This window comes from Andrographis paniculata, unplaced genomic scaffold (genome assembly GCF_009805555.1).
Source record: "Andrographis paniculata isolate CXL003 unplaced genomic scaffold, ASM980555v1 Contig74END, whole genome shotgun sequence".
In the NCBI taxonomy this organism is placed as follows: Eukaryota; Viridiplantae; Streptophyta; class Magnoliopsida; order Lamiales; family Acanthaceae; genus Andrographis; species Andrographis paniculata.
In genome coordinates this window covers 3181232-3253320 of record NW_026137611.1, presented here as the reverse complement: position 1 = coordinate 3253320, position 72089 = coordinate 3181232, and the positions used below count along the sequence as shown (strand labels likewise).

Sequence of the window (72089 nt, the reverse complement as noted above, 5' to 3'; positions counted from 1 at the left end):
AAATTCCAAAACTGTAAATGCCATATTTGCTTATGTCGATGAAGTTTAGTTTCGTGTCATCTCAAACTGCAAGAAAGCAAAGAATGCATGGAGAGCCTTGGAAAATGCATTCGAATGGACTGCTGAAGTTAAAGAAACAAAACTCCAAATGGTAGAAAGTATGTTTGAAGCCTTGAAAATGACTGATGATTCAACAATGTCTGAGTTCTACACTCGATTCAAAGATGTGGTGAACCAAGCATATGCTCTTGGCTTGGAATATGATGAATAAAGGATGGTTCGAAAGATACTGAGAAGTGTGAACAAAAATTTCAAAATCAAAGTCTCTACTCTTGAGGATACAAGGAAAACCAAGAACAGGAATCTTGAAACCTTGAATGGTATTTTCATGAATTGGGAGATGAATCATATTGAAGAAAAAAGCTCGAAAGGGATTGCTCTTACTGCCGAAGATCTGGAGCTTTTCGAATCTAATGAACAAATGTCTCTGTTGTTCAAGAAGCTGTCTTGAATGATAAGTGAAAAGCGTGTTCGAAAATTCTATAATTCTGGAAACAGAGGTCACTGTGGTGGTAAAACAACTGGTGAACAACAAAGGTATCCAGAACACAAAAGTGTTGGTTACAGTAAAGAAATGGGAGCTTATGATAAAAACTACAAAAAGAAGTTCAAAACTGCTTCTAAGCCAGAAAACTTAAGTGATTCGAAATGCTTTGCATGTGGCGGAGTTAGCCATGTGAAAGTGGAATGTGCAACATTCAAGAAGAAAGAAAAGCATGCATTTCAAGCTACCTGGAGTGATGAAGAATGTAGTCAAGAATCTGAAGATGAAAATGATAATGAAAGCGTTGTTGCTTTTGTTGCCAAAGAAGGAGAATCTAGCAAAGGAAAAGAAAGTGTTCTTCAAGAAGAATGTAACAGCAATGACACAATCGAGATGGACATCTATGAGCTAATGGAAGCTTATGAGGAAGTTGTAGCCGAACAGAAAATTTGTGTCAAGAGAAACAAGGATTTGATCAACATTGTTTACCGTTTGGAAGCTCGAGTTAAAAAGCTGAAGAAGTGAATCAAGAAATGTTTGAAATCAATGAAGGGCTTCAGAGGGAATTCAAGCATCTGAAAATGAAGTGTGATGATCTGAGAGAAGAAAATGATAGACTCAGAAAAGGAAAAGACAAACTCGATAAAGTTTTATCGATTGGAAAGCCATTTGGAGATCATCGTGGGATAGGTTATCAAGAATCCATGAAGGTGAACCTAACTACCTTTGTGAAATGAGATTTGCTTGTGAAGATTCCAGAGAAACCTGCAAAATAGAAGAATTATGAAGGTCCCAAAGAAAACAGAAATGAGAGACAAAATCAAAATCGTAGAAGGAACAGACGTGTCAACTCGTCGTTACAACAGAAAAGTAATTGTAAGTACTATTTTCGATTTGGTCATATTGAATCTCATTGTTTTAAGCTAGCTAGGGATTTGATGTCTGGAAAGAAGGTTAATTGGCCCTCAGAGGAGCTGAAACAAAGGGTGAATTTCAGAAAATGGAGACCTAAGAAGAATCAATCTCAAATGATGTGTAATGTCATCCTATCTAGTCAAGAAGCAACTAATTTATCCCGATGGTATTTTGACAGTGGATGTTCACGTCATATGACGAATCAGAAGCATCTATTGAAGAACTATATAGCTGACACTTGTGGAGAAGTGATATTTGGAGATGGAGCCAAAGGAAAAATTGTGGGCTATGGTTCTCTCGAAGCCAAAGGTATACCAAAGTTGACGAAGGTATATTTTGTTGAAGGCTTGAGTACTAATCTCATTAGTATCAGTCAGTTATGTAATGATTGAGCTACAAGTTAAGTTCACTAAGGATGCTTGTGAGGTTTACAACAACAAGAAGGAGTGTGTGATTGGAAAAAATGTCGAGGAACAACTGCTACTTATTTGACAAACTAGTGGATGTCTCATTGATCTCAAAGGATGATGAAGTCCTTCTATGACATACAAGACTTGGCCATGTCAACCAACAGAGCTTGATGAAGTTGAGCAAACAAGGAATTATCAGAGGACTTCCAAAGTTTTTTAAGTTACCTAACTTCTTTTGTGGTAATTGTGCTCGAGGAAAGCAGAAGCGTATCTCTAATCCGCAGTCGGAACATTAAAGCAACAACACTTATCTTGATTTGCTGCACATGGATTTGATAGGTCCAGTGGATACACCCAGTCTTGGAGGTAAAAAGTACATACTTGTTTGCATTTATGATTTCTCAAGATATACATGGGTTGATTTTATAAAGGAGAAAGGAGATATATTTGATATCTTTGAGAAATTGTGCAAAAGACTGATGAATGAAAAGAGATCAAAAGTTAATAAATTTGTACCGATCATGGTAAGGAATTTGAGAATCAGAAGTTTTATGATTTTTGTACTGATCTTGGACTACTGCATGAGTATTCAGCCCCGAAGACCCCACAACAAAATGGAGTCGTGAAAAAGAATAATCGAACACTTCAAGAAATGGCTAGATCAATAATGCAAGCCAACGGTGTTGCGAAGTACTTATGGGCTGAGGCGATCAACACTGCATGTTATGTGATCAACGAAGTATATTTGTGGCACCACACTGAGATCACACCGTACGAGCTATGGAAATGAAGAAAGCCGAATGTGTCATACTTTCACACATTTGGATGTCGATGCTATATTTTGTAGGATAGGAGTTATCTTCAGAAATTTGATGCAAGATCAGATGAAGGAATATTCATTGGCTATTCTCATAACAACAAAGCTTATCGTGTTTACAACAAGAGGATGAAGAAAGTTATGGAATCAATGAATGTAACTTTTGATGACTCTAGTGTGGAAAGGAGATCAATCAATCAATAGGATGATGAAAACTTGATGCCTCTTCCTACTGTTCAGAATCAGAATACTTTACCTAAGGTTCAGAACCCTCTACCTCAGATTCCAGAACCAACTCGTGATGAGAGTTCGATGCAGTTCGATTGGAGTGAAGCAGATGAATCTACTGAAGTTACAACTGCTGCAGAACAACCTGGAGAATGTCAGTCTGAAGCTGAAGTAAGGAGATATGGTTCCAGAATTCCTAAGAACTATCCTATTGATGCTGTCATTGGAGATCCACAAGAAGGTCGTCGAACCAGAGGAAAGCAAATTGATTTTAGAGAATTTTCTGATATGAATTGCTTTGTTCTACCATTGAGCCAAATAATATTGAAGAAGCACTGAAAGATGAATATTGGATCAGTGCCATGCAAGATGAGTTGAATCAATTCGAAAAGAAAAAAGTCTGGACGTTGGTAGAACGACCAGATGATATCAATGTCATTGGAACGAAGTGGATATTCAAGAAAAAATCTGATGAGAAAGGGAATATTACAATGAACAAAGCTCGGCTAGTTGTACAGGGATACACTCAAATTGAAGAAGTTGATTATGATGAAACATTTGCGCCCGTTGCAAGAGTTGAAGCCATGAGGTTATTACTATCAATTTCATGCTCGCTTGGATTTTCTCTATTTCAAATGGATGTCAAAACTGCATTTTTGAATGGCTGGATCAAAGAAGAAATATATGTGGAGCAGCCTAAAGGATTTGAAGATCCATTCTATTCAAATCATGTCGACCGATTGAGGAAAGCTTTGTATGGATTAGAAAAAGCACCCCGTGCTTGGTATGATCGATTGTCTACCTTTTTTTATTGGAAATGAATATAACAGATGATCCACAAATAAGACGTTATTCATCAAACATAAAGGTACTGATGTTATGATTGCTCAAGTTTATGTCAATGATATTGTCTTTGGATCTACGGCAAAGAAGTTGAAGGATGAATTTGTAGAGTTCATGCATTCAGAATTCGAGATGAGTATGATTGAAGAGCTGACATATTTCCTTGGATTGCAAATCAAGCAATGTCCTGAAGGGATATATCTGAACCAAACGAAGTATGCAAAGAACATGGTTGAGAAGTTTGGTATGAAGAGTTCTAAGACTGTCAGAACACCGTTGGAACAACAGGACAAGTTGTCTAAAGATGCTGAAGGAAAGGATGTCGATCAGAAATTGTATAGGAGCATTATCGAAAGTCTGTTGTATCTTACATCTAGCAGACCCGATATCATGTTTAGTGTTGGTATTTGTGCTCGATTCCAATCAGCCCCGAAAGAATCTCACTTGAAAGCCGCAGAGAGAATTTTGAGGTATATTCATGGAACGCCCGAACTTGGAATATGGTATTCTAAGAGATCATCATTTGATATAATTGGATTTACTGATTTCGAGTGGGCCGGATGTTGTGATGATCCGAAGAGTACAACATGAAGATGTTTATACATTGGTGAAAATTTGATCAGTTGGAGTTCCAAGAAGCAAAGTTCGATTGCTTTGTCTACTGCTGAGGCAGAGTATGTAGCCGCTGGAAGTTGTTGTGTGCAATTATTATGGATCAAGAAAATGTTGAAGGATTATGGAATTGAGAAGAAGTCATTTGTATTGTGGTGTGACAACACCAGTGCAATTAACATCTCAAAAAATCCAATTCAACATGGGCGAACGAAGCACATAGAAATTCAATATCCTTTCATCCGAGCACTTGTGGAAGCTGAAGTGTGCAAATTGCAGCACATTGGAACTGACTTTCAAAAGGCAGACATCTTCACCAAAGCATTGGATTCAGAAAGGTTTGAAAAATTGAGAAGAGAATTAGGTATGTGTTCATACCTTAACTAATTCGGATTATTAAAGAAAATTAAGTCCAATATTCATGGGATTTTATTTGGATATATTTTGGAATATTGGATAAATATAAGGAAAGGAGAAATACGTGGCGTAATATTGTTGGAAGGGAAATTTATAGGCTTTTTAGGGTTGCAGAGCCTGCTGCCTTGGGCAGTTTCCCGACGTTGAAACGTCGCTCTGATATCTTACGCGCCTGGATTGAGAGGAATTAATAAAAGTGGCGTGTGAAAGAAAGGTTTTTTGATTCCCTTGCATCTATATCTTCGGATCAGAGTGCACATACATCACTCATCATCTCTCTCTCCAAACCCTAATTTTGACTTGTGAAGGAGTTTTCTTTCAAAATCTCCAACCATGGTGAAAACTCATTCCGGTGGAGTTGCAAAGGATGTTAAGGCAAAATATGTTTCAAAGAGGAAAGTTGGAACTACAAAGAAAGGGAAGAAACTGTTCATGAACATGTGATGGAAGAACCTGGTCGCGATGTTGAGCTTCTAGCAACTGATGTAGCTCATGATGGGGGAACTGTAATCTCAACTGTTGAAGATCGTTCCATTTCTGAAGGATTTGAATGTCATGTAGCGAAACATATTGTTGTGCATGAAATCGATCTAAACGAAGTTGCACCCATGGAAACCAAAAATGAAGATGAAGTCGTTGTTGAAATGACTGGCGCACAAGAAGAAAATGCTCAGGAGAACCCTGTTGATGTTCAAGAAGTTGAAGTTGTTGCTGGTGGTGATGTAGAGGTTGCTACAACCACAGAAGAGGTTTCTACTATTGATGAACCTGAAAGTGAGGATGTGCATGAAGAGGTACCTGCCGAAAACACTGAAAAAGTTGGAACAGAAGTGCCCTAACCTGTGGATATAAATTTTGAAGCTACAGAGGCGGAACAAGTCATTCATGAAAATATGGTTGAGAAAGGAGAAATTGTTCATATGGAACCCCCCGAAATTGATGAAGAAGAATAAGATGAGTTGGACTCTCTTCGTTTGTCCTCTGCTTTGGACATACTCCGAAAAAGAAAGTTTGGCAGTTTGTCTCCCAATGCCCCTGCCCCTGCTAAAAAGACTAAGGCAAAGGCTCGAAAGTCTAAGGAGTTTCTGATCCTCCTATTGTTCATGAAGATAAAGAGTTGAATAAGGCATATTATTATGCTTCTGGGCGTCGCTATGCTCAAGATGTTATTACTGGAAGGACTGTGATTTCAGAAGCTCAGTTCATTCGGCGAGCGTATACCGATGTCGGATTCCGTATGTTCCTTGAGGAAAGACATTTGTTGTTTTGGGCAACCGGATTGGAGCATTATTGTCCTCGCCTTATCAAGGAGTTTTATGCCAATTTTAGTGGGAAGGTACTCGATCCGAACTCTCTCTGGTATCATAAGATATATATACGTGACACAATGTTGGAGCTTAGTCCTGCAGTGATCAATGAGTTGTTACAACTGCCGGCGATGATGAAAATAGGCTACCATCTGAGCTGATTGATGAATCAAAAAAGGAGGTTGCCAAAACCATATCTTCTGGAAATGTTTCGTCATTTGGACATTTTGGAGTGACTGGAACAATGCTGACGAGAAGTATCAATGTCTCTTTCGACTTTTTGGATGCAATATTTTACCAACCGTCAACAATACAAGTATCATCACTGATATGGGTACTCTCATCTTCTCTATTGATAAACATTTTAAGCTAATTAATTTTAGCTATTTGGTAATCAAGAAAATGATTGACTTTTGTTCGGATTCAAAAGTGGAATGGACACGATTGCCCTATCCCGATTTAATTTGTTTGTTCTTGAGTTCCAAGGGAATTCATCCAGAACCGAATGATGAGGTGTTTCCCATTCGATATTGCCCAATCCAACCTCAAAAAGCTCCACAATGACTTTCTTCTCGGTGCCTCATTGGATGCCGATATCCGCATAGAGAAGTGTAGGGCGCTACTGACTGAAGTCATGAGGGGTCAATCTGCTCTATCTGCTGCTCTATTGCTCAGAATAGAAAAGTGGCACAGGCCGTGAGGCTGATGCCTCGCAAACCTGGACGCGTAGATGATGAGGACGCTGATGAAGATGATGATGAAGATGGTGATGGTGCGGAGGAAGCTGACCCTTGACCACCTCTTTTTAGCCTTTGTTGCAATGCAAGGGGGAGAATGCAGCAAGCCAGGGGGAGTGTGTGTCATTAAGGAAGAATTGGTATTATCATCTGCTATTTTCTTATTATGTTTTTCTGCCTAGTTTTGATCAACTGCCGATGTTTTTCTGTTGTTACAACATTTGGATGTTAAAGCCGTCTGTGGCTTGTTCGAATTGATTGTCTGTAATAACTCTGAATCGGATTATGATTGTGGTGTGTGGATGTGTGAATGGTGTGTGTTTTCTGCTTATTATGTCTTGCTGCATATGCCAAAAAGGGGATATTGTTGGCATATTCAAAATTTCCAAACCCTTTTATTTATACTTTTGGCATATGAGCAAGTAGGCAGGATGTTGTTGCAGCTTTCGGTTGACACCATTTCGGGAACCTACCAACTGCGCAAAGTTGACTGAGGTACAGGTTTTGGATGCATCTTGCGTTACCTACACTCGATGGAATAGGACAAATAAATATGCATTGGACAGAGGAGATGCAGGAGAGGCTGCATGTATTGTCCCCTCATACTGCATGACATTTATTGCCCTGATACACTGCCCCAAAAGTTGACACACAGTCAACTTTGTCCTCTAGTGTGCAGGAATTGTATTTTCTATGGATGTATGTTTGTTTTCGTGAGAGAGAACAGAACTTAGAGAGTAAGTAATCTCTCCACCTGTTAGAGTGTTGAGAGAGCTCATCCATGGAGGATTGAAGACGAGAAGAAAGATTCTTGGAGTCGAAGCCGAAGAAGATATTCATCCGGTAAACAACCTTAGTCTTAGCTTGGTCGCTGGCCTGCTGGAATTGTTGCGGTGAAGTAACAGCCAGTTCATGAGAATTTGTAAAACTAAATGGAGTTTGGGTAGAAAATAGGTTGGGTAGTTTGGTTTGGTGTCTTATATGGTGTAAACCAAGTGTTTGGTTTAGTTAAGACTCTTGGATTGGAATCATCCCTAAAGTAGGTTGGAAAACTGAACTGGGTTAACAAACTTGGTGTGTTGTTTTTCTTTCTGCACTTATTCAACCATCGATTCGTGCATGAACACACACCTTTGTTATAACCGCAAGACAAATACGTTGTAAAGCTGTGATTACGTCGAACGTTTCACAGTTCCGCTGTGCAAGCTACTCGGAGGCGTTGGACCTCTTACTTGCCCCTCTCCGCAACTTCCAACAGTTGTAATGATTTCAAATTGAAATCACAATCAAACACAAAGCATGTGTTTGTTTGTTGGGTTTTTAAACATTTTTACTAATTAAATTTTATTTTTTTTTTACAAAAGCATCAAGCCAACACTCATTATTTATTTATTATATTAAATTAAAATTTATTATATATTTAAAATATCAAATCAATATATATTTACGGTATATCAATACATATTTATATTAAATCTAATAATTATCTAAATTCAAAATTTTACTCTTTCCGTCCTATATAATATGGGCCTATTATTGTAGATACGAGAATTTAGGTAAAGTATAATTAGTAAATAGTTAAAAAATGTATTAGTAAAAATAATTATAAATTAAGATTAAGAGATCAACAGTGAAGAATGTGGACGCCAAGAACACATCTGTTTCGCGACACAAAGGAATTCGAATCTTCAATTGGATTTGCTGGTGTTGGATCTGGAGCAGCAAAGTTTGGATCTGGTAGGGTTCAAGGTAAGGATCTTAGATTTGTTGGATCTTGTAGAGTTAAAGGTAAGGATCTTAGAAGTGAGAGAGTTGGCTTGAGCATTGGATTTCGAAAGTTTGAAAGTGGGTCTGGGGTAAGGCAAAGTGGTGTATCTAATGGTAGATTCGATTCTAGAGTCAGTGACAAAGGAACCGATGTCAACATCAGGATCTTTGGCAGAGCAAAAATCGGAGGTCCTCGAGTGGGCCGTGCTGAGTTTGGCTGCGGAGATGGAGCTTGGAGCCGATGTGGCACCATTGGCCATGGTGGAAGAATCTCTGGTGGGCTGGTGTATGGGGCTAAGGTCGCTGGTGATAAAGAGAAATGATGTGCCAAATCCTTCAGTGCTCGGAGAGATAAAAATGGGGCATAAGCCACCACGATGTCGGGATGGTCTGTCGAGGACATCTTCAGATGGAGAAGGTCCTTAGTCTCAATTTTTGTGATGAATGTTGCATTGGACTCGGATTTTTGCCACATGTCCATTGCGGTGCATAGAGTGGCCTCAATGATGGATTGGTTTGTACCTGTACAAAAAAGAACCATATAAAGAAGCAAGGTTTTGGTTTTTTTTGTTTAAAATTACAGTAGAGACCCTGAAGGTGATTGACCAATTTAACAATTGGCCTTGGCATGGGAGACATTTGAGACTCAAGTTAATAGGGGATTCTCATAATCAAGGGGTGATTAATAAGTCTTGTTCTCCATTTTCTCAATTTCAAAACTAGATTGATAGTCCCAGTTTTGCTGAGGTGGTTTCAATGGATTGCTTCCGTGAGAAGTTTCAGCAACCGGGGAAGAAGACTGAGTAAGTACCCATGGTGGATAGGGTTGAACTCCTCTCTGCCACTGATTCTCTTAAAAGTCTCCGGAGATCGGCTATAGTGGTTGTTAGGGACCTCCTTCGCCTAGATATGATTGTTCACGTTGTCTTTGATAACTTCTCATAATGTATCAATTTCTCGTACGTTGGGAGTATACTTATGTTGGCGGAATTTGAGTCGGTAGAAGCTATGGATGAGTTTGTAAATGGCTCATCGCCCCCCTTCAAGAGTTTGTGCTATGGAGAAAGAAGTGGGCAAAGGGCATGGTTAACAATCTTAAGCTGGTTTGGTTGCATCTAACTGGTATTCCACTGGAAGTATGGGGTACAGACTCATTCCGAAATATTGCCTCTCTTTGGGGTGAGTGGATTGGTATTGACGACAATACTAAAGACCAGTATAAGATGGATGTCGCGAAGGTGTTGATTCTAAAGGGTAAATCTACTTATATACTTCATAATCTCTACCTATGTATTGAAGGTAGAAAATTAGAGTGTCAATTGATACGTCAGCGGCAGATAATGCAATTGTAGTTGAAGAAAAGTGGGAAAGGGTGGCGGAGGTAGAACCTCGCAACCAATCAGATGGGTCACCAGAGTTGGAAAGGCTTCCGTTGCCTTCCAACCATTGTTGCTTCAATCGAGAGAGCCCTCTACCTATAGCAAATACACATATTTCTTTAGCCTCCACACATTCACCCAATTAAAGAATGTTGGCCTTTTCAAATGGCATACCTCCGAAAACACAGTCTGGCAGTGAGGCAATCACATTTGTTTCTCAACATTCTCATTCTATGCTGCAAGGAACCCCAAATACCCAAATAAGACAGACGGACCCTCTTCTCTCTCGGAGATAAAAGAAGAGCCAATGGGAGACTGGCAGAAAAATTGAAGCATATGACTCATCGTAAGAGAGCAAATAAAAAGAGTTATCATGCAAAAAAATTAAAAAGTGTTGGAGAAAAAAGTGTGTCACATCAGCCCTCATCGAATGGCAATTGAAGATCAGAGTTGATGTCGTCTCCCACGGTAAAGATGGGTAGAAGGTTGGATTTAACACAATAGTTAGGGCAGAGGTTGTCGACTCTGACACAATAGTTGAGGCAAATTTGCCTAATAGTGATATGAAGGGATCGGTAGATGTTTGACAAGGTCAAAATTGGAGGTAAAATATGGTCTAAACCAAGTGAGGAGGGGTTGGGTGATGCCTCAACCAGCTCCGGTGTTATTGGTCCCATACCTAGTCCCATGCCTAGTTCGATGGACTACAAAATGGAGGCTCATGCTACTCTGTCCTTGGCTAAGGAAATGGGTCTTGATAAAGTGAGGGTAGAGGAATTCCTTCGAAAAACTTATAAGACGATGTTGGATGATAAAGCCCCTCATTAAAGCTTGATGCTCTTTAGGTCTGATTATCATATATTATGAAGTGCATTTCCTTTAATGTTAGAGGGCTAGGTGGGGGTGTTAAAAGGTGGGTTGTTGCTAAGTTGATTAAGAAAGAAAGGCCAGGTGTGTTATTTCTTCAAGAGACAAAATTTAAGGAGTTTACAAATAGACTAGTACATTGGTTATGGGGAAATAATAGTGTGAGCTTCTGTGGTGTTCCATCAATAGGGGCCTCAGGTGGTATGTTGTGTTTTTGGGACCCGAAAATTTTTGAACTGACTGAAGTAGCTCAAGAGAATTTCTTTATATAGGTTAAAGGCAAAAACGTTGATCGCAATGACCTGTTGAATTTTGTGAATATCAATGCTCCTAATGCTCTAGGGGAGCGTAAATTCCTATGGGATAGACTAATTGGAATTAAGGATGAGGGATTTGGATGGTGGTGTCTTGGGGGGATTTTAATGTGACGCTCTCAAAGGAGGAAATAAGAGGTACTTCGGTGGAAGATAGATCGAGAAAAAACTACAAGAGATGGTGAAGCTAATAGGGTTGGTGAATATGCCTATGGTGAGGCGATCTTTCACTTGGTCTGGAAACAAAGGCCAATCTAAGTCTAGACTTGATAGGTTTCTCTTATGTCAAAATTGGATCCTAGCATAGAATACATGGAAACAAAGCAACTTACAAACCTGTCTCTCATATCATATTCATGTTTGCCTAGAGTCGGTTATTATCAATTTGGGCCCTAAACCCTTTAGGTTCTTCGATCATTTGCTATCAGTTGAAGGATTTCATAAAATGGTAGAAGAGACATGGGATGAATCGGAGGCGAATGCTGGAATTGATGGTTGCTTTAAATCCAGACTTAAAAATATTAAAGGGACAACAAAACGTTGGCTTGAAACGTTCAAAAGAGGCTGCGAAAAAGATTTAGTCATACTTGAAGCTGAAATCGAGACCTTGGAGTGTGATCTAAAATCCTTTTCTCCTGATGATACTAAAGAACAATAGTTGTGGGATTAAACCCTTCTATGGCGTCTCTTCTTCTTTGAAGAGAGTACTTGTAGACAAAAATCCAGGGTCGTGTGGATGCGAAAAGGCGATCACAACACAAGATATTTTCATTTACTTAAAAGGAGACGAAGAATTCTCAATCTGATAACGCGAATCCACTGGAATGAAGAATCATGGGAAGACCCCGATCAGATCAAAGTAGCAGCAGTAAGATTTTTTAGGGAGCACATTAAGGCTAAACCCGGAATATGGCCAAAAGTGAACATACTTGGCTTAGGATTACTCTCCCAAAAAGAACAAGATAGGTTTGATAGGCCCATTGACACTGAAGAGACTTGGGAAGCAATTAAGGTTTGCCCTGGTGATAAGGCTCCGCGTCCGGATGGTTTTAATTTCAACTTCATCAAGAGATTTTGGCATAAGGTGGGGAATGATGTAACACTTATGGTTTGAATTTTCACCATGACTCCACTAGGTTTTGGCGCAGATTTTATCACCCTAATCCCAAAAAAGAAAGCCCAGTAACATTTGAGGACTATCGACCAATCACACTTCTCGGGTGTGCATATAAGATTTTCACAAAAATTCTTAGCCTTTGATTAAGGAGCTTATCAATGATATCATTGGCAATCAACAATTGGCATTCATCAAAGGAAGATAACTTCTCGATGGCATTTTGATAGTATCGGAAACCATTCAAGCAGCAAGAAGATCGGGGCTAAATGGTTTTTTCATAAATTTTAATTTTCCAAAGCATACGACTGTGTCTCATGGAAAGCACTTCATAACGCCTCGAGGCTATGAAATTTGGTGAGAAATGGAGGAGGTGGACAATGATGTGCCTACTGTCAGCATCGGTATTGGTGTTAATCAATGGTTCGCCATCAGACTTCTTATTAATCTGTAGAGAGGTTTTGGGGAGTGACGATAAGCCATAGATGACATAATATTCTCCGTAGAAGGAGGAGAGAAAAATCTGCGGATCTTGAAGAGAATCCTTCAGATTTTTGGTATTTGCACTAGGCTTAAAATTAATTACAACAAAAGTAATATTATGGAGTGAATATGGATTATCGAATGGTGAAAATAGATATTGAGATTCTTGGTTATCAGGATGGCACTTGGCCTTGTAAATATCTTGGAATCCCAATTAGAGTAAGATGCAATGACAAAGAGGTATGGAAGCTGATCTTAGACAAACTGCAAGGTCTTCTCAGTCACTGGAAACAAAAAACACTTTCTCAGGCAGGGCGGGCCTGCTTAATTTAGGTTGTATGTCTAGCGATCCCATCATACTTCCTATCAATTTTATGTATTCCTGTAAGGATGTTGAACAAGATAAAGATAATGTTTTGTAGATTCTTCTGGGGGACAAAGATGGGAAAAATAAACTAAGATTGATTATGTGGAAGGAACTGCAAGCGCCACGGGAGATGGAAGGCCTCATATTGGGTAACATCATCCATGTCAATCTTGCATCACTCTACAAATAGAAGTGGCGGTTCCGAGAACCAGGGAATCTCTGAAACTTCTCATTGAGGGTCTTGACACCCGAAGGCGAGTGACTGTTTCATCTTTAATCCCTCCATCTAGTCCTGGGCAACCAAGTAATTCAATTTGGGGAAGAATAGAAAATTTTGGGCAAACTTTGAAAGCCTTATTAATCCAAAGGCGAGGGCCAAGATCTTGCTAGGGAATGGAGCTAAGACAAAATTTTGGGAAGTTTGATTTGAAATATTCAACTCCAAAAAAAATTATTTGATTGGGAGATTGAGAAGTGGGATGTATTTATTCAATATCTAAACAGTTGCACCCCTCATCAAAATGCGATTGATAAGGTTGTCTAGACTCGATCAATAAACGGCAGATAAACAGTTAAAGTAGGCAGATATGCACTTTTTTGGGCTCAAAATAGTGCAGGAAATCTGAAATAGATCTAGAACAGTGTGGCCTCCCCAAAAGCTTAGTGTCTTATATGGAGAGTAATTAAAAGAGGTATCCCGGTTCGAGCAAAATTACATAGGCACCAAATTCTGGATTCACAAGGGGTGTGTTGTCTGTTCTGTGGTATGGCTATGGAGACAATTGACCATGTATTTCTCTTATGTAATCTAGCATCTCATATATGGACTAAAATTATTGGATGGTTCGGCATACATTGGATGTCTCCTGGGAATGTGGTGGAACTAATCCATCAATAGAGAGTACTCATTCGATGTAAATCCAAAAAAATCATTTGGGAGGCAGCTCTATTTTCGGCCATCTGGTGTCTCTGGCAATCCCGGAATGAACTGGTCTTCCAAGGTAAAATGGTTACAAGGTATGGATTGATTCATAGGATCAGATGAAATATGTGAAAATGGACCCATGCGAAATACCCGTGGGAAACATCCAACATTTCGCTCATTTGTGATTATCTTGCTCAAATCCATATTCAACCAAAAAGAAATAGAGGTTTGATTCATCGAGATGTTGATTAGGTTCCGCAAGCAACTGGTATGTGGAAGATTCATGTTGACAGATCAGCTTTAGGCAAACCTGGAGATGAGGGTGTCGGCCATTATGGTATGTGACGATGAGGGCCACATAATCCATATACTCTCAAAATACATTGGGGTAGTGGACTTTAATACTGCGGAGCTTGAAGCCTTGAAACATATTTTACAAACCATTCGTTTATCAATTGGCTTTCTTATCCCACGAACTATCACAGAGAGCGATTCAACTACAGTGATTGCATAGATTAATAATAAGTATGGGTATCCTTGTAGACTTGATCGAGAAGTACAAGAAATTCTTAATTTTATCAATCATTCTAATGGAACCACGATCTGTCATAATGTACGCGAGCGTAATTTCTTGGCTGAAAGCTTGGCTAAGAGAGGTTCCCAACGTAATACAGACCTCTCAGCGTGGCTATAGACTTACATGTTCAGTTTTGTTGTGGAGGAACATCACATACAATGACTGTCCTATGAACTCTGTCAATATCATATGCGGAATCACACAATGATCTAAGATTCAGATATATCTCGAGGTGTTGATTGCTATCATTCACGCTTTGTGTTTTAGGATGATTTCCTTGGTGGAGGTCTACTTGTTAAGAAGGTAAGTTGTGGCCTTAATGTATGCTTTCTTTGCATATATTGATTGTCTGTTAAGCGTTATTTGATCGAGTGTGATTGTGGAAATTGGCGGTGGTATAATGCTAGAGATTTTGGTTAATAGGTACGGTGTTCTTTGTTTTAGTCATTATCTATAATTAGCTTTGGGTTCAGTCATTGCAGAAGTGCATGATGTAATGGTGTTTATGGGCAATATAATTCATATGGTTCCCAAAAAAAAGATTAAGATAATTAAATAGTTTAATTAAAATTAATAAAATTATAAGATATAAAATTTAAAATTTGATTAAAGTGTAATCATATTTCCAAATAATATGACAAATTATGTGAGACGAACGAAAATAGAAAATATGAACAAATCGTATGGACGAAGGGAGTAGTAATATTCAAAATTTAAACTCAAAACTAAAAACTCACAAACAAACACATAGGTTTATAGAAAATTATATTTTGTGTTGTTATTATTATATTATGTAACACATTAATTTTATTTTATTTTTTTAGTTTGTTTTGAAGTTTAACAAAAGAGTATAATACTATCATATTGCGTAAAAAGGTTTGTCATTTGTTTTTTTTTTATTATTATTGTACTTCATATTAAAAATATAATTATATTGGTTGAGTAAAAAAAATAAGATTGGGGTTGGAGTCCAAGAATGATTAATGGATGGGCTCAGTGGTCGGCCAGACTCATTCGGATGGGATGATTTTTGGACTCAACCGATCAGACGGTTGGCCCTTCAGACAGTATTTTCATCCGAGTTTGGGCATTGGGGTGGTTGATTATAAAGGTAACCAATGGGGAAGCGATTTTGGACGGTTCAGATCGATAACTGACAAGGGAGCAGTTTTGGATAGTTCGGATCGGTAACCAATGAGGAAGCTATTTGAACAGTACAAATCGGTAATCGATGAGAAAGCAGTTTCGGACGGTTTAGATTGGTAATCAACGAGGAAATAGTTTCAGATGGTTCTGATCGATAACCAATGAGGAAACGGTTTCGGACAATTCAGATCGGTAACTGATTATAAAGTAGTTTTGATGGTTCAGATTTGTAAGCGACGTGGAAGCAGTTTTTGACGGTTCAAATTTTTTATCAATGCGGAAGCTGATTTTTTTACAATTCATATTTGTAACCTAAATGAAAGCAGTTTTGATGGCTAAGATTTGTAACTAACGTGGAAGCAGTTTCTGATGGTTCAGATTAGAAACCGATATGAAAGTGACTTTGGGACGGTTTAGTTTGATACGTATATAATCAGTCCCAGTGAGAATGGATGGGCATCTTCAATCGACATCAATTTCAGAGAAATTCTCATTGGGGATCATCATTTTTAATTTTCCAGTTATCCTTTTCAGCTCTCATTTTTCTTTTCTTTAGCAATATTATTTACTGTCTGTTTAGGGATCCACGATCTCAGACACTCTTAACTCAACTTCGAAATATATTTTTGAATTTTATTTTTTATTGTTGAACTTTTACCATCAATAAATTGATGACCACAGTGGCAGTAAAAGCAAAATTATTGATCCTACGTCTAACGAGAATTTCATACAACTTCGATCTGGTTGAGTCATTGCAAGGAACTTCATGGCAGATTCTCAATCTTAAAGCCTCAGCACATCCATCGGGGCCACCACGAAAATGCCACCATCAATCCCCACTACGGGGGTCATCTTCCAAATACCATCTGAATGGTTAAATCATGTTCAACAAATGAACAATCAGCAAACAACAACCATGCAGATAATGTTGCATGAGCAAAAAAACTTGATAAAGAACATGTTAGATCAAACCCTATCGAGAGTTACACTTCATTCGCAGGGCCGTCGTTCGTGGATAGCACCATTCCAAGTGCTACAGCCCCTAGTAGGGCAGAGAGAGGGAGAACTCCCCTCACTTTTCCGAATAATATCCCTCTAGGGACTCAGCCTGAGCCGTTTCAGGCAGGTTTACAGAGGGATGACCGACCTGGAGGTCATCCTCAAGATCCCATTCCGGTGTCAGACCATTATCCTTTCATATTGGACCCTGATAGCATCGTACACGTCCTGAGGGTCCATTTCGATATGACTCCATAGGTTACCAATAGGCCCGCATATCAATGGCCATTCTCTAAAAGAAACACCAATGAACATCCTATTCCTAAGAATTATCGACCACCCGACTTCTACACATTCTCGGGGGAGGCTGGTTCTTCTACTATTGAGCATATGGGACACTTCACAGCTCAGTTGGGTGAAATTGGTAAAAATTCATTTCATAAGTTGCAGTTGTTCGGTCTATCCTTGACCAGGACAGCTTTTTCTCGGTTTGTCAATCTGTCACTTGGGCAAATACACACATTGGAAGGGTTAGAGTTAACCTTTCACGCCAAATTCTTCAATTCTGTTCCTATGGTGTCTTTAACTGATTTATTGGAAATGAGACAGATGCCAAAAGAATCTGTTGCTCAGTTTATAGAAAGGATCCTTTTAATGAATGGCAGATGTCCAACTGTGATAGAGAAAAAGGTAATGACCAATCTCGTGGTCCGGAATATACATGGGTAGTTACATGAGGCACTAACCGCCCATGATGCCGAGGATCTAGCCAATCTGGCATCTAAGGCCAGACGTTTGGAATCATTGTTTAGAGAAAAATATTAGAATTTTCGACACCACAATGGTCAACAGATGGCTAGCATTGAAGTAAAAGCATACATATTATAGACCAATCCAATGGTTGAAGCAGAAGAAAATTGGGGCAAAGATAATCAATGGGAAACCATACATTTGCCCAAAATTGAAGCCAATCCCAGGAACATAAGGGAAAGATCAACCGACTTTTGACAGTACCAAAGCAGGCGAGATTTTTGACATCCTCCTGGCGAATGGGCAAATTCGGATTCCTAAAGGACAACCATTGGCGACAAAAGAGAAAATTAAGGGGAGACTTATCTGCAAATGGCATAACTTCTTTACCCACAGTACAAGTCAGTGTACACGTTTCAGGAAGGAGATTCAAATGTTTATCAAAGTTGGCCGCTTCAAATATGTCAACCTAGGGGTAGAACAACAGTCGTTCCCCAAAGTGACGATGGCTAAAATTGGAATTGCTCCGAAAAAAAGTATTACAAAAGAAGGCAAGACCGGAGGAAAAACATAATGGAGAATTCAAGCTGTGTAAATATAGAATTGCAGAGAAGTGGGATCACCCATATGGAACATATGAGGTGGAACTAAAAAATCAGGTGTTTGTGCGAGATCGACCAACAAGGAAGCCCTGTCCAGTCAAAGATAAATAGAGTTGAAACAAGAATCCATTGCCAGTCTACATCGATCCTCGATTTCCAAGCATGAATCGTACTCAGATTCGTAATGTTAAGTGTAGATACGCTGCTCGGCATGGCCCCCATGCTGAAAATTGTAGAGATTCCACCTCGGGGCTTAAAACTGAGACCTGGCCTAAACCTGGTATTTGAGTATCACTTGATACTGCAATGGATCAAAGGACCGTACAAAAGGAGGATCAACAGGGGCCAATCAAAAGGCAAGTGTTATAGGTGTCAATATTGTAACAGAATCAGTATAGACCAATTCATAGGGGAGACCAAAGAAAGTGGCCAAGAATTTAGTTCGGGTCTCTCCCACCGATTCAGTCACTTAAGGAAAAAGCCACAGATCAGGTCTATGGGCGATCTCCTTTCAGGTCAGGATGACGGGGTTACATTGGTAACAACAAGAGCCAATACTGGAATAGCTAATTTGGGCTAGCTTAGCCAATAATTGCTTTGAGGCACTTGAATAGGCGAGGATAATGGACCCCAATCCATCAACAGATCATCCTCCACCAGTGGTTTTTTCTCTTCTCCCTGAAAGAACGATTCCTCACGTAAAACCCCTTTATGTTGACGTTCATATTTGTGGTAAGCCAATCTGTAAGATTTTCATTGATAATGGTGCAGTCTTTAACGTTATGCCTTTAAAAACACTTAAAAGACTAGGAAAGAAAGTTTCTGATTTGTCACCGGTGAACATTGAAATGACGATTTTTACGGGTCAGCCGACCAAGTCGGAAGGTATGATGGTAGCCCCAATAGAAAAGGGACCAAAAATAATATCCAATGTTTTCTATGTGGTAGATGCAGATACCACATATTTAGTGCTGCTAGGAAAGGATTGGATTCATGTGTCCCAATGTGTGCCATCATCTTTGCATCAGCAACTGATGTTCTGGGAGGGTAATCAAGTTTTCAAAATAGAAGCTAGTGACAACTCCTTTGGTGTTTAGAAACCGTTGAGGAATATGTGCTTTATTCCGGGCATATTCCATTAACCTCGCAAACTATTTTGGTTTGCAAGTACCCATGGCGCAGCTGCAGGCTCACCAATCAAAGGTATATGTTCTTTTAATAGAACAATTCTCGTTTCAAGTGTTATGGCTCTTTGATAGCCAAAGTGTTTCTTATTTGACTAAGTTTATTATGGAAAGTACCAGTCTAAGCGAATGTAGTATCATAATTAATCAGTATTACTTAAGGAAACTTAAAAAGAGGTTGCAAAACGTAAGTGTTATAACAACGGATGTTGAACAGTTTCGTTGGCCAATTTTCTTCGAGAAGAAAGAACCATCATTTACAGCTCAGGACCCCCTGATCGAGTATAATGTAGAAACCGACCTGGTTCCAAGGATGGTCAGAGTAAGTGGTTTGTTGTCAAAACAACAACAGGGTCGGATGGTCGATTTGATTCGAAGTAATGTAAATTGCTTGGGATGGGATTATTCGAAAATGCCCGATTTGGAGAGAAGTTTGGTGGAGTATAGGTCACCTATCAAAGCAGAGTACAGGCCATACAAATAGCCACCTCGAAGGATCCGTCCCGAATTGATGCTTCAAATCAAAGAAGAGATTGAGAAGCTTTTAAAGGTAGGATTTATTCAGCCGTGTCGATATGCTGAATGGCTACAAATATTGAAAGATTCGGATCTGCATCGATTTTTGTGATCTCAATTTAGCAACTTCTAAGGATGAGTACGTCATGCCTGTAGCCAACATGTTGATCGATTCGGCCGCAGGACATCGGATTCTTACTCTGCTGGATAGATGTGTTGGTTATAATCAGATTTTTCTAGCAGAGGAAGACATTCCTAATAAAGCCTTCAGATGCCTAGGGCATTAGGGATATATGAATGGACGGTCATGCCTTTCGGATTGAAAAATGCAGGGGCAATATACCAATGGGCAATGAATGTTATTTTCCATGATATCATTGGTGAATAAATGGAAGTCTATATCGATGACGTGATCGTTAAGTCGGCTGATTTTGAAAGTCATTTGGATGATTTAAGAGGAGCTTTTCAGTGAATGGAGAGATATAACTTAAAGATGAACCCAACCAAATGCGCTTTTGGAGTATCAGCAGGAAAATGTTTTAGATTTTCTGGTACATGAAAGAGGCATTGAGATTGATGCAAACAAGGCGAAAGTACTCTTAGAAATACAGCCCCCAGGTCGGTCAAGGAGGTTCAAAGTTTACTAGATAAGGTAAATTATTTAAGAAGATTTATTATTAATGTTGCAGGGAAAATGAAGCCCATTACGAAATTACTAAAGGCAAAATCGACGAGAAAGCAGTTTCGGACGGTTCGGATCGGTAACGGACGAGGATGCGTTTTTGAACGGTTCAGATCGGTAGCCGACGAGAAAGCAGTTTCGGATGATTCATATCGGTAACCGACGAGGAAGTAGTTTCGGACGGTTCAGATTGGTAACTGACGAGGAAGCGGTTTCGGACAGTTCAGATCAACGAGGAAGCAGTTTTGATGGTTCAGATTTGTACCGACGTGGAAATAGTTTTTTGACGGTTCAGATTTGTAATCGATGTGGAAGCAGTTTTTTTATGGTTCAAATTTGTAACCAACGTGGAAGCAATTTTTGACGGTTCAGATTTTTAATCGACGTGGAAGCAGTTTCTGACGGTTCAGATCAACAACTGACGTGAAAGTGACTTTGGGACGATTTAGTTTGATATGCATATAAGTAGTCCCAGTGGAAAAGAATTGACATCTTCAATCGACATTAATTTCAGAAAAATTCTCATTGGGATCATTATTTTTAGTTTTCCAGTTATCCTTTTCAACATTTCTTTTTTTTTTTAGCAATATTATGTACTACATATATAGGAATCCGTGATCTCAGACACTTTTCACTCAAGTTTGAAATATGTTTTCGAATTTTACTTTTTATTGTTAAACTTTTACTATCAACAATATTTATATAATATATCATATAAATGTTATTATTTATATTACACAATATTAATAGATATATTTTTTTTTCTTGTTTTATCTTACGTATTAATATAATAATTAATGTTCAATGATTAACAAGAAAAAAACAATTCCAAAAATGAAAAGACAAAATATGTGGGACGACAGAAATAAAAATATAGATCAAATTAAGTAAGACGAAGGGAATAATATAATAACTAATATGCAATAATCAACACGCAAAAAACAAATTACAATAATTCCTTACAAGACGGAGAGTATAGATTTAAAAAGAAAGTGAATTTGGGTCTTATGGTCTCAAATTATTATAGTATTTATTTGACCAATAAATAGAGACCAAATTCTTTATTTTCAAATCTCTCTATTCTTTCTATTCCAAGTTGTGACATATAGAAGAAAAAAATGAAAGACAGGACATGAATAGAATTTAAAATTTATGTATTTTCAAAATTATATTTATGTTACTTGTCAATTTTATTTATTTAAAAATATAAATATAATTATATCTAAATTTAATTTTTATTTTCATATTATATTAATTTTTCAGATAATACTTTTTTAATATCATACTCAAATACTATTGAGATATAATTTCATTCTAATAAGAAGTTTATTCTTTTATATTTAAATTTAACTTTTCTAACATCTTAATATAATGTATTTTTTTTTATAAAAGAATAATATAATTTTACAAAATTTATAAAATAATATAATAAAATTTTAAATTAAAATTTAAAATTAATAATATGTATTTTTTTTTATAAAAGAATAATATAATTTTACAAAATTTATAAAATAATATAATAAAATTTTAAATTAAAAGTTAAAATTAATAATATGAATAAAATTAAATTTGAATATAATTTTTATTTTATTATATTAACCTTTACAAAATATAATATTATATATATTTTTTAAAAAATAGATTTAAATATTACATATATTTAAATTGTAATTTGTATTATATTTTATTTATAAAATAAGTATTTGACTGTAATATTTGAAAAATAAATAAATTATATTTTTATGATTAAATTATATAATAATAAAAATAAAATTTAATTTTAACATAATTAATAAATTAATAAGTAATAAAGATATATATTTTTAAAATATATGAATTTTATATTATATTTATATCTACTTTCTCTTCATGTTTTTCTCCCATCACTTTTATGAGTTATAATTTTATTTGTTAGAATAGAAAAAATATAAAAATTTGAAAATAAAAGATTTGGTGCACAATGTTTGGCAAATAGCTTTTTGAAGAGCTTTTAGTTTATTGAACAGTTTTTAGCTGTTTGACCAGTCAAAATTAGCTTTTTGAAATAGCTTTTTGTACCCAAAAAGCTAACTTACTCAGCGTTTTGAAATAGTTTTTTTTTAAAAATTTTTTATTCCTTATATGCCCTTAAAAATTTTATTATGCATTTTACACAAATAAATATATTTTGATTATTTATTAATTATATTATAGTATTTTATTATATTATAGTTTTACTTTTATAAATTTAAAATAATTAATTTTTATATAAAAATTATTTTAATTGTAAAATATATAAATTTATTAAAATCAACATAAAATAGAAAATATAAATATTAATAATTTCTTTTTATATTAAAATTACATTATATAAATTTTATACTAAAAATAAATTAATTTTATTAAAAATTATAAATATAATGAACTAATCGATAACTAACATAATATATATATACACGAAAAATTTATTATTTTATATTTTACAGCATTTTCAATAGAAAAAACTATTTATATATTTTAATAAAAATATATTATTTTTTAAATCTAACTGTAATAAAAATAAATAATTTTCTAATACTTTTACAATTTTCAATAACTAATAACAAAAAATTTTAAACATTCTAAATTCAAAATAACATAATTGAATATATTAAAAGCAAAAATAAAATAAAAATGTCCTCAATTGTCATTTTAGCGTATAAACAACTAATATCACATAGTTGTTTTACCAAACATTTTAATACAAACAACTAATCAAACTCAGCTAATCAAATCAGTTCATTGAATCAGCTAATTGAATCAGCTAACAGCTAACAGCTATCAGCTAATTATCAAACACGCTCTAAATGTATATACAATAAAAATATACAATATTTTTATATAATATTATAACAAAACGTATTATAAATATATTGTGTTGTGTACAATATATATTGTATTCTCTTGTTCTAACTCAAAGTATATATATATATTTTTTTATCATTTTGTTTATATTACTCAAAAATATTTTTTTATTTTACAAAAAATATTCATACATTAATACTAAAATATTTTTTAATTTTTATTTAAATTATTAATATATAAATACATATAATTATTTTATACATAAAATTAAAGAGCAAAATATCAAATTCTTTTACACGTTTTCATTAATTAATAAAATACATACTATTTTTTGTAATAAACTTAAAAATATTTTTTTAAAAAAAAAAACATTTCAATTAAGACAAAGAATTTTAAAAAATATTTCAATTAAGACAAAGAAAATATATCTTTATCACATATTATCTGATTGAATTAACATAAGATATCCCGCGGTTCAAAAGAGGCAATAATTTAATAAAAAGAAAATCTGAAAACTATATAATAAAGAGAGAGACAGCCAAAATTAGTAGTACAAATTAAATTAGGGTTTTGCAGAATCATGGGTGTGTTTGGGCTGGGTCAAAATTCCCACCATCTTTATTATTATTACCGTCCTCCGACCTTCCCCCCTCCCTCCCTCAATAAACAACTACTCCCCACCCCGACCCCCACCCCCACCCCCGCCCCCTTCCCAGTTTCATTCTTGTTCTTAGCTTGTGTGAAACCGCGTCACTTCAATTCAATTCAATTCAACTCAATTCTATTCTATTCTATTCTATTCTAGCTTGCATCGGGGGGCTGCCCACCTCCATTTTCGTTTAATTTGATTTTGATTTTGATTTTGCAGTCTTCAAAGACTTGTTCCTTTCTCCATCTCCAATTCCAACTACCCCTTTTCTTGACCACCTAATTCCATTTGGGCTTCCTTCCATCCACCTGGAGGAGGAGGAGGAGGAGCTTTGGCTGCTCACAATCAGATATTGAGCTCCGACTGATGAATTAATTATTATTGGACTTCGATTATGATCGATCGTGTTTTTTGAGGTTTGCCCATTTCTAGGCTAGGGTTCTTACAAGATTGCCTGCTTTAATTCGTTCCTTCTTACCTGCTGTTGTTGGATTTGATTTTCCCCCAATTTCTAGGGTTTTTTTTTTTTTTTTTCCTGTGCTGTGCTCATGGTTCCCAAGTGTTTCCTCGCCGTCGGATTGATTTGGCTGGTCTTCCACGGCGTGTTTGCAGCTGGAAATGGCTTTAGGAATTTCACCTCCATGAATTCCGCCCAGTCTCTGCTCTCCGCCGTCGATTTGCGCAGCTTCAACGCCGCCGCCGCGGTTTCGTCCATGGATTCCGACTGCGGCATTCCGGCGCCGGCCGCGAAATCGACGGTCGTTTTGAATTTGAAGCACCGCCCCCACTCTTCCTCCAAGCAAATCCGGCCGTCCGATTGCGTGGTCGAATCGACGGCCAAGGATCTGACACGTATTCACACGCTACACGCTAGGATCATTGAGAAGAAGAATCAGAACATCACTTCTCGGCTCAACCAAACCTCCCCGCCGTCGCCGTCTCCGTCGCCGGAGACATTCTCCGGCCAGCTGATGGCCACTCTGGAATCCGGCATCACCCACGGCTCCGGCGAGTACTTCATGGACGCCTTCATCGGCAACCCTCCGAAGCATTTCTCGCTGATCCTTGACACCGGCAGCGACCTGAATTGGATTCAATGCGCGCCGTGTTACGACTGTTTCGAACAAAACGGACCTCATTACGACCCGCGCGAATCGAATTCCTACCGGAACATAAGCTGCGACGATCCCCGCTGCCACCTAGTCTCGTCGCCCGACCCTCCGCACGAATGCCGCTCCAAAAACCAGTCTTGCCCCTACTACTACTGGTACGGCGACAGCTCGAACACCACTGGCGATTTTGCGCTCGAGACGTTCACGGTGAATCTGACCTCCCCCGACGGGACGTCCCGCACCACCGAAGTCAAGAACGTCATGTTCGGCTGCGGCCATTGGAACCGCGGCCTGTTTCACGGTGCGGCGGGGCTGTTAGGCCTCGGCCGGGGCCCGCTCTCGTTCGCGTCGCAGCTGCAGTCGTTGTACGGCCACTCGTTCTCGTACTGCCTCGTTGATCGAAACAGCAACGCGAGCGTGAGTAGCAAGTTGATCTTCGGCGAAGACGAGGGCCTGTCGAAGCATCCCGAGCTCAATTTCACGGCGCTCGTCGCCGGGAAGGAGAATCCCGTCGACACATTCTACTACGTGCAAATAAAATCGATCGTCGTCGGCGGGGAAGCGCTGAGCATTCCGGAGGAAACGTGGAGTCTGACGCCCGATGGCGGCGGCGGCACGATCGTCGACTCGGGAACGACGCTGAGTTATTTTGCCGATCCGGCGTATAAAATTATTAAGGAGGCGTTTGCCGGGAGAACAAAGGGTTATCCCGTCGTTAAGGACTTCCCGGTGTTGGAGCCGTGTTATAATGTGTCGGGAGTCGAGAATCCCGTGTTCCCCGAGTTTGCGATCACGTTTAGCGACGGGGCGGTGTGGAATTTCCCGGTCGAGAACTACTTCATCCGGCTCGACCCCGACGACGTCGTTTGCTTGGCTATGCTCGGCACGCCTCGCTCGGCATTGTCGATCATTGGGAACTACCAACAACAAAATTTCCACATTGTGTACGACACAAAGGAGTCCAGGTTGGGGTTTGCTCCTAGAAAATGTGCCGACATTTGAGACGGCATTCGGGCCGGGCCGGGCTGGGCCGGTTTAGTCCGGCCTGCTTGGACAATTTGAAAAAGTATTGTATAGATTTGGTGGACGGAGGGAAATTGTAAACATGTCGGGATAATGTGGATCGAAAATTTATTTGATAATAGATTTTTTTTTTTTTTTTTTTTTTTTGGTTTAGAAAAGAGAGGGAGAGAGCCATCGTATACGAATTTCGAATTGTTGTTTGGCTTAATGTAGTCTTATAGACTTATACCGATGAAATTATACAAATTTATGATTTTCTTTTCTTTTTTTTTTAGTTTTTTTCTCTTGCTTTTGAAATAATTTGGTTGATCATGTCACTTTTTTATTATTAGAATGAGTTTGTTATGATGGTATTGGAATAAATTACTATTTGTTTTGGTTCATAAGTAAATTAATATTTTTATTTTTATTTTTTTTTGATCGGAGGACATTAATGTTAATTTGATGTTATTAGATGTAATAACTTACAAGATGGCTGGGGGGTGTCTACCTAAACTGGCCAATCTTCCATTGTCATTTTTTCGCATCTTTTTAAAAATATTTTAATAATAATTTTAAATATAAGAATAAAAATTCAAAATTTTCTAATACGAAAAGAAACAGCCAACCGTTATGATTTACTGTATTTTTTTAGGTATCATTTTTATATTTTGTAAAATTATTCATTTACTAATCATCTTGTAATATCTTTATGAATATGCCTTCTCAATGAGATGAAATGAGAAGATAATTATTTTTACTCTTACACTTTTCGCTCTCTAAAATAATCACATACGCACATTTATAGATATACATGTTATATCTATATTTATATTTATATATACAAACTCTTAGGGTATGTTTCTTTAGTACTGTTTGGACACTATAGATCGAAAATCAAATGTGAAATCACCCAATGTCAAATATATTTCAATATTTTATACCGTAGGTCAGATATTCATAATTTCTTTTACTTCTCCTTCACTCAAAATTTATTTGAAGATATTCTTACCTCATTGCATTCGGAAGAGAAAGACCGGTATAATAAAAATAATCGGGAAGAAGAAAAAGGAGAAGGAAGAGGTACTGGATGGCTACTGTAAAATAATAGGGAAGTAGAAGACGGTAGGGGAAGAAAAGGGAAAGATGAAGCTGTTACGCATCCGGCCTGGACGCATCGGGACTACGGCAACAGATACAGTTAATTATTAGGGTTTTTTTTTTAAAATATATATAATGTATTTTAAATTAAAATATTGTTAATATTAGTTAAAAAATATAATTAATTTAATCTAACAAAATTATTATCTATCACATCGATATCCATTAAAACCTTTCAAACCTAAATAAAATCTATTCACCCAAATAGACGCAGTTTTTCAAAACTACCAAAAAAATTCAAATTCAAACTAAATCTTTTCGAAATTTTTGTGTTCACACATATATCATAGATATTAGATATTGTATTATTTTTATATTTATAACTATAATTATATTTATATATTTCAAATATATTATCAACATAAGGTTTTGCCGAGTAAGTACTAATATAAAGATAATAGTTTTTGTGTTAGTGGAGAAAGGGTTACAAAATTTGTGTTCGAAGAAATTTTCATCTTAAAGATCTGTCCAGATATAATAAGAGGATATCATAACATTATGGAAGCTCTGCCAAAATTTTGAAAATATCTATTTAATTATTTCTTCAATATAATTATAACTAATATATATTTGAAAAGGAACCCGAGATGTCAAAATTCAGTAAATAAATTTATCTAAAAACGATGCTAGTAGTGGTGATGATTTTATTGATAATACACAATTAGATGTGTGATTTTTTATGTACCATGAAGGTTTATATTTTAAAAACTCGCAATTCATAGTTTGAAAAATCTCTAAAGATATATATTGAGCACCCCGAAGATGCATATTTTGAAATTCTCGATTATTTATATTTTAAGCACTCTAAAGGTGCAATGTGGTACCCCTTATATATAATTATTTTTACTCTTGTATTAGGCAGCAATATAACGGTTATGAATTTTATTCTAATTGTTGATACATTTATATTGTGATATTTTTTCTAGAAGAAAAAAATATGAATACTAAATGTGTCGTAATTAATAATGTTGAAAATAATTTATGTTTCATTGATAGTGCATCAACGTACATCATCCTGAAATATAAGATATATTTCACAAACATGAAGTTGAGAAAAAAATCATGTCAATATAATAGGTGGAAGTGCGTAATTGATTGAAGGCTCGAAAGAGCCATGATATTTCTCCTCAAATGAATAAAATTTGATATTCAAAATGCATTATTTTCTAGCAGATCTCAAAAAAAAAATTTCTAAGTTTTAATATCTCAGAAATATATATCATACATCGAACAAGCCAAAGAATAAACTTTTGTTGATTACAAAATTAACGGTGAACAAAAATATATATTAGAAAAAATTGTCTTCAGGGTTATATTACACAAAGCTGAATGCAACTGAAACATTTTTTTGTAGACTAGAAGTCTACATATTTTATCATTTGGCATGATTAGCTTGGGCATCCATTAATATTATGATGAGATGAATTACTAAAAATACTTATGGTCATACCTTGAAAATTAAAGTCTATTAAATACAAATGAGTTTCGATATGTTATTTGCTCAAAATGAAAGTTAATAAATAAACCATCATCAACAAAAGTAGGAATTGAATCTCTATATTTTTTGAAGGAATTTACGGTGAAGTATGTGGGCTAGTAGATCCACCATGCGGACCATTCAAATATATTATGGTGCTCATTGATGTCACTACAACAAAAAAAAAATAGTCAGTTGTAGCAGCTTTGTAATGATTTTGTACTGGAGTTTGACCGGTGCATATACTTGAGTTACAAAAAGTCTTTGTTCCGAAATTTTCCATAACAAGAAGTGAGCGATCAACTCACGTGAAAAACCTTGTTGTAACAGTTTTTGTACCGCTAGCAATGTATTTTCAATTTATTTGTAGCAAATGTTTCTCGTAATAAAAAAAAAATTGTTACAATAAATATTCATGCATTTGTAACGGCTCTTGTTACAGTATAATTTTTGTTACAAGAAGTTGATTGCCAGAAAACTTATTTTATTAAGTAATAACAAAAACAATTAGTGTCAGATCTGCAAAACCTGTATGATGCGAGAAAATATTGTGAAATAACCTTACAAAATATAAAAATATTACAGTAAATCTGTATCACAATCAGTTGCACCAAGTATGTATTGTCTAGGAACATAACTATTTCGCAATACGGCCAAACGTATACAATTCAAGGGCAAGGCATAGCAACAAACTCACAAAAGGAAGCAGAATATGTATGTTCAACCAACGGAAAGAACTCAGTCAGTATCAATCCATAAACAAAAGTTAATCATCATAGAATTATGTATAACTCTGCATTGCCTTATGCAACGTCAAAGTGAACAATCTCACGGAGTGTTTGCGCTTCATATGCCGTTTATAGAATGAGCGCGGCCTCCAGAATGGTAGCAGTCGTGACAAAAATCTTCACTATGCTAATAGTATCACCTACGTACATTAAAGAAAACATGTGCATATTATTGAAAACAAAATGCAACTCACAAAATATTTAATCAATATAAAATATTAAAGATATTAACTCAAACATTACAGAAATACAAAACTAAGTAATGAGCAAGATATGCATTCTTACAGGGCCTCGTATTGAGGCACGCGGCGAAGAGTTCAACAAAGCAGACATCTCAGCGCGGATGGTTCTAATTTCAGACATCTCAGTGCGGGCGGTTCTAAATTCAATTAGTGAAATTAATCCAAGTACTTTTCAAACAAGGACTCAATATTGTCGGAAATATTAACGGTGGTGTGTAAGTGAATCTTAGCTAAAGTTCAGATCCTCGAGTCATTTATGGATTATTTCTAGTTCACAAAGATTTTAAATTATGTCTCCCGAAATATTTTCAAACTTAAGTATTCAGAGTAGTTTCTAAAGATGATGTGACAGACTCAAAGCTTTAAATATACCGCTGTAATATATTACATGGTACAATAAACTAGGAATCAAGGCCATCCAGTAGACTTTGCTATGGATAATAAACTAGCTTCGATTTTTTTTTTCTGTCATTTTTTTTTTTTTGCCAAGTCAAGTCACATATAAAGATAATCGGCATCATCCTCACACTATTTGTTTGTCAATCTAATTTTTAAGGGATCATAATTCATCGTCTCTATTAACAAGCGCAGACGAAAGTTCTAAAAATTAGCCTAAGTATGGAATAAATGAAACGAATAAGATATCAACCAACTTTATCAAAATCTCGATTTATAGTATACTAAAAAAATTTCAATTATTGAAAAAAATCAATTTCAAACTCAAATTAAGCACAGTAGAAATCAATTAACTCCAGAAAATAACATATTTCACGGCCAACTTTATTTTAAATAAATAATTAAATATTTTAAATATAATCAAATAAAATAATTTAATTCAACATAAATTACAGAAGATAATTTAAGCAACATAATTTACATAAAATAAATATGAATAATTTTTGCCAAAATAAATTAACCTCACATAAATTATAATTAGCACATATTATTTATTGCAGTTAAATGATACAAAAGGAAAAATTATTGCTGGCCTATATAAAGTTATTATTACTATTCTAATGAAAATTAAACTAAGCTAACTAGTTAACTAAATAATAATTAATTAACAAACCAGGCATGCAAGTTGCATTATCTAAAAGAATAACAATAATCAAACACATAACTAGACTAAAAAAAGAAAGAAAGATTTAGCAGCAAACATACATGATTAGAACAAAACTAGGTAATTTAATAAATAATTAACTGGTAACATAAGTAATAGGAAAATTAAGCTACTTCTTTCTACACTAATAAACTGATCTACCCTAATTAACATCTATGGCAGCTAGGTTAAACAAGTAGCATAATAAAAAGAACAAAACTACGTAAACTTTCCTATAGCAACACATGGTTCGCCTAGTGTGACTTGTTTGTCGGGCCTAGTTTGTAGGGTACTAGGTTCAACCGATGGTTTACCCAGTGCGCACTTCCGGATAGCAGTTGCGGTTCCCACGTCATCAAAAAAAGAAAGATCCAATTAAATTAGATAATAACCTAAACTAAAGCTACCTAAAAAAATAAAATAACTACAGACAAACCTAGCACAATGCAAACCAAACAAGAAGCTACATAATTAAATAACTAATATTTACAGAGACTCAAACGAGGGAATGCAAATTTGTATTACTACTACTACTAAACCGACCAAATAACATTCTTATACTACTTTAATACACGGAAGTAATCTCAATTCAAACCAAGGTTGTCTATGACTAATGAATGCCGGAGCAGCTAATGCAAAATCATGTTGATCTAACTTATGAATATATCTATTAACATTAATCCTACATCTATCAAAATTAGAGCTAAAATCAAGTTCGGTTACAGCAGCTAACCTAAAATAATGGATCCAACAACACCAGAGACTAACTATAATAATTAGATATACATTATTATACAAATATGCAAGTAACACAGCATCATAAATACATTCTATACTACAAGACCTAAGCTGCAACTAATTACAAATTCAAAGACGATTGAATCTAAAAAGCTAAGGCAACTACACTCAAGCACTTCCAATTGAATAATTATACGCGCAACAGATTGAATTAATGTTATACTAATTGTTAGACTAAGAGGGAACAATTTAATACTAAGGAGTACAACAATTAACTATTCTACAACAAATCCAACTATGTTCTAAATGTTAATAACAACATCCCATGGATCAACAGATTATGGATCTAAGTCAATAATAAATAGGCCGACATAAATAATTGAGAAGGAAATAAAGCAATACTCCCTGATTTTGTTGTTGCGGTCGCATTTTTTTTTCTTAACTTTTTGGTGGTGCTAATTAAATGTCTCTCCTCACACTTGCAGTATTGTTTGTCCTCGAATAACCTTGATTATGCTTAGGAGATGTCTCTTTTCGACATCTTTGAGGCTCGGAAATTCTCAAGGCATCCCCCTCATCACACTTATTGCAAAATAAGTGTCGAATCTTCTTAAAATAAATATGAAAATGTTCAGATTATCCGCAGAGGCGCACCCTGTATGCAAAATTTCATCGAATGCCCTACATTCAAACAACAAATATTATATATTGCAATATATCTTTCTCTAAAGTATAGATTCAAAGCAACACGACTTCCCTTGATTTCGGCAATTGGAAACCATTGTTGTCACGGCGACGTTGAGGCTACGCCAGGGCAGTTCGCCTCGCAGTTTAACGAGGCCGGCGTAGCGACGCCAGGAGCCATGGCGACGCCAAACAGCGAGTTTTGGGTCATAGACCGATCCGATCCGAACCGGTCTATGACCTGAACTGGGAGTTTTTTTTTCCTCTACTTGCAAGGGTAGGAACCGCTGCAGTTCTTCCTCTCTATTTTCTCCTCTCTCTGCGTGCTGCTAGAGAATAAGAGTATTTTACTAAAAATAAAATATTTATAAGCATTTTTACTAAAAAAAAAACTATTTATAAAAGATTATGCATTAATTTATTAAATTAAAAGATTTTATTAGAATTTTAATAATAATATGTTGAAATTTGGTATTTAGATAGAGATACTTAGTAATTTAATATTATAATTTTTTATTTGATTTTTTATTTGAAACTAGTGATTTAAAGTTATAATTTTGTATTATACAATAAATGTTATAAATTTATAATAGATAAATCTCTATATCGCCAAATCGTCGCCACGGTGGGCGCGGTGTCGCCTAGGCGATATGGCGGTCCGGTGGTGCCATATCCAAAACCTCGCCGTGACAAACTTGTTGGAAGCATACAACGAAGTTCAAATAATTAGCAATCCTTGAGTTAAGATATTCTGCTTTTCGTAACACTTCCAACCTCAATTATCAATTCTCAAAATCGAGTGGATTTCTAAAATACATCCAACAATCAGCCCTTGCAGGTTGTTCATATGCAACTTCAATTATCGAAAAATCCTAAAACCAACATAAAAAATAAGCTCACAATTCATCCTATTCAAATCTCTTGGATAAACTCCGCAATTCACCAATTAAAAATTATCATATACCAACTATGTATACAAATTTGACAACTAATTCCAATTTAAACTAAATCCAAACTTCAACATAACTTAATCCTAATCACTACTATAATTCTAAAATTAATATCAACAGGAGAATAATTAATATAATTAAAGAAGGCACTCCAATCTAAAGCAACCCTGCAAATTTTCACAGTATTACTATTATGTTCGAAATTGAAAAATTCTTATGAAAATAGGCAAGTGAATGTGGAATGAAACAACATTTCTTTGATGTTTACCATCTAGAGACAAGATAAATGATGGTGGATTCGGAAGTGATTAGAATTGGGGAAGGTGGTGTTGTCGATTTCATCGTCGTCGATGGGAGAAAAGAGTTTATGGTGAAGGAATTGGGGGTGAATGAAATTGAAAATGAATCGGAGATGAATCTATGATTTTTTGAAAAAAAAAAAATAGGAGATGAAGATGGCAGACGGAATAAAATTGAAGGCGGAGGTAGCTAGGGCTTACTGAAATAGTGGAAAAATTTAGAGAGGAAAGAATTTGTAGAATTACAAAGGATGAGAGAATAAAATGGGGAAATAAGATTAAATAATATACAAATCAAAATATGGAGAAATTTTAAGATGACGGTGAAGGAGGACTTACAAGAAAGAGAATAATAAAAGAAAAAAATAAAGACGGCAAAAAAATGAATAAGAAGAAGATGAACAAAGAAGACGAACGGAGAAAAAGAAGAACGAATAAGACGAATGAAGAAGAAGAAATAGAGGAAGAAGTACTGGATGGGGACGACACGTCTAGGGTTTGTTTCACAAAGTTTAAATTTTAAATTTTAATTATATTTAAAAATTTTAATTTTAATTTGTATATATTAATATATAAATATTATATATATATGTGATAGATTATTTAAGATTATTCTAAATTTAGTTTGAAATTTAAAATTAAAATTATTGTAATTGTAACGGAAAAAATATCGCAATAAAAGATAAAGGTTGACCAAACTCAAACAACCATTTGATATGAAAATATTCAAAACAAAAAATAGCTTTTGTAATGAAAAAATTGTAGCGGATGAGATTTTGCTACAAATGGGCATATTTTTGTAGTTGCATATACTTGATAGTCGCGTGTATATTTATTATCAATCCGCAATTTGACATTTGTGAAGTTACTTGCTCAAATAATTAAATTACAAGCACAGTTCCAGATCACCCAATAAAAAAAAAAAATCATCTTGATAATGTTGGTATATTTATCCAAAACATTTGATGATTATTGCATATCTTTTGATATTGACATTGAGCATCATGTACCATATGTATATACTCAAAATAGTCTAGTTGAATCGTTTATGAAGAGACTGCATTTAATTGCAAAATTTATGTTGATGAAATTTAAACTTTTCGTATCTGCTTGAGACATGCAACAACACTAATAAGATTAATACCGATAAGTTATTGTAGTTACTCTCTAATACGCTTGGTTTATAATAAATAGTCAAATATATTATATTTACGAATATTTGGATGCACAGTTTATGTGCCAGTAGCACCACTCCAATGCACAAAAATGAGCCTCCAACAGAGATTGAGATATACGTCGGGTATGAATCATTATCTATTATTAAATATAGAGAAACTGATCAATTGAAAGAAAATTATTTGGAAAGTAACTTTTAATTTTCTTGATCTTCGTAATAGTCAAAGTGAATTACAACAAAAAAGTAACTTTAAATTTTCTTGATCTTCGTAATAGCCAAAGTGAATTACAAGTGTAACAAATTGTACATTTGCAACGAGTAGCAAATCAATTACCTGATACTTTTTGTGACGCTACCAGAGTCACAACATCATACATAGCTGCAAACAATGCAACGGTTAAAATTATTGTTTATGAAGGGCAAATGCAAAGTGGTAATAAATCAAATGCACGCTTGAAGCATGACAAACCTTTAAGTTTCAAAGATAAAATTCGAAAGAAAAAAGAATAAATGAAAAGTTTTGAAAATTGAATGTTAATGAAAATGCTCATAAAATGAGTAGCAACATGGATGAAATTCCAAAAAAAGTTGGTCCTGATAAATTTTCTCGTGAAGATAATGAAGTTATTGAAAATTCAATAAATTATATTATTATTGGAAAGTATTCGAACCAAAATGATATAATTATATATAATACTTTTGCATATAATATATCACTTGCTTTTAATGAAAAATAAGAATTTTAACCTAGATCGATTGATAAATGTCGGAAAAAATTGGCAAAAATGAAAAGATACGATCTAGTTTGAATTGAATTCACTGGCAAGAAGAAATTTTTTCAAACCAATTGTGCAAACACCTAAAAATATCAAGCATGTTGGCCATAAATAGATTTTTGTTCAAAAATAAAATGAGAATAATGAAATTGACAGATATAAAAGCAAGTTTGTTGTCCAAAGTTTTTCACAAAGATCTGAAATTGATTTTAATAAAACTTATTTTCTAGTAATATATGAAATAATATTTCGATATCTTGTTAGTTTGACAGTTAATAAAATTTTGGATATGCGTCTAACATACACATAAATGTCTATTTATATGGTTCATTAAATATTGACATCTAGACGAGAATCCTGAATGATTCAATATTTTAAAGCATACAAATCAAAGCAATATATATATATATATTATTTCATTAAATTACAAAAGTTTTGTATGGGCTCAAATAACCTGGTCGCGTATGGTATGATCGTCTCAGTGAATCATTAATTAAAAAGGGATATGCCAATGATTTTGTTTGATCATGTGTTTTTATAAAGAAAACTAGAAGAAAATTTGTAATCATATATGTTTATGTGGATGATTTGAGTTTAATTGAAACCTCTAATAAAGTCCAATAACCTATTAACTATCTGAAAGAGAAAGTTTGAAACTAATAATTTCAGAAAAATACAATTTTGTCTTAATCTACAATTTGAACATTTGAAAAATAAAATTTTGATTAATCAATTTGTATATACCCATAAGGTATTAAAATGGTTTGCAATGATTAAAATATATTCATTAGGGACTCTCTAATGGTCGTTAGAACTCTTGATTCTAGTAGGAATCTTTTTAGACTGAAAAAGAGGATGAGGAAGCACTTGGTTTTGAAATACCATATTTAATTGTTATTGGTGCACTAATGTAGTTGGAAAATTGAACAAGGCCATATATCATTTGATGTAAATTTATTAGCAAGATTTAGTACAATGTCAATACAACAACATTGAAAATGAATTACACATATTTTTCGTTATCTCCAAAGAACGATTGATCTCATTTATTATATTCAAATAATTTTTTGCATGAGTTGATTGGATATATAAATGTTGAGTATTTTTCTGATCCGCATAAAATAAAGTCTCAGACATGCTATATATTTACTTGTGACGGTATATTGCTATCATGAAGATCCACTAAATTAACATTAAATGTAATATTTTCAAATTATGCTGAAATAATAGTAATTCATGATACTAGTCAAATAATATGTTTGGATGAGATCAATGATTTCCACATTTTAAAAATTTGTGATTTAAAATTTGAATATTATAATCCTTCGACTATTTTATACAAAGATAATGTCATTTATATAGCGCAACTAAAATGAGGATATATCAAAAGAGATACATCAAACCATATTTCACCAAAAATTTTATTTACTCACGATTTTCAGAAAAATGGTGAAATAGAGATTATGCAAATTCGATTTAATGATAATTTAGCAGATTTATTGAACAATATTTTACTGACTACAATATTCAAAAAATTGATAAAGAACATTGATATGCATAAGTTGCGAGATTTCAGTTGATGTCTAAATCATATGGAATATTTTTTTTAATGCATGAATTACATTTTTTTTTTCTTCATAGGAATTTTTGTTCCATTGAATTTTTTCTTAATAGAATTTTAACGAAGTGTATTAATTGCAATTACCGACATCTAAAGGAGAGTGTTATGACTCACCATATTTCTTTGTAGGTATCATTTCTATGTTTTGCCAAGTTATTTATTTAATAACTAATCATCTTGTAATATTTATATAAATATGTCTTAATGTAGTGAGATGAGAGAATAACAATTATTACTCGATAAAAATATACACACAAGTTTATAGATATACGTATTATATCTATATATACAAACTCTTATGTATATTCACACATATATTTTTATATTTTTTTCGTCCCACCAAATTAGTCAATTTTTTATTTTTTAATTGTCTCACAAAATTAGTTCATTTTTTTAATATAGTAATAATTAATAAATATTTATTAAATTTAAAATTTAACTATATTTAATTAAATTATTAATATTTTAAAATTTATTGTTTGTTTATTAGTAAACTTAAAATTTAGCTAGAATTTTGAATAATAAAAATTTAACCATTCCTCTCATCAGACCATCTGTAGCACTCATAGCTACAGCTCTAACTCGATTATTTCCGACAGTTATTGTATGAGGTCTACCCAATGCTAATGTTAATAGATATTTATGTAATGTTTAAAATCTTAAATTAGTTTTTATGTAATATAAAAAAATTTTAATGTTTGATTTAGTATTTTATGATTAGAAAATTAGTTGATTTATTTTTTTCTTTGCTAAAAAAAACTCATTTATCGCTTATAAAAATACTTTTCATTTTGGTATTTTGGCGTAAAATATTATATTTAATATTGATATGCAATTCAGTAAGAGATAATTCAGTATAATATTATACCACATTTTTAGTTTTTTTCGATACTGTATCAAAATTTTGGTATAAATACCAAAATATCAATTTTTTTTTTTTATATACTAAAAAATGTCTAATTGTATATTGTTACAGAACTAAAATGTTTTGTATGTATCAAATCATACCCAAAAATTAGAATTTTTGGTATTTTTTTTACGATATGCTTTTGGTAATTTAATATTTTATAATCTATAAATTCGGTTACCAATTATTAATATGGTATTGGGATGGTAAAATATCAAAATAAAAATTTTAATACGGTATACGATATGCAATATAAATTTTGATATGTCATAACGAATCATTGCTACCAACAACATAAATTTAATGTATTGTTTACTTTAAATTTTTAAATTAAAATTTTTCATTATGTTGATTGAATTTAAATTATTAAAGCTAATTTATTTTTATTATCTAATTGTGTATATTGATTTACAATCTATACAATAATTATAAAAAACTTGTATATAGAATATTCAATATTAAAAAGTGGAATAAAAAATATTTTAACATTTATTTCATTACTTTATCAAATAAAAAATATTTAAAATAATATTTTATTGTAAATATTAAATCACCTAATTAAATTAATCAACTAAATAATAGTACAATATTTTTAATATGTGTGCCCAAAAGAAAGTAAACTAACTTCATACAACGTAGAAAATATTGAATATTGTATTATTTTCATATTTGTAATTATATTTTATATATTTCAGATCACAAATTTTATTTTTTTAATTATATAAAATTTACGGTAAAAATATATTTATTCTGTTCCAACTCAAAGTACTTTATTTTATCATTTTTGTTTGTCCAATTAAAAAATATCTACTTTTTATCTTAGTAAAAGTAATCATAACCTAATATCAAAACATTTTTAACTTTTATTTACCATTACACGTACAATTACTTTAAATATAAAGTAAAAAAGACAAAAATATCAAAATTTATTTCCCACTTCCACTAACCAATAAAATATTATTATTTTATAATTTACTAAAAAAAAATAAATGAACATTTGAAATAATATTTTATAATTTACTAAAAAAAATAAATGAACATTTGAATTGGCCGAGGAAGTATGTTTCTAATATCTTTATACTATTTTTTAAATCAAAATTTAAAACCACTTTATTACACCAAATTAATACTATAAAAAAATAATGCAAGGTTAATGCACAGCGTTTAAGAATAATAATTTGGCTTAATTTTGGATGAAATGATTTTTCAGTGTATATGAAAAATTGTGTAAAAAATATTAAATATATTATTTAAATTGAATATTTGACTTTTTGTAATAATTTTTTGATTTTTTATAATGAGTATTTTGAATTTGTATAAAATATTATATTTATTATTATTTATTTTTGGAAATAGCAATAAAAAAATAGTGTTGGGTGAACAGAGAGTTTCAAATTTAGTAAATTAACGTTATTAGTTTATCATATTTTATGAGAAGAAAAAGTTTTATTTTTTTAAAAAAAATACATAGTCCAAATAGTAGAAATATTGAGATTTTAATTGTAAAAAAACATACCCTATATCTTATTAATAAAATTTATTATATATTATCTATCAAATTAATATTTTTCAAAACTCTCAAACCTAAATCAAATTTATTCTAAAATTCAAATTTAATTCAAATTCAAACCAAATTCTTTCAAACTTATCCCGAACAAACGTATCCATACCCGTACCCGTATATTTACGTATACAAGAAAAAAGGCAAATTATTATGTTTGAAAGAGGGGGCGGGGCGGTTTGGTGGGGAAAGGTTTTAATGAACAAAGGGAGAGGATTACTCAAAACCCTCTGCCAAGCCAAAACCCCTGCTCTTCGCAAATCCAAGGCATTGCTCCTTCTCGCTTGATTTCTGTGTTTATGTGCTTAATTTATTGAATTTGTTTCTTATGTGCAGATGGATGCATCTGACCGATACTGTTACAACCCAATCCTGCGCTGGAACCCTCAAGTCGAAGCGTATTTTGTAAAAGCTTATGGCGCTGACCATTTTCATCGGATTTCGACGGCTCTCGCGTGCGCATTCTGCTTATTTCCTTTGTTTATTGAAATTTGTACTTAGTGTTTAATTGAAATGCGTCGGGTTTTTTTTTTTTTTTTTTTTTTTTAGCTTCTTGGTACATATTTTTCTGCAGCAATGATTGTCACTCCTATCGAATCTGAGAAACATTTTGAAATTGGATTGTCATGTATGAAAATGTTGAATTAGGTCTTGTTACAACTTTGGTTTGTAGGGCTTGTGATTAGAATCTTTCTTTTGATTTAGTATTTTCCTTAATACTCTTATTTCCATGTTAGGTTTACATATTGGTACACCAAAATGATATCCATTGTTCTTGATTACTGTAAATTTCTGTTTTTTCATGTATTAATGTAGAAGTTTTCTTACAGTATTGGTTTAATGGTATGCACTGTACTGTCTTGTTAATTCAATGCCTTTTTCCTAAAACTTCTTATGTTTTATAATTAGGCGGCCATCTTGTTACTCTTGTATAAGGGTGAACACACTCAAGTCAACAAGTGATGCTGTTATTGAGAAGCTGTTGGCAGTGCTTCAGGAGAGGGGGTGGAAAATTGATCATTCTGACAGAGGGAATGTTTGTTATGCCTCAGATAAAGTTGGTGCTGTACCGGAGGATTCTGTTGATCACAAAGAACATTCAGCAAAAAAATGCTTTATGTCAAAGTGTCCGATACCTGGTCTAAACTATGTGGTTTTCATCAAGGGGTCTGGACCACACACTATTGATTATGGGTACCAGGAAGAGAAACCTCCAAAAGAGGTGGTTGTCAGCCGGAAATGTGCTGAAGCAGTTCTTCGTGGTGCTCATGTAAGCATTAAAGTGGGGATACACAGGCTGAAACATCTTTCTTCTTAAAAAAGTGATGCGGTTTAAATAAGAAATACAATTCTTAACATTATTAAAATATAAAAAGGTTACTCTTTCCATCTGGTAAATTTACCCTTTTGGGGCAATATGGAGATTAAAAAAAATAAATATTTTATTAAAAAAGTGATAGAAGTAATGGGGGGTATTTATAGAAATTCAAAGATAATAAAGACGGAGAATGATAGAAAGCTAAATCGGAAAGAGCATGAAGTTAAGATTAAAGAGAAATCGGAGTCTTGACAAATACTTGTGTATTGATGACAGGGATGGGCTTAGGCCTGCTGTTAGAGGGTTTAGATTTTATTTACTTGCTTTTGTATTAATATATTATATTTTAAGTTGGATTTGTCTTTTAGTTATTGGGTTGATTTATTTTATATTTTGTAAGTAGGGTTTAGTTAATAGTATTTAAAAATGAACTATAGTTTGAGACTATCATTCTGAAACTTTGAGAACAAAGTAGCCGTCAGGCTTTGGGCAAACGGTTGGTACCGTTTAATTGTTCTTGGGCAAACAATTGATATCGTTTGATTTTTCTTATTTTTTATTTCGTTTCTATCAATTGGTCCGACATGCCAAATCCCGATCCCATCATCATGGTAACAACACGATCAACAACAGAGTGACTGGACAAACTTGAGGCTGATCAAGCCGAGATGGAGTACATGAAGGCGACTAACATCCATCAGAGATCATGGCGACTCTTGCTGAATTCTTGAAAGTGATTTTGAAACCCTCTGGATCGCAACAATCGGCGATAGGCCAACAGCCCCGCCACACCAACTAACGCTGCCGCCCCCGGCTTCTGTGCCATTGCAATTGGCGATTAACTCCCGATCGCAGACGGGCCCTGTGCTTCCATCCTTCAATGGTTCAGATCCGATAGGATTGTTGGCTCGCGCCAATCAACAGTTTGAAATTCATAACATCAGTTCAGAGATGAAGGTGCGTGCAACCATGGTGGCCATGGAAGAAGCTGCATTGTACTGGTCAACCTGGTTACGCTCTCGCAAACCGAGGCTGACATGGAAAGAATTTTCCCAAGCGCTGGTGGCGAGATTTGATACGCGCTTCAAGGGCAGTTCTTTTGAACGATTGACAGGCATTTAACAAAGAGGAATCGGTGGATGACTACGTAACTTTATTTGTTCAATTGGCTTGTCAAGTTCTGGGTTTGACAGATGCGCACTATTTGGCTACTTTATGGAAAGGTCTAAACCACTCGATTCGAAGTTCTCCTCGCCTTCTTTAGCCCACAGACTTAGAGACGGCCATGGTATTTGTTTAGTAACATTGAGGATAATTTTCAAGTGCAACTTGACAGTCATCCATATCAAAATTTGAACAGTCCGACACCCCACTCAAGCTCTATGTCCCGACCGAACAATATGATTAGAGTTTTAACAATAGGGGTCAACCACAACAGATCTATTAACAAACTTGTCAGTCATCCTTCCGTGACCCGATTGGAGGCAATTAGTCAGCCAACAGTCCGGAATCGATTTACCCGTCTCTCACCTCAAGAATTTGTTGAATTGTGAGCCAAAGGACTTTGTTTTTGTTGCAAGAAACCATACACCTCAAAACATTAATGCCCTTTCAAACAATTGTGAGTCATGATAACTGAAGAAGACGAAGATGTCTTAAATCTTCAACAATTTTAATATTATGTACAACGGAGCATGAAGGTTGGATGGGAGAGTGAGGAGACCCATCGATAGAAGAGGGGACCTTAGCGTTTTTCTTTGTAGAGGGTTTTCCGAGCCAACAGACTATGTGGTTGCATGGAATTGTACAAGGAATGAAGGTAACAATATTAGTTGATACCAGTGCTAGTCACAATCTTATATCTTCTTTTTTAGTATCTACTCTACTATTAATAACCGACCGTACAAAAAGATTTGGAGTTCGGTTAGGTGATGGACGAAGATTGGAATCCCAAGGATTATGCCGGGATGTTATGGTCTCATTATAGGGTTGTGAGGTAACAACCACTTGTTTTGTGTTTCCCTTCGAGAGTGTTGATATTATTTTCGGTATAGCTTGGTTAGCCACGTTGGCGGATGTTCAAACAAATTGGGAAGTTCTTACTATGTCCTTTGAATGGAAGGGCGGCCAAGTAGTACTGACAGATGACCAAAGCCTAACCCAAAAGACTTAGGATCGAGCCCGTGAGGGAGGAAAACAATAGGAAGATCTAAGCTCATTCCAGTTCTTTGGGGACAAGGTCGATTCGAAGAGGGATGAAATTGATAGAAAGCAAAATCGGAAAGAGCATGACGACGGGGATGGGCTTAGGCCTGTTGTTTGCGGGTTTAGATTTATTTACTTGCTTTTCTATTAATATATTATATTTTGAGTTGGACTTATCTTTTAGTTATTAGGTTGGATTTCTTTTATATTTAGTAAGTAGGGTTTAGGTAATAGCATTTAAAGAGGAAATAGGGTTTGAGACTATCATTTTGAAACTTTGGAAATAAAGTAGCCGTTAGGCTTTGGGCAAACAGTTGGTACCATTTGATTGTTCTTGGGCAAACAATTGATATCGTTTGATTTTTCTTATTCTTTATTTCGTTTCTCAGAGAATGAGAATTATGTTTAATAAAGGTAACAAATGTCGTTAATAAATGTACTAAAGGATAATAGTTAAATGTTGGATTTCTGTCTTTACTAACATTAATAATTGAGTAAATTTAACAGATTGATGAACAAGAAAACTCAGACTAAATTTGAGGACTATATTTCTTATATTTTTATGATCTCATACTCCATGCTTTTTTATTTATTTATCTTTTTCATATGTGTGCCTCTTTTCTTAATCTTACCACTCACTTAGCCCATAATTATTACTCCATTTGTCTTAAATAAATTGTCCACGTTACTGTAGGTATGAGAATTTAAGTAAAAGATAATTAGTAAGTAATTAAGAAGTGTATTAGTAAAAATAATTATAAATTAAGATTAAGAAAACTTAATAATTTATTTAAAATTAAGATAATTATAAATTGTGAAATATGAAATGCGATTAAAATGTATAATTATATTTTCAAAAAAGAAAATATCAAATTGTGTGGGACGCACAGAAATGACAAATATAGACAATTTATGTGGAACGGAGTGAGTACTATTTTATGTTAGTTTTCCTACATATTTTTTTACAGCAACTATGTTTTTGCATTCTTCAGGGTTATATCTGTTACACACATATCTAATATGAAATGGGATTTTTTTTTTCTAATGATCTTCTATGACCTACTTTTAGGTGTATGTTCCTGGTGTTTTGGCCTGTAGTGCTCATGTTGAGAAAGGTGAGTCAGTTGCAGTTTCAGTTGCTGTGGAACAACCTGGTACTGATGGTGGATGGGGTGTTGGTTTTACCCGAGGAACTGTACTGCAAGGGTCTCCAACAGGCAAGTATCAATTACCCGTTGGCCTGGCTGTTATTTATTTTTATCTAGTGTTAGTGCACCCTTTCATAAAATGACAAAGCAATGTTGTGGAGACAATAGTGTTTCCAATAGAATGGCGATGTGTGCTTACTTGTGTTTAAAGCTGAATTTAGTCAAATCACGTGTGCCACATTATTATTATATTGTTGTTATTGTTTTTGTTTTTGTTATTATTATTATTATTATTATTATTATTATTATTATTATTATTATTATTATTAATTTCTTTTTTTTTAATTTATTTTTCTTCTGTTTTTATCTAAATTCATTTGTCATTTATGGCAAAACGAAATTTGCCATTTTGTTCGGGCACTAGCAGCATTTGTCTCTGTTGTATTGCTTATGAAGAGTTTGTTTTAAAGTTCTTAGCTGGACAAGTATGAATTGATTGCAGATCCTTATCATTTTGAGCGAAGCAGCCTCTATATCGGTCAAGGAACAACCATGATGTCCAGAGCTGGGATGTTTCGGGCATCTGAAGGAGTTGCGTTAGATTTGAATAACCGAGTATACCATCTACCTTCATTTCATGGTACAGTTTTATTTATTTTGTGAACTTCTTGGAGATACTCTTTATAGGACAGAGAAACATGAATAACATTATATAGAACGAGGATACAAATAATTTTATATGAATATGGATCTTTTGCAATAATAAAATATGATATATTGAAGCAGCTTCATATTTCTGTATTATTTTTCCAATTTCTGTTCTTTTATTAATATTGCAGATTTACTTGAAGGTGAAATATTTCTTCAGAATCTTCCCAGCATCATCACTGCACATGCCTTGGGTATTTAACCATTTTTCCTTGACAGTTACACTGTTTTTTCTTTTGTAATTTATTTTAATTTTCAGTTTAGTGTATAGCTTGTCCTTGTTGTCCTTTTGCTCTTTACTATTAAGTTACCGTTCTCTATACATAATAGATCCAAAAGAGGGAGAGAAGATATTAGATATGTGTGCAGCTCCTGGAGGGAAAACCACTGCGATTGCAATTCTGATGAAGGACAAAGGAGAGATTATTGCTGCTGATAGATCCCACAACAAGGTGCAACTTCTGAACTAGGCAGGTGATTGTGTATATTTTAAATTTTTGTGCATGGCTAACCGTATCTTCAAACTTTCAGTGCGTGATGATTAAGCATGCATTCAGGTTTTTTAATCCTGGCTTAGAAATATGCACAAATATAACATGTAACCAATGAAGTCTAGAAGCTCATTTATATTGCAGTTCTTTCTCATCCTATTTAAGGATTGATATTTACCCTACCACTTTACATAATTCTATGATTTTCCATGTCAGTGTATATTAAGAACTTGAAAGGCTTGTTACTGACATGCAGCTAAGAATCAATATCCCGATTCCGGAGTTCTTCCAAGCTGTTACTGTTAAACTTTTCATGTTTGTTAGCCTCATGTTCGCTAGAAAGTGAAAAATAGAAATTTCTGAAGTTGATTTACTAATTGCAATCTGAATGTAGAAATTTACAAAAGTTTTGCCAAAAAATTAGAAAGATTGAATGCTACATAAATGGCACACAAGAAGAAGAGTTATATTCATTCAGACTTCACTTTTTGACTTTTATGTTTTATAGTAAATCTTTGTTCAGGCACTACACTTTCTTCCATCTAGATATTTTCCTGTGGGGTTTTATTGGATGTCTAATTCATATCTGTCCTTTTTCAGGTGCTTGATATCCAGAAACTAGCAGCTGAGATGGACTTAAAGTGCATAACTACTTATAAGCTTGACGCACTGAAGTCTGTTCAGCAAAAAGAACAATCTGGCTTCCAGGATGTTCCCCAGTGCGGGGAGAGCAAAAGCGATCAAAGTTCAGATATATCAACACCAGGAATGCAAGAAACATTGGATGCTGCCATAGATTGTACTCATGGTGAGCATACTTGTCTAATGTAAGAAATGCTTGTTTATTTCTGAATATTTCCTGAATAAAGATGAAGAACATTGGATATGTTTGGTTACTTTTATATTCATGCCAAAAACTTATTCAACCATTAATTCTATATTATTTTAGATTTAAGCTAAATATATGGCTACACGCTCGCATTTATTTATGTGTGTGAATGGAAATGGGTTTGTATACCACCAAAAGGGAGATTGATTCAAATGTCGCGCACATACACATTTATATTTGCTATGAACTTTAAAAACCCTAGTGCATTTACTTCCATCACCTTTCTTTAGATTTTTGTTACGTCAAAATCATTTTTGTTTTCGTTCTATGAATGCAATGTCATTTATGATTTGTTTTCTCTTTTTTTCCTTGTAATTTTATAATAAAGCCACACTTGAGCAATCAAGCAATGGACGATACACCAGTAAAGCTGCGGTCCGGAAGAGCGTTCGGAAAATGAGAAATGGGCCTGGAAGAAACAACTCTTTAGGTGGAAGAGTTGAAAGGTCTAAAGGATTTTTACCTGCTAGCTTTGACCGGGTCCTACTGGATGCTCCTTGTTCTGCTCTTGGTCTGAGACCTCGGTTATTTGCTGGAGAGGTATAGTATCAGTTTGTCTGTAATCTTTTCTGTTTGTAGATTCTGTTCTTGCTTACAATAGATCTCCACAAATTTTCTACCCACTATCAATTATATGTTGGGAGTTTAATGACTTGATCTGCAATTTACATTATGGAGGTTTTTGTTCTATCTGTCTTATACAAGTGACTTACAACATGATTCATAATTGGCGTGCATGCCAGGAAGTATTATTTCTCTCTCTCTCTCTCTCTCTCTCTCTCTCTATATATATATATATATATATATATAGTTTCTCAGGTGTTTGTCAAATACCAATAAATCTAATTGCAGACTTATGCTTATCCTTTTACCTTAAATTTGCTATCGATTCTTTTCTTAGAAAACTAAATATATGTTATAGCTGAGGTTTTAATTTTTTTATGTTTCAATTTTTGGTGCTGCACAATGAAGGTCGGGTGAGCAGTCTTTGTTGTATAACTTATCCTTATGGCATTAGATTAATGTTTTCTTGGATATAGTTGTCTTCAATCTTGATGCGAAAGTGCAGTCTACATTCTAACATGTGTGCTATGCATACGTCCCAACCTAACTGTCAAAAAAAGAAAGAAATAATAAAATTTTGTTTTTATTTTTAATTTTATTCACTTACAATCAAAGTACAATACTTATATTGCTTTAATAGGCGGTTAACATAGTGTTGATTTGACCCAATCAACACGTTAGTATAAGACAGATAGTGCATGCTTTTATATGACATAACATATAGTTGTATTATATAGAAGCATGTGTGTGCAGTTAATATATTGTACTGAGCTATATAAATATGCTTATTGTGTTGAAATCAATAATATAATGTGCTACGTAAAATTATATCATGTGATATCAAGATGTGTTGTATTTTGTATTAGCATGTGCTGTCAGTTTGCTCCGGCTTTAATGTATATATTTTATTTAATACTAAAATGTATTTTGTTTAATATTAGAATATATACTATTTAATACTAGGTTTTAATTTATACTAGAATATGTACTATTTAATACTAGGATATATTTTGACACTCTCCTCTTGACACCGTCTGGCATTTAGTAGTGCTTTTGTGAGGACATCTTCTACTTGCATAGGAGTAAACCGACTGATAACTCGTCCACTCAAGACTGCCTCACGAACAAAGTGATAGGCAACTTCTATATGTTTGTTCGTTCATGAAAGACTGGATTACTTGCTATGTGGATTGCAGCAATGACATAACGCATTGTAAAAGGCTCATACTTACAATAGCTCGATCGACTTACATAAAAGATTTTTCAACCACATCAATTTATTGACAGTAGAGCCATTATTCAATACTCTGCCCCAGCACTAGATCGAGCTATTGTCTTTGTTTCTTCTCCATGTCACAAGGTTTCCTCCCAAATAAGTGCAATAACCAGTAGTAGATTTCCGGTCATTCTTATCTCTAGTATAGTCAGCATCAGAATAAGCTTCTTCTCTCAAATGTCTGTTTCTCTTAAACAACAAACCTTTTCCAGTTGCCCTCTTTATGTACCTTAGTATTCGAAGAGCAGCTTGCCAACGAGCTTCACGAGATGTCTCCATCAATTGACTTAGGACTCCCAACTGCATATGAAATGTCAGGCCTAGTGATGGTGAAGTAGATTAGTTTTTCAACAAGTCTTTTATACTTCAATTTGTATGTTAGAAAATCACCACTCATTCATCCATAGGTTAGGACCATTCTCCATTAGGATGTCAACTGGTTTAGCACCAAGTAGCCCGGTATCACTAAGCAAATCAAGAGCATACTCATGCTAGGATAAAGAAATCCTATATTTTCCTTACGTTATTGTCAAAGAATAGCTGAGTTATAATGTAAATATGTTAGGAAGATAAATTTGTAATTCAAATATGTTAAAAGAATTAATTTGTAATCCCTTAAATTGAGGGATTTAGTCCGTCCTTTAATTGAGGGAATCAGTTATTTTGTTTCTTTTTTCCTTCCTGTAATCTCCTTTTTAACTTTGTGTATTATCAATTCAAATCATAGTAGAAATACAGAATTTTCTTTCCTCTCATCTCTAATTTCCCACATGGTATCAGAGCTCTAGGAATTTTTCTAGGGTTTTGTAGTCTTCTTCAAGCAGCCCTCATCGCTGTGTTTTGTTCCAGCCTTAATTGCTGTGAATTTTTCTTCTTCACTAAGTCATGTCTGAAACCACCATCTCCAACAATTCCAACCCTTCCGAAGAATCTAACTCTATTCAGAAAATTGGAGAACTGCAGAATATCCGGGCATCCAATAGGTTCAATGGTTAACCTCCAAGCCGAGAGTGGGGCTACCGTGGGGGGCAGCAGCAAAGGCCTCAAGCGCATATGGCAGAGCAGCCCAATATTAAGGAAAATCCAGCAATACGGGGGTTCAACAGTGAAGAAATTGAGAGATTGAGAAGTTTGTTGGGGTCTCTTGAGAAGCTTTCTGGAACATGTTCAATGGCTCTTTCAGGTAAACCTGTGTGCATGAATGTCTTAGACAAATACTATACTAACTCTTGGATCATAGACTCCGGTGCTACAGACCATATGAACCTCACATCTCAACTCGTCCACACCTATACCCCATGTCCAAGTAATAGAAAAATTGTTGTGGCCAATGGCTCCTTAGCCACTGTTGCAGGGATTGAAGATATACATATCACACCTAGCCTTATCCTTAAAAATATTCTCCATGTGCCTAAACTGTCAACAAGCCTTGTTTCCATTCAAAAGTTGACTCATGATCTTAAATGCATTTTAAATGTTGTGCTGTTTTTTGCTCTTCTTATTGTATTTTTTAGGACCAGGACTCGGGGAGGAGGATTGGACTTGCTAAGGAAAGGATCGGACTTTACCACCTTGAACCATCCAAAAAACTTAAATAATAACTTGCCTTCTTCTTTCCTTGGTTTCTCGAATAAAGATGCCATTTGGCTATATCACCTACGTCTTGGTTATCCCTCTTTTAGGATTTTAAAAATAATGTTTCCTCATTTGTTCCAATGATTAGATATTTCTGAGTTTCACTGTGACATCTATGAATTGGCAAAACATAACCGTGCATCTTTTCCTATTAGCAATAAAAGAAGTTCTCATCCTTTTTATTTGATTCATAGTGACATATGGGGTCCTTCCACTATACCTAATGTTTCTGGGGCTCGTTGGTTTGTGTCCTTAATTGATGATTGCACTCGGGTCAAATTGGCCCTTTCTTCTTAAACCAAAATCTGATGTTAGCACTGTTATACCTAATTTTCATTCAATGGTTCAAAATCAATTTGGGTCAAAATAAAAAGCTTTAGGGCACACAATGCTATTCAGTCAGATTCTGTCACCTTACTTTTAATCACAGGGGATTATCCATGATTCCTCATGTATGGACACACCCCTAACAAAATAGGGTAGCTAGAAGAAAGAATAGGCATTTACTCAACACCACCTGAGCCTTACTGTTTCAAGGGAATGTTCCTAAGTCCTATTGGGGAGAAGCCGTCCTTACTGCCACATATATGATAAATAGACTTCCCTCCCATGTGTTAGAAAACAAAAGCCCCGTAGAGGCCCTTCATAGCTTCTACCCTCACTTCAGAACCTCAAATGGCCTCACTCCTAGGGTATTTGGGTGTATAGCCTTTGTTCATGTCCACAAACAACATAGAGGGAAGCTAGACCTTAGAGCCATCAAATGTGTTTTTCTCGGTTACTCATCCACTCAAAAGGGATACAAATGTTACAACTCCTTGACCAAAAAATTTTACATCTCTGCAGATGTCACTTTCACAGAAATTAGACCTTTTTTCAAGTCCTCTATTCAGGGGAGATTTCAATGATGGAAGATAGTACTTGTGAGTCCTTCAAACCACTTAAAACCCTTGACCTTCTGCATGTGCCACCCCGTAGTCACTCTGAACCAAACCCTTCTCATGTTCCCGTTAAACCCGAGTCCTCTAAACCAGTCACATGTGAGTCACCCGATCTTGTCACTGAACCTATATCATCTCCTTCTCCAACCAGCGTCACTCACAATTTTCCAAAGTTTCCTCGTGTGTATTCAATGAGAAAGACCGTTCCTGAACTGACACAAGTCCAAGAATCCAATCTAAATTCTGAGAACGAAATCACAGTAAGATTAGATCCACCTTTACACACACAATCTGTCGAACAATCCACTGATTCAACTACTGTTCTAGATCTTCCCATTGCTGTTAGAAAAGGAACCCGAGAATGCACTAAACGACCACTCTATCCTCTATCTCACTATGCCTCTTTTAAGCGCCTATCGCCAGCCCAAAAGGGATTCATTGTGAGTTTGAACACCATTGCCATCCCTCACAATGTGTCTAAGGCATTGTCAAAAAGGGAATGGAGGGATGCCATGAAAGAAGAGATGAATGCATTAGAAAAGAATAAAACATGGGAGAGCATTGATAAACCAAAGGGATAAAACATTGTTGATTGCAAATGGATTTTTACATTGAAGTACAAGATTGATGGATCCCTTGAAAGATATAAAACAAGGTTAGTAGCCAAAGGATACACTCAAACTTATGGGGTGGATTATCAGGAAACATTTGCTCCAGTTGCAAAAATGAACACAGTAAGAATTCTGTTATCATTGGCTGCTCACTTTAATTGGCAACTGCTACAATATGATGTTAAGAATGCATTCCTCCATGGTGACTTAAATGAGGAAATCTACGTAAACATCCTACCAGGATTTGAAGGGGACATTGGTAATAAGGTGTGTAAGCTGAAAAAAGCCCTTTATGGGTTAAAACAATCTCCTAGAGCATGGTTTGGCAGATTTGCAAAAGTCATGAAGGAATTTGGGTACAAACAAAGCCAAGGTGACCATTCTCTTTTCATTAAGCATTCAGCTATAGGGGGAGTGATTGCTCTTTTAGTCTATGTGGACGACATCATAATGACCAGAAATGATGAGAAAAAGAATCATGAATTAAAGCTAAGACTAATGAAAGAATTTAAAATAAAGGAACTGGGGAAATTGAAGTATTTCCTCGGTACTGAGGTGGCATATTCTAGACAAGGGATCTTTATATCTCAACAAAAGTACGTGCTTGTTTATTGGCAGAAACAGGGAAGATTGGGTGTAAGCCGATTTCTACTCCAATAGATCCAAACTATATATTGGGAGAAGCTAAAGAAGACCAGCTATGGATAAAAGAATGTCCCAGAGGGACGTTGGTTGGCAGACTTATATACCTTGCTCACACTCGGCCAGACATAGCATATTCTGTAAGTTTGATCAGCCAATTCATGCATGATCCAAGAGAACCTCATCTTCAAGCTGCTTACAGGGTACTGCACTACTTGAAAGGCAATCCAGGGAAAGGAATCCTGTTCAAAAGGAATGACACTCTTACTTTGGAAGCCTACACCGATGTTGACTATGTTGGCTCCCTAGTTGATAGAAGATCAACCGCAGGGTATTGTACTTTTCTTGGAGGTAACCTAGTGACATGGAGAGCAAGAAGCAAAATGTAGTGGCAAGGTCATCAGTAGAATCAGAATTTAGGGCAATTGCTCAAGGATTATGCAAATTACTTTGGCTGAGGATCATTTTGGATGATTTGAGAGTCAAATGGGATGGTCCTATAAAGCTTTACTGTGACAATAAGTCAGCTATTAATATAGCTCATAATCCTATACAACATGATAGGACAAAGCATATTGAAATTGATAGACATTTCATCAAAGAAAAATTGGAGGAAGGGTTAGTATGTATGTCCTATGTTCTATCAGAGAGACAATTAGCCGATGTTCTACAAAGGGGCTGAACAGTTCGAGTTTCCATGATCTTGTATCCAAGCTAGGAATGGAAGACATCTATTCCTCAGCTTGAGGGGGGGAGTGTCAAAGAATAGCTGAGTTATAATGTAAATATGTTAGGAGAATCAATTTGTAATTCAAATATGCTAAGAGAATTAATTTGTAATCCCTCAAATTGAGGGATTTAATCAGTCCCTTAATTGAGGGAATCAGTTAGTTTGTTTCCTTTTTCCTCTTTGTAATCTTCTTTTTAACATCTGCGTATTATCAATTCAAATCATAGTGGAAATACAGAATTTTCTTTCCTCTCATCTCTGATTTCCCACAGTTATTTCAATTCCCAGAAAATATCTAGGACGCCCCATGTCTTCTGTGACAAATGGGTTTGAGACAATTTTTTACGTTCTTAACACCACTCAAGTCATTTCCTGGTGTAAGTATGTCATCTACCTACACAACCAGGATAGTCACTCATTTGACGTCTCACAAATACTGAATGATCTAACTTGCATTGATTGAATCCTCATGTGCTCATCACCTGGCCAAACTTATCAAACTACGTTCGAGGACTTTGTTTCAGGCCATATATTGCCTTTTGAAGCCTACAAACCATATGCTTCTGATCATAACTAGGACAATAATGCCACTCATCTGACACCTCACATATACTGAATGATTTGACTTGCATTGATTGACTCCACATGTGCTCATCACCTGGCTAAATTGATCAAACCAAATTCTAGGACTTTGTTTAAGACCATATATAACCTTTCAAAGCTTATAAACAATATGCTTCTGCTCCCCGAGTGAAGTACCCAGAAGGTTGCTCTATGAATACAATTTTTTTAAGATCATTGTGGAGTAAGACATCCTTTACATTCAACTGGTACATCTTCCAGCCATTATTTTCCTCCAAAGAAAATAGAATCCGGACATAATTCAAACGTGATACCAGGGAAAAAGTTTCAAAATAATCTACACAATCAGCTTGAGTGTAACCTTTAGCTAGCAATCGAACTTTATATTGATCAATACTACCATCAGACTGATACTTAAGGGTAAACCCAACTACAACCAACAACATCCACAGCTGTAGGAGGGGAAACCATGTCCCAAGTACCACAGGAAAGAAGAGTAGACATTTTTTCATTCATAGTAGCTTTCTATTCAGGAATTGCCAGGGCCTAATGATAAGTTCTGGGAATATGCACGGAAGAACGTGACACTGCAAAACAACAAAAACTAGGAGCAAGGTGATCAAATGAAACAAAGTGACTAATAGCTTGAGAAATGCATGTTTGAGTACCTTGTCGAAGGGCAATTGGAAGATCAGAGAGATCAGTCTCAACAAACCCACAGCTGGAGCGGAACTTATAGACGTAGTGATAGGTGGAGTGGATGAAGTGTCAGAGGCAAATGGCAAGAGACCCTTACAACGTGTATACACTTTAATAGGAGGAGACGAAGGAACATATGCTGGAATAGGGAGAGGAAGTGGACTCAACTGATCAGAGAAGATATCGGGATCACTAGATAAGAATGATTTATCCTTAAAATTTGACATCGGGAGATGTGTATAGATGCCTAATAGTAGTTCATAGCATTGATACCCTTTCTGTCTATGCACAAATCCAAAAAAAAATGCATTTGACAGCTCGAGGTGACAACTTGTCCAAGTTAGGAGTATGATTATGCACAAAACAAAGACATCCAAAAATATGTGGAGATACAGGAAAAAGAGACAGGTCAGGATGGAGACAGGAAAAAGAAGATTGACTTCTGCTATTCTTTGTTAAACAGAGTTTTAGCTTACATTACCGTTTTCTGGGTTTTCCGCTAAAATATTTATTGTTTATTATCTCTATCAAATAGAAATTTTCTTGCATTTTGAAGTTATACTGGCGCTTTTTTCTTGTGTAAAGTTGAGAAGTATTGGGATGTGCTTACAGTTTAGATTCTTTCTGGTGCACTGCTGATAGCAATGCCATATCTTCCATTTAAGTTTTGAAACAAGCGCAGCATCATACACCCCAATTGTATTTGTTTGTAAAGTATTTTCCAATTTCCATTTAATTTTAGAACTTGAAAAGTATTGTTTTCTTGAATATTGTTGAGGTAGTAGTAACCTGGCAATCCTATGCAAAACTTCAAAAAGATTTTAGTTGATTCCCATTGTAGATTTATAGTCTTTTCCTGTGTTCCCACATCTGATATTCTAGTTCAGTTTATACCTTGATCCTTAGAATTATGCAATCCTTTCTCTAGGCATGTTCTGCTGAAGCATAGGAGCAGTTCAGTTATAAAATTGCATTTAGTCATTTACATTCAATTCAATATTGGGATCTGATGTTTCCATATTTTTCACCAAAACATAGTGCTATATTTTTATTTTTTGTCAGGACAGTCACAGTAGAAATTCTTTTGTTGTATTTATAAACTCATTTTTGGTTTGCATCGTAAATCTTGGCTTGAATTTGTTGTGTTTTTGTGACAGTTCATCATTTTAAACTGTTCGTATTGTAGGAGACAATTGAATCATTACGAACACATGCTAAGTATCAGAGACGAATGTTTGATCAGGCTGTGCAGCTTGTTCGCCCTGGTGGAGTTCTCGTCTACTCAACGTAATCTTTTAAAATCCATGTTTACATGGATGTGCTTGTCTTCTTTAGATTTCAGTTTTCTTTTCATCATGCTATTTTCTTGTCTGTGCTTTACTCAATGTGTAGATTCGGTTTCTGTTGTGCTGGTAGTTCTATTATTGCAACACACTGGACCTTTGGGCACAAACAACTGTTAAAATTTTTTAACATGCAGGTGTACGATAAACCCTGGTGAGAATGAAGCATTGGTTAGATATGCATTGGACACATACAGTTTTCTTTCATTGGCACCACAGGTCAGTTGAAGTTCACAGTGTGCCAAACTTATGAACTCAATATTACCTGTTAGAAGTTGTTTACAATTTTGTACTAAGTCGTAATGTTTAAAATGATTCTCTCTTTCTCTCTCTCTTTTTAACGAATAAACTAATAACTTCTGAATGATTGGCTGATATTATCACCCTCTGCCATGAAACACAATAAAACGTAAAATGTAAATTCCACAAATGAAGGTTCTGAAATGGATGCAATTCTTCATAGACTGATGCGTTGGTATTTTTTTGAATACTTGTGGAAACTAGTTTGATTTTCCCAAACATAGTTTAATCTACATCTGAAGTTAAAATAACTCAAGAAACATGTAACTTTGTAAAGTTTTGCTATTGTGTTGCAAACTAATCATTGCACTGGTGAATGGTGGTATGTTGGTGTTGCCATTATATTTATAATTTATATGCTTGCTGAAATGATTATTATGATTTTTTTTCTTGATTTTTCCCCCTTTGTTGAAATTATTATTATTATTACTATTCTATTTCTTTTTTTTTTTTTTTTAAATTTTCCCCCCTTTGTTCCATACAAGTGGTTATTTGACAGAGCAAGGTTTAGACTTTGTTCTATCTAATTTTTTCCCACAAGTTCTCCCAAAAAAATTAATACACTACTAACATTCATTATTTTTATATTCCCTACGCAATTCTCTATATCTCATGTGAAAAAATTTATTTTCCAAAAGTCTCACAAAACAAACACATTCTTAGATTCTGTTGGTTAACCTTAATAAATATATATTGATTGTCGTATGAATTTCATAATTCCTGCAGCATCCAAGAGTTGGGGGTCCTGGCCTTGTTGGAGGTTGTGAATTATCTGATGGATATAGGGAGTAAGTTACTCTTTTCTCACACTTCATATAAAAATGGCACACGTATAATTGTTAATCATTGATTTTATTAAAAGAATATGTAATTGGTTTAATATTCAAGGATGAGATTGAGTATAAAAGCTGCTGCACCTTGGTTGGCCTATTCGACCAGCAGAATCAATTTATATATGACTTACCCTGGCCTTGGGGTTATTTGATCTTTTATCCCCATCTTCCAAGCCTCTCACTTTTAGTTAAAACAGTACATTCACTTTTATTTATCCTTGAGTCACTTTCCTGCAAATATGTTGGTGAATTATGGTTGAGAACCCTTCACATAAAAAGTGATTATGAAATCAGTAATGAATGAGGGACAAATCTTAAAACCATTGATGTGATGTTAATCGTGTATAATATGTGGGTTGATATTGTTAATTCATTTAAAGAATTCTCAATGTTCAGTAATACAAGTGACCCTTCACATTCTACTCATTTTGAAACATCTCCAAGACAATCAGCACCCAACCTCCTCGTTCATTCTCATGTTTTTGACTAATAAATCAGTTCATTGATTAGGTGCTCCTCCATATTTCAGGGAATGGCTAAGACCTGATGAAGCAGATCTTGTTCAGAGATTTGATCCTTCCTCTGAACTTGACACTATAGGATTTTTCATTGCCAAGTTCAACGTTGGTTTCAAAGATACCTGAGCCTTACTGGAAACAGTTACATTATCACCTCTTCTTCCTGCAGAGGGATTCAGGTTTGAACACTTCAAACTTTCTCTAGTTGTTTTGTAAACTATACTATTAACTTATGACAAATATATTAAAACCCATATGCTTCATTAACTTGTACGAAATTGTCCTCTCATTGGTTATAATTTGCATTCATTTGGATTTCTCTCCCCTTGTCTGTTTTGTGGTTCTATGTTTTGATATGACCATTTTATATGTTGGCATCCATGGAACATAACCATGTCTTTTTAACACAAACTCCCACACACGCATGATTAGGAATGAAGTTGATTTACTTGAAGTAGGCTTTAGATGAGAGGTTAGATCCATATGGCATGAAATATAAGTGGAATAACATTAAATGTTGTCAAATAGGTCTATCCTTTTTATGTCTTCGAATGTATGAATTATTACTGTCTTCTTGTTTGCTGCATCGAACCATTCTCTAACTGTCTTCTTGCCACAGCCCTATGTATCCAATTTCATCACACAAAATCCCATTCCCACCCTGTGTAAACGCCATAAGCTCATATCCGTGATTCATCTCTTCCATACACCAAACTTCCATGTCATTACATCTTTCCTCCATGACAACATCGATCCACTCAAGGCTCCTGACTCCACTATCCCCCTCCTCCTTGCACTCCTCAATATACCCCCACCATGTCTCAATTCCATCTCCCTCTTCTTCTTTTTTGTTCACCACCACTTCTTCCATGGCTTCTTCTTCTTCCTGTTCTTCCCCACTCTCCTCCATGGGCTCGTAAAGCAGCTCCCGGAGGGTGTTGGGATCAAATTCCATCACTTCCAGCCCTTCAAATACATCAATGGTGAGTAGTGGGGATTGGGGTGGGGAATTCGACGATGGCTCTGAGGAAGCCATGTGTAGGGGGTAGGATATGATTGATGATGAGAAGAGTGTGTGTTGTGTGTCCTTAAATAAGCACAAATCCCTTACGATGGGTATTGATTGAAAGTCTTGCCTATCAGAAACTTTGGAAACTTATTATTGTGATGGACGACATTTATCTGCTTTAGTCATTGCAATTTTTTTAGCATTCTTTCCTGTGAAATCTCATTGCTTTTCTCTGCACTTATATTGCTGCTCATTGTTGCACTTATGATCTTAGTGAATTTGGTGAAGAAGTTCCTCCCACTCCAGTAAATAGCTTCCATTGAAAAAGTGAGTTATTATTTTTAATTATCCCTACTTTATTCATAAATTAAATTTTGTTGCATGGGGAATTAGACAGATGGCCTGTGGTCATCTCTTTATGGATAAAGTGATGAAAATGATATGATTGGTGATTAAATTAGTTCCAATTAGGCAGAAAGTGTTTGGCACTTTGCAACTTGTATAGTGGCTCTTGCATGTGAATGGATAAAATTGACAGGTCACATATATGTGATATAAAAGCATAAAATTACGTGGAACTTATACTATACTCATTGACAAATGAGGAAAAAGAAAATTACAAGTTAGGTAGATAGAATTTAAGAACATATATATAAGTGGGATTATTGGGTATAGCAGCAGAGATTGAAGTTAGGCTGTGATTATATATAAAATATATATTACAAGGGATTATGGTGAATGAAGTTAGGTTCTTTATCAGGGTTTTTGACATTGATGTAGGAGCTGTAAAGGTCAGTTTGTTAAGGATAGAGCTTGAGTTCGAAAAATATTATTTGGATAATATGGGTGCAATGGGTGCTTTATGTATATAATAGATTTTGCTTTTTGCTTTTGTTATATTTTTGTAGGTGAAATAGATTTAGAATATGATATTTTTGTATGTAAAATATGTATGTAATGTTAGGAAAAACATATATTTCATTATTGTATGGTAAACAAATTGAGAAAAAAAGTTTCTCCTAAACAATTTCAATATATATATATATATATTTTATCAATTTTATAAAAGTTTTCAATATATATATATTATCATTTCATAAAAGTATTTTTAATATAAAATATTATTTTTTATATTAATATAATTTATATATTTCACATAAAAAACCTTTTTAATCAAAATACTAAACAAATTAAGGTTTTGGCAGTAAGAAGTGGGATGTTTATAATTCTTAAAGTGAATTAGTAAAAATAATTATTGTATAATAAAAATAATTATGAATTAAAATTAAGATAATTAAATAGTTTAATTAGAATTAAGAAAATTATAAATTATAAAATTTAATATGTGATTAAAGTGTATAATTATATTTTAAAAAATGAAAAGGACAAATCATGTGAGATTGACGAAAATAAAAAAATAAAATAAAAAATGAACACTTTATGTAGGATGGATGGAGTGAATAATTTTTTATTTTTGGGTTTGTACCAGGTGTTTTTATTCTTTTGATATTTTTAATTTGGTTGGGTGTTTGGTCCTATTTAATTAAATATAAAAGGTGTGTTTTTTAAAGGTTTTATACAAAATTTTACTATTTATTCAAAAAAAGATTTCCTCAAAAAATCAAATGAAGTACCTATTTTTTATTTTTTATATTATACTAAAAATTAATTTTACATAGATACCTATTTATATCACTATCACCTGATACAATTCAAAACTCAAAATTCAATCCCTAAACCAAACACACACATAGTGTATTTTACTAATACTGATATAAGTATACTTTTAATAATTTTCTCTCAATTTAAAAATTTGTTATAATACTCCCTCTGTCTCGTAACAACAAAGTATTTATTTTTTTATTTTAGTCCGTCCTATAACAAAGTATCTATTTCGTTTTTTAGTAAATGTACTATCTACCTAACATTACAAATATCCTTACAATTTACAATATATTACACAAATATCACTATATTTATTTTAATCATTTCTATTTTATTTCTACTATATCCCAATATAATACTAATATTTCTAAAATTACGTGCAAAAATCAAATGGATATTTAGTTCGGACGGAGGGAGTATATACTTTTTTTTTTATGGTAATAAGAGTTACATTTATTTTTGTCTGATATCTAAATATTAATTATTATATCAAAATACATTAAGAAAAAAAGACAAATATTTTTATTAGTATTTTATAATACAAATACAATAATACTTGAATAAATTATACAAATAAAATATATTTTTAATAATCTCTATGTCTCACCTATTGTGTCGTTTATATCCGTCTTATATCTCATGCCATATAATTTTTTTAAAACTAATTATATATTTTATTTCATTTTAAATTTTTTAATTTTAAATTATTATTTTTAATTAAATTAATTAATTATATTAATCTTAATATATAATTATTTATATTATATAATAATTATTTTTAGAGATACATTCATTCTTATTATCTAATGTCTACAGCAACATGGGACATGCAATGTGGAATGGAGAGAGTATTAAATATAACGATGCAAAAAGTAAATATAATTTTTATTATCGGAAACTAGTATTTTTATTAATATTTTCTTTTGCAGGGTTTATTTATGATTTTATATTTTTATTCCCCTAAATAAATCTGCAGTCAAATTTACATGTTTAGGCAAATAATGAAGAAAGAGCATTTTTCCTTCACGTTTGATGTTTTGTGTGGAAACTTTTAATTCACAACACAACCTATGGTGTCACATCACATTGTATCACATGTCCCAATTTTGCCCACGTTTTTTTTTTGTTCACTTGATAACAAACTTTATTGTTAATTTCATATAAATAAGTCTATTTATATGATTAATTTATTTATTGTAGGGAAATTTACAATTTAGTCCTAGCATAAGTCAATTTGTGCAACATTATTTCAGAAGTGTATATTCTTTTGGGTGCAAGATTAGTCTAACCTAATTTGTACATATTTAATTACTTTGTTATAATTTGATTGAACTTTTTTGAAGTCTGCGTGACTTAAAAAACACATGTATATAATTATTTATACGTGCCCGTATAAGTAATTATCTTAGAAATATAGTCAGCTATGATGCGTGAATTTTAATCCGTTGGAGTAACATGCACTCTTTAGCATTTCGTTTATTCGACTAATAAGGCTGGCTTTTAGATTTATCTAAGCACTTACAAAAGCTAAAATATTTTAGAAAGAAAAGGCTTTTAATAAAGAGAGAAAGTGGAAAGAATTTGGAGAACTTAAATTAAAAATGAGAATTTAGTGATTTGCAAGTGAGGGGTGAAAATTTTTTTATAGGCCAAAGACTCCTTCACAAAGTTTTAGAATGTACAACTTTCTAAGTCTATATATCTATAAGATTCTATGAGGTTTTACAAGATTCCATCATGTTCCGGGGATATTCTTGACCTAGAATATTCTCAAAAGTTTGTGTAAGTTCTAAGACAGAGAAAAAAATTCTGAATATAGACAAATTATCGTCTCGAAATTTCTTATGTGATATATGCTACTCGATAGATAACTCTATATTTAAAAATTACAATCATGCTCCAAACACGTGCATATGCTCATGTACCTTAAGAATACATCTATATTTTAAACGCATTCGGAAATGTTACTTAATATATGGTGTATTTAATGAACACGGTCATGTTACTTAATAAACAACCCTAATTTTGTATGAGTTCGTTTGAACACAGCCTAAATTTGAGAAAAGAGTAGGATCGTAGCCAGATAAGTTATTGGAAAGTAAATCAAACAGACCTTAAGTTTGTACGAATTTCTTTGAAATGAAACTAATTTTGCATGATCAATCTATATTGAGACGAAGGGTTTTTTTTTTATTTTGATTTGAATAATATTTTAATATAATATTTTATAAGAGAAAATAATATATTTTCATCGAAAACTATATGGATTGAATAGTGTACCAAATATATCCTAAGGGTTTGTCTGGTTTAAAATTAAAATTAATTTTTTACTATTCACTTTATGGTTATCAATAAAAAATTATTATTTTATTTCACAAAATATTATATAAAAAAATAACTATTTACACCAAAATTAAAGTAAAAAGCTCAAAATAAAATAAAAATAAACTTTAATTCTTTTTTCTTTATTATATATTATTTCATTCGATATGTCAAATTTACTTACTTTTCTTTTAATTCGTCCATTAAATTTTTTATATTATTAATTTTGGTAAAATTAATAAATTAACATTTATCAATTCCGAATCGAATCTCTTTAGAAAGAAGATCTTTTGTCTATTACAATTTTCTTAATCTGTGTTGACCTCAAATATTCTAATTTTTACCGAATAGATGAAGTATTACTGAAATTAAATAAAGAAAAGTGTTGTATGGTAAGTATTTCAATTCTTGTATATGTTAAATATATCAATGTATAATATTTTGCAATAAATAAAATTTTACATAATAGTACAGTTCTTTTTTAATAAAAACATACTAATTTCTGTATAAAATAATTTCACCCAAACATAAAATGTAAACACAAAAATAAATACAAAGTAAACAAACCAAGAACATTATTAATATTTTTCTAATTTTATTTAAACAAAATCAATGCTAATTAATGATAAAGAACTTCTTTATATTAGGGTAAACTGTTTTTTTAGTCCCGTAGCTGGATCCCCTTATCATTTTAGTTCCGTAAGTAGAGCCTGTCGCAAACTAGTCCCATAAGTGAAAAATTTTTGCTATTTTAGTCATTCGGCGCCGGAGATGCCCGCGTGGCTCGCCGGAGGTGACTAAACAAAATCAATACTAATTAATGATAAAGAACTTCCTTTATATTATTATTATTATTATTATTATTATTATTATTATTATTGCGTCAAAGTAAAGAAAGATTCAATGCATTATTAAAAATTTAAATAAAAAGACTCTCAATGCTAGAGCAAATAGCACACTTATTCAAAATAATGGGTTTGTTTGCTAAATTAGATATATTTTTCTTAAATAGATTTTCAATATATATAATACACATTTTATTATTTTATCATACAAGGTAAAGAACATCATATAACATCAAAATTTAGAAGTATTGATTTACTTATATTTCAATACTATTTGCCCTTAAATTAGGGACAATATTAAAAAATAATGAAGAATTGATACGAGCTCTAAATCAAATCAAATTCACTTATTTTTCTAATTATTTTAACATAAAAAAATTGTATAGAATAATTATCTCGGCATATATAAAAAAAAGAAAAATATTAAATTATATAATATTTATGATGAATTGACATCATTAATGTCATATTAAATTATAGTACTATAAAAAGTATACTTTATAACGTTAAATATATCATTTGCTTCTCCAAACGACTATTATTGGGTGAATGCATCATTTTCAAGCTTTGACATTGCGTAAATATTATATTGTAAATATGCGCATATCGATGGTTTATTGTGCGAAAATAAATGTAAAAAAATTCGATCTCTAACAAGTACAATACATTCATTTTTGTTGTAATAAATAAGGATAAAAAATGCAATAGAGTTAATCTCAATAATAAACAACACTACTTAAAGGATATTTCAACACTACAATGTTGTATCAATCTATGATTATGTAAATATCATTTCAAGACGGTACACATTATGTTTATATTGTAATAGAATATCATTATAGTGTTACAATCACAATATAAGCAACAATTATATGAATCATTACGGTTTTTAATGCACATGAATCATTACGGTTTTTAATGCACATGATTTGTGTAGTAACTAATTGGACTAATTTCTAAATAAAAAGTCTTGATTCAACATATTCTAAAATTGAGAATATCATATATACATGTGTATTTCTAAATCATATATATATTTGTTAATTATGAAAAAAAATATTAAGTTAATTTTTGTTAAGAGATATGAGAAATAATAATATAAGAAAAGTTCTAAAAAATATACTCCCTCCGTCTCAGCCAATTTGTTCACTTTAGTTGGAACATAGAGTTTTTAGGTATTGTGTAATTAGTAAATAATTAAAAAGTATATTAGTAAAAATAATTATGATATAATAAAAAAATAATTATATATTAAAATTAAGATGACTAAATAGTTTAATTAAAATAAAAAAAATATAAATTATGACATTTGAAAATGTTATTAAAGTTATATAATTATATTTCTAAAAAATAAAAGGACAAATTATGTGGACGGAGGAGTACATAAATGGATCAAAGTGAAACAAAATGATTAATATTTTCTAAATATAATTATGTTAATTGAGATTATATTTGATTCATGAATAGATCTTATATTTTTTTAAAATAAAAAAAAATTCAAATTTACCAATTATATGAATACTTCACATGTTGAAAATATTACATCATATATGATTATATGAATATCATTTCAAGATAATATATACTTATGTGTAATTTACCTTAAGACACCATTTTAGCGTTTCGATGATAGTACAAGCGGAAAATCTACACATCATTACTTTTTTGAATGTGTATGATTTAGAAAGTACTTAATTACATATTACATATGTTTCTAATTTGTATATATTAATGTTTTCAAATATAACTCATCTAGTTAGCGTATTTAATTCTTCTTAATTAATTATCATTCAATTATTTTTTTGAAATACCTAAAATACTTTTTGACTAAAATCAACTTTTTGATTGCCAATAAAATTGATCGGACAAATTAAATAAAATCAGAACACTACTCATTGTTATATAACATCAGGAGAATATAGAACAAGTAAAATATTTAATTTCTTATTGCAACCCATGATTTATTATTATTATTATTATTATTATTATTATTATTATAGCCCTTATTTAATTTCATAATTTACTTAATAATAACTTATTTTTTAAAAAATAATAAAAATAGAAAGATGAAAAACAATATGTTATAATGATACATATACATTTGTTTTCTAGGTAAAATATATTTAATGTTAGATTGTAATATTTCGTATGAAAAATTAATAAATTTTTATTGATAATAATAAAATTTTATATAGTTAAAAAGGCGAGGAAAAAAAATGTAGCCATTAGATTTATAATTTGCATATTGAAATTTTCAACTTCGGATGAATTTACCGGCATTTTGTGTTTGTTCACTTAGTATTTTTTGGGCGGGATGATTCTCATATATATTATTAAAAAAATATAATATACAAATATCAACAAAGTATATATTATATACATTTTATCTACTCATAAAATATAAATAATTAAACAAAAAATATTAATTTTTATATTAATAACACAATTTTTCACACCTTTTATTATTATTATTATTATTATTATTATTATTATTATTATTATTATTATTATTATTATTATTATTTCATTAGGTAGAGATTAATTAGGTAAAATAAAGTTTGGTTTTAATTGATTAATTTGGTTTCAAGTATTAGTTTATTGATTAAAATTCATCCCTTATAAGGAAGGAACCCTAATTTTTAGATATGAAGAAAATGATGTGTTTGGCTAATTCTTTGTGAATTTATTATTATTATTACTATTATTATTATTATTATTATTATTATTATTATTATTATTATTATTATTATTATTTATCGGAGTAGTAGATATAATTTATGGTTGGGTAAATATTTCATTACTTCTATTTCTTTGAAATTTTAATTTTAAAAAATGCAATATATAAATGTTATTATTTTTTTTTTTTTTACATGTAATTGAAATATTTTTTATTTTTTAAAGGTCTCTTGACATAAATTTAAAATTTTAGTTAAGATAATTGATCGAATTGCCTGAAAATCCACAAATCGAAATTTTGTCATGATAAAGACATGTAGGTACAAAATGTTTAGATTTGACTAAATTTATACATGTTTTGACCAAACATTGGCTTTGGAATATTCCATGCGAACATTTGACAATTACACGAACCTAATAATCAATAATTAAAATTAAATGAAAACGAATATAGAAACAAATTATTAAACAAAAAGTTATATTTCATGCTCGTGTTTGATACGTCTTAACTTATTAAAAGCATATATATATATGAACAAATTGAATTGAATTGAATAGAAATTGAGAATATTAATTTATTTAATTTAATGTCTTGAATGCAAATTTTTTAAATATAAACATTGCACTTTATTTACATACATAAAGTTACTTTATGCTCGTGTTACTTTACATTAAAAATATAATTATATTTGTATAATTTTTTGTACACATATATTTCTATTAGTATTATAAAACATTAATGAAAGTATTTTTACAATTATTTTTAAATTTATAAATTTTGATATAATAATTAATATTCAAATATCAACACTTAAAAAGTAAATGAGACATTAGACCTGGACGGAGGTAGTATTATATTAAAAAATACAGCATTAAATAAATTTGTTCACTTTGTAGTTTTGGATGAATGCATTTTTATGGTAGGTATGAAAATTATATTGATAATATAAAAAAATAATAATATTTTATATTGAATTGTTAATTTTTTATAAATAGATAAACGAGATATTTGACAATTGATTGTTATCTAATTTGACTAGTTTGATATATATTAATTACTTGTGTCAAAATATTTGATTAAATAACGGATTACATTAACCATTTGTATGTAAAATAAATGTTGTATAATTTATTTTTAAAATATTTAATTACCTGAGAACTTTTGTTATTAGTTATTATGAATTGTTAAAATATTACAAATGTGATTAATACATAGGGTAAATGTTGGAATTTATCAGGAATTAAACTCTAAGTTCAGGATCTTTCGTGTTGAAATAATTGAGATAAGAAAATAAAGCTAATAAATCTAACCTAAATCCATTAGCGCTGTCGGATTCAAATCTACAAATTAATAGAAGGTTTTGTGTTCTTCAAATCTATGAGGCAACCCCTCCTGAGAAAACCGCTAGGGTTTCTGCCGTTACTTCCACGATGAGATATAAAAAGTAATGGATGTTGCGTCTAGACTTGGGATCACAACCCTTAATATATATCTCTTTTTATTAATTGGCCTTATAATCCAATTAATAAGTTATCGGATTTCTGCACATAGGAGGCCCGCCTTTACTAAATACATTTAAGCCCAATAAATTTAATAGACCATTTAATATAGGCTTAACATAACTGATAACTCTAATAGTTACATTTAACCCCTAATTGGATTTTTAATCCAACAATCTCTCACTTGGGTAAATGTATATTGTATAACCTTACGAGCTCATGAAAAATTTGCTATTAGATCCTTTAATGTATTTTACCAATTTTATCTATAAATCACATCAATGCGGATCAAAGCGGCCGTCACTGCATTTATCGCAATGAAACCAATCAGTGATAACAACACTAATATAACATAAGATTCGATCAAGTGCGAATGCACAATATGAAAATTTCATGCAATATGATCTTAACATGACTATTTTTAACTAATCCACCTTAACTTTAATTCAGAATAACTAAATATTGAATTAAAATTGAATACCGAACAGTGCATACTGAATACTGCAGTATAAAATAAAGTAACCTTAGTTGTATTTGAACACTACTAATCAGCTTCCACTAAACTGAAATATCGAAATATGGTTCTACACTCAAACGAGCAACATGCTCACTATAGAACTTATGTGGACACCATTTAGTAATTAAGCGGATCCGTAATCATGGAAGTTATACGGATATGTTTAATAACTAACTTATGATATGAAGCCACATAATTAAGCAAATGATGATTATTATAATCAAATAATGTATTGGTTCTACCGATTTGAATTCTGGAAGACTTAAAACTTTATTTCCGAATGAATCATAATAACCTAATATGTTCAAAATGAAGATCGAAACCGAATTCCGTCTAAAGATGGTACCATAAAAAAAATGTCTCATTCAAATTCAAATAATAACTAGTACTTAATAACAATCTCAAATTGTCAATGCCTTCAACTTTAACCTTCTTGCCGTCACCTATAAAGATGTATTTTTCACCATCAATTGATTTTTCAGCAATAAAGAAAAATCTTATATAGACACACTGATGTAAGTTGTTACACTAAAATACACCCCTCAGGTGTGTCTATGAACTGAAGTTAAACTAATTTCAAGAGCAAGACCAATAGGACAAACATGTTCTCTGAAATGTCTAACTTAAGTGCCTTCAATTTAGTAGCAATATCATACATATTTAGGATGTACTATCTTATGTTACATTTTTCGTTATACCTCATGGTAATGAGATCCTTCAGAAGAGTACTCATTTCTACCATATCCTTTTTGGTAAAGCATTTCTTAATTTCGACAAGGAATCTCTTAGTAGTGATATCATCAGATATCGTACTCTGAAAAATTTATGAAGTGTTTTTCTTAATGATCATCAAACTTAGGCGTTAGACCTATCCTACTTCTCAAACAACTACTTTTCATCTGCAGTGTTTTTCACTGTATGAGTGAGTTGGTTTACTCTCAATGCCAAGTCAATATTCATGCAGCCCAAATGAACGAATATTGATTCTTTTCAGTGCTAAAATTGTTCCCAGAAAGTGTTGGGATCGAATAAATATACACATAAATATTTATGAAGCATACTGAAACTCAATAATAATGCATTTTCATCACAAGACACTAAGTGCAACATCAATGATCAATGTTTGGATCAATAACATTGATTGCTAGCAATCATCTTATTGTAATAATCGTGTGCGGACAAAAAGTAATGTGAAATACAAAACCACTTTTTGGACTTATTCACTATTCACATAAGTTAAATCCACATAATCATCTCATACATATTATCGCAGATGTATATTTCATTCTGTCAATTATCAACTGCCTTTGGGCCGAAGAATAATCACATGAATTAAAATACACATAAACACTTACGTTATAAAGTAAAAATCTCATATAAGAGAGGTTACTTTGGCAATTTCAAATATTTGATCTTCACCGTCAAAACTCAGTAAGCATTATAAATGAATTTTCAATTTCTTTAAATCAAATCAGAATAAAATCAAGTTCAATGTATACGCTGATCTGATTTCATAAAAAAAAAATAATAATAATAAATGTGTATAAGTAACTAAATACACATATCTACAAGTAATTGAATGCTCCGTATGTGAATTTATAAAATAAACTAGCAATTATATCATAAGTTATCGAGCAACATCACCAATTGTCTTTGGACAAATTACTGACTCGCCAGTGATAAACTTGTTTTGACAATCGAATGTTGCCAATAAAGTAGTGCCTCAAACAATATTCCGTCTTTGGACAAATCTATTATTTACACACAAATAACCAAATTATCATAACTACATTCATTTCACAAAACATGTATGTAACTACTTAATCGCTTACTTGTCTTTTGGTCAATCAGCAGCTTTATAAGTCACACACAATCTTCTAATGTATAAATTAAACTGATTTACACAGCAGAGGCTGCTTTGGCAGTATAATTATTTCAACTAATTCATAAAACATACTATATTATTTATTTCTAATTAAATTTCACCTTAAAATAAATATATGTCCAGCATACATGAAAGTCATAATAATAGCAATTAATTTATGGACTTATTAAAATAATCAAGTAGTCCAAGAAACACTAAATGCAGCAGAATTACACATGTAAAAATATGTCACCCAAAAAGACTATAAATTAATATATTAAGTAAGTATAGTCGAATTTAAACAAACGCATACTATCAAAAATACATTTTGATTCACAAATTTAATTGCTTCATAAAACATATCGGAATAAATCCATAGTTCTGATTATTCATAAAATAATCAGCAATATATAAATAAATAAATATATTTTGCACATTTGCAAATAATAATAATAAATATCCGCACATAATCAGTGCAGCTCACAATCAATCAACTTCACACGGGTAAAATCATAGTGTCAAATAGAGTAAAGCAGTTCTAAATGTAAAAACTTAATTCTGATTGCATTCATTTAATAACTTAATGAATAATCCAATAAACATGTAACACATCATTATGCCTTTAGGTGAATAAGCAAACGGATCGGGAATAAATCTAATATTTCTTGATTCATATGATGCAATTATATAAGTGATTGCAATTTCAAACCTATATCAATTAATAGTACCAAATACCCTGATTGCCATATTAATTTGTTGTCGTCAAAAAATCGTCACTGATGGCTTAATTGGAAAAGCCTGTCGGAATTGATTTAACCGTAGGATTCCCCAGCCTCCTCAAGAAAGGATCCGAGCTATCTTGTGATTACCAAAAAAACTTGACAAAGAAAGAAGAAGGTAAGACAGGAATCGACGCTAAAAATTAAATTGGAATTAACAAAATGAAACTATACGAATCTGGAAAGAAAAAAATACAGGAATAGAAAAAATTGCCAAGAAAATTAATGCAGAAGATGATGAATGAATATGGCGACCCCCTTCTTGCCGTAGCCTTCATAGGCTTTATTTTCTTATTTTTCTCCAACCTCCTCGACCTCTTTTTATTTTCGAATTATGCCTTATCCTTTTGCTTGTTGACTCTCCATGGGTTGTTGCTGGGCTAACTTGCTCATTGGTTTGGTCGGGTCCGCGGGCCCACTTACTGATCTGGACCTTTCTTTGGTCCATACACTTCCCGAACTTGGGCTGCACTAATTTTCGGCTGGCCCAGTTAATTTTGGAGTGTACAAATGCCCCCCACAAAATTACCTAGGTAAAATTAATTTGATGCCCATGTAATTATGTAAAATCCCGGCTTTTCAAACTCGGTCAGCGCGCTTAATCATTTCAACGTGAGTCCCATCTTTCACCTTCCTGAAACTGCCCCTTGTGTCTTTCGAGATACAACCAAATCACTTCCCACTCGTTCGACCATGAAAAGCCCTCATATTCTCATTCTTCGCAACTGTCCACCGTGCCTTTGCTCACTTTCGTCTTGTCGGTGAACTCGCTCCCTCTACCTCCAAGACGCACTGCGGCGGCTTCCAGGCGTACCCTCGTGTGGTGGTTCGGCAACAATCTCAGCAATCCCAAGCGACCCGCGGCGTCGATTTCTAGGAGTCGTTGGCGATTATTGCACCACGGGGGAGTTCCGATGTCTAGGCCAAAAATAGGCCCCCAGGCTGGCCATACTCCTCCGGCGCGCTCCGAAAAGGCGGCCCCGGCGTCAGCGGGGCACGATTTGGGCTCGCGCAAGGACCGAGACAAAGCGCCCGAGGGTTTCTTCGACGCTCTCGGCGGGGGTAAGCTTCTGTTGGCTCAATCTTGGTTCAATCTTAACGTCTTCCCTTCCCGTATATTTTGTCTTCTTAGCGATACTTCGGAGTTTAAATCTTGGATGGCTAGGTTAGATCCTTTACTTGGGGTGCAATGGCGGACTTGGAGTTTTTGGGATATGCTGTCTTTATGTACTGAATTCATCCCTCGTGACAACCTTATGATCAAATCCCTTCTATGTTTCTGGAGCCCTAGCATAAATGCATTTGTATTTCCCTTCGGGATTTTATCCCCGACTGTGTTGGATGTGTTAGCAATTTTAGGTCTACCTTCGAATTGGGTAGAACCTCTCTTGTCTCCATCATACAAGTCTGACCGATTGCCCATCCCCGTTTCCTATGATAGTAATACCACCGTGAGTCAATTCCTTGCGTCAAACATGTTTTCTGGTCATGTTGATCCTTTAGAGTACAATGCGTTCCTTTTGTATTGGTTCAACAAGTATTTCGTATGTTGTGCGTGAAAAGGATTTCTCCAGGAAGTTGAACCGATTGTGAATACCCTTATGTCGAGGGCGGAAATAGACTTAGTTTCGTACTTTCTAGGTTTGTTATATCGTGGTGTGAATGAATTTCTAGGGAAGTTTTATGTGTCTTCTTCTCGCGAACCGGTAGGAGCAGGTCCTCTATGGTTTCTCAAGTTATAGGTGCAGCTATATTTTCCTAATTTATTTAGCCCGCGCCCTGAACTCCCCACTGGTCCGCTTACGATTTTAGGCTATCATCTGGCGTTTTACCCTCATGTTCAAGGTGATCTCCATTCAGTAACTTACTCCCTCTTACATGAGACCGATCGAACCTTGACTAAGTTATGCC

General features: G+C 33.4%; 2 protein-coding genes across 2 annotated transcripts; both read left to right on the top strand.

Annotated features, from left to right (window-relative positions):
* Positions 1–24014: 24014 nt before the first annotated feature.
* On the top strand, positions 24015–26372 carry LOC127266176 (aspartyl protease family protein 2-like). Its single transcript, XM_051296341.1, has one exon. The coding sequence runs from the start codon at positions 24523–24525 to the stop codon at positions 26086–26088; it is 1566 nt and encodes a 521-aa protein (XP_051152298.1). The 5' UTR covers positions 24015–24522; the 3' UTR covers positions 26089–26372.
* A 13370-nt stretch (positions 26373–39742) lies between these two features.
* Positions 39743–57295, top strand: LOC127266137 (rRNA (cytosine-C(5))-methyltransferase NOP2C). Its single transcript, XM_051296283.1, has 13 exons — positions 39743–39835; positions 39905–40023; positions 40478–40838; positions 44161–44308; positions 44742–44879; positions 45079–45141; positions 45278–45399; positions 46039–46246; positions 46656–46867; positions 55194–55294; positions 55488–55569; positions 56377–56438; positions 57013–57295. Exons 1-13 carry the CDS (start codon positions 39767–39769, stop codon positions 57125–57127), a joined length of 1800 nt encoding a protein of 599 aa, XP_051152240.1. The 5' UTR covers positions 39743–39766; the 3' UTR covers positions 57128–57295.
* The last annotated feature ends 14794 nt before the right edge of the window (positions 57296–72089 follow it).

Bases quoted from the DNA above. Each gene is read 5' to 3' on its own strand.
- LOC127266176 (XM_051296341.1), top strand. From the start codon at position 24,523: ATGGTTCCCAAGTGTTTCCTCGCCGTCGGATTGATTTGGCTGGTCTTC.
- LOC127266137 (XM_051296283.1), top strand. From the start codon at position 39,767: ATGAACAAAGGGAGAGGATTACTCAAAACCCTCTGCCAAGCCAAAACC. The intron at 40,839-44,160 runs GTAAGCATTAAA...ACCTACTTTTAG, and splicing joins CAGTTCTTCGTGGTGCTCAT to GTGTATGTTCCTGGTGTTTT. The intron at 55,295-55,487 runs GTAATCTTTTAA...TTTAACATGCAG, and splicing joins GGAGTTCTCGTCTACTCAAC to GTGTACGATAAACCCTGGTG.